General features: G+C 33.4%; 4 protein-coding genes and 1 non-coding gene across 5 annotated transcripts; all 5 read right to left on the bottom strand.

Annotated features, from left to right (window-relative positions):
* Nucleotides 1–1,486: 1,486 nt before the first annotated feature.
* LOC107899252 (40S ribosomal protein S14) lies at nt 1,487–3,213 on the bottom strand. Its single transcript, XM_016824914.2, has 6 exons — nt 3,064–3,213; nt 2,478–2,597; nt 2,353–2,398; nt 2,067–2,152; nt 1,853–1,982; nt 1,487–1,761 (listed from the first exon to the last, which is right to left on the bottom strand). Exons 1-6 carry the CDS (start codon nt 3,064–3,066, stop codon nt 1,694–1,696), a joined length of 453 nt encoding a protein of 150 aa, XP_016680403.1. The 5' UTR covers nt 3,067–3,213; the 3' UTR covers nt 1,487–1,693.
* A 29,803-nt stretch (nt 3,214–33,016) lies between these two features.
* On the bottom strand, nt 33,017–35,134 carry LOC107899254 (protein ABHD11). Its single transcript, XM_016824917.2, has 5 exons — nt 34,773–35,134; nt 34,454–34,692; nt 34,206–34,318; nt 33,615–33,755; nt 33,017–33,505 (listed from the first exon to the last, which is right to left on the bottom strand). Exons 1-5 carry the CDS (start codon nt 35,035–35,037, stop codon nt 33,250–33,252), a joined length of 1,014 nt encoding a protein of 337 aa, XP_016680406.1. The 5' UTR covers nt 35,038–35,134; the 3' UTR covers nt 33,017–33,249.
* A 919-nt stretch (nt 35,135–36,053) lies between these two features.
* On the bottom strand, nt 36,054–36,133 carry TRNAL-UAG (transfer RNA leucine (anticodon UAG)). The gene has a single exon. It is a non-coding gene; the product is annotated as a tRNA-Leu (tRNA).
* Nucleotides 36,134–36,305: 172 nt separating this feature from the next.
* LOC107899255 (protein ORANGE-LIKE, chloroplastic) lies at nt 36,306–39,052 on the bottom strand. The gene is made up of 8 exons (XM_016824918.2): nt 38,737–39,052; nt 38,313–38,430; nt 37,920–38,039; nt 37,636–37,722; nt 37,253–37,329; nt 37,002–37,129; nt 36,658–36,794; nt 36,306–36,571 (listed from the first exon to the last, which is right to left on the bottom strand). The coding sequence occupies exons 1-8, from the start codon at nt 38,922–38,924 to the stop codon at nt 36,494–36,496; spliced, it is 933 nt and encodes a 310-aa protein (XP_016680407.1). The 5' UTR covers nt 38,925–39,052; the 3' UTR covers nt 36,306–36,493.
* A 1,248-nt stretch (nt 39,053–40,300) lies between these two features.
* Nucleotides 40,301–62,879, bottom strand: LOC107898167 (uncharacterized). The gene is made up of 6 exons (XM_016823707.1): nt 62,697–62,879; nt 43,540–43,682; nt 42,639–42,775; nt 41,713–41,966; nt 41,061–41,507; nt 40,301–40,891 (listed from the first exon to the last, which is right to left on the bottom strand). The coding sequence occupies exons 1-6, from the start codon at nt 62,877–62,879 to the stop codon at nt 40,301–40,303; spliced, it is 1,755 nt and encodes a 584-aa protein (XP_016679196.1).
* Between the last annotated feature and the right edge of the window lie 9,210 nt (nt 62,880–72,089).

The following is a 72,089-nucleotide window of genomic DNA, read 5'->3' as shown; positions in this document are numbered from 1 at the left end:
CAAGGTCAAAGTGGTTTTCGGAATCCCCTGTTCTGAATTTGGAAAATCATTAAAAATTGTAAAAAAATATTTATGAGTTTTAATTTATATTTCTAGATTCCTTATTGAGTCCATTTTCTGTAGAAACAAGTGAGAACACTATATGAAGTCTGTACAATGAGATAATTGAATTTTAGTTACGAGAGGTCAGGACAGTCGATCAGTGAAACAGGGGAGACTTAAACTAATAAACTGTACTAATTTTCTGAACCAAAAATTCTGAAAAATTTATGGTAAAAATATATATGAGCCTAGTTTTAGGGAAAATTTACGGATCTAAATTTTTGAGTTTCGTAGCTCGAGTTATAATTAATTTAGTAACTGCTGCGCAGGTGGACAGACTTATTATGAACAGTGAATTAACTTTTAAAACTAAATTTTTATGCCCCGAACTTTTAAGTTAAGTCAAGTAACGCCTCATGCTCGACTCCGGAAACTGTCTTGGGTAAGGGGTGTTACAATTATTTCTTGTTTGTTGTATTTCTCCATCTAGACTATTCTTGGAGCTCAATGTATTGGTTGCATTTTGACTTTCACGCAAAATTTATAATTCAACTGACTCCCCCCCCCAAAAAAAAAAACAAATTCTGGCTGAGCCACTGTTTGTATGATTGGGTTCTCATTTTCTCAATGTTGCAATTGTTGGTTGCCTCTATCAGGTACTTTTGATAGTGTACCTAAGTGGTTGCTCTTGTTGATGTTGCTAGTAGTAATAATCTCCTTGTCCACCTAGTTAGCCATACTAGTTGGAACCAATGTGTTCTTGATATTTCTCTCCTTGCTTATAATATTGCTAATGATTTAACCGTACTACTATTGATCTCCTTGGTCATATTGATTATCTCCATATTCACACTAATTACCCTGCTCATAGCTGACCTCATTAACTTACACACTTTCGGGATATTTTGATACGGTGAAGTCGTAGTTTTTCATTTAATTTCCCATAGATGGCAGATGTTTTCACAAGGATGATGGCTCACATTGTAAATAGTGCGAACAGCAACTAAAATGGTAATGGATCACACTTTAAATGGTGCGAAAAGCTATTAAAGATGGAGGTTTATATGAGCCAGAAGTGCGTTTAAGCAAAGTGTTGGCTATGATTTCCTTGTCGTTTTTCCCTTCTAAAGTGAACGAGTACCTAGAGTGAATCTGACGTGCGACGATACTTTCTTCGTAGTGGCATAGGAAATTCATGCATAAGAGAAATAGGATGTACTCAGGCTTAGGCATAACATTTATAAATGAATACACTGATACCACATTTTTAATGAAATTATTTAAATCAAAACAATATACATTGTTTATAAATTTTTTAACCTGCTGAAGATCAGAAACTAAAAAACTAGGACAGGGGAAAGAATATTTATCTTAAAAGATTAGATTTCCTACAGGTATTCAAACCATGCAGGGAATTCATTCTTATCTGTCATAACTTCATTACTGACTCCAAAGGAAAATCAAAATCAATAAAAAGCTTAACTTCCAAGAGTTCCACATGTAAATTACGATCAAAATCCATTCTGGAACTAATGTGCAACAACATAACAGGGCAAAACAAGCTTCAATCTAAACCAAAAATTGTTTAAAAAAGAAATTCCACGCATATTGGAGGAGCAGCAACAGTGAGCAACAGATACGAAGCAAAGAATCACAGCCTTCTCCCACGTCTGCCTCCCTTTCTACGGGTACTGTCAGTGGGAATGGGAGTAACATCCTCTGAGGTGAAGAGGGAACATGTAAGCTTACAAGAGTTGAAATTATGGGACCCAATGAATTGTGGAGAAATGAAAGGGTGAAAGAATCTTACCTATGCGTCCAATTTTCATGCCTGAACGAGCAAGGGCTCTAAGTGCTGACTGTGCACCAGGACCTGGTGTCTTGGTCTTATTCCCTCCAGTAGCTCTTAGCTTTATATGAAGGGCAGTAATACCCAACTCCTGCAAGATAACAAACAGTAACTGCCATAAGTTCACCACACATAAACCAAGTATTGCAACACAAGTCAGAGAAGGATATAAGACCTTGCAGCGTTGAGAAACATCTTGGGCTGCAAGCATGGCTGCATAAGGGGAAGACTCATCCCTATCAGCTTTCACCTTCATGCCACCTACATTTGAAAAATGAAAGGAACAAGTTAGTGAAATATTGCTCAGAAAAATAACCTGACTGTCAGACATGAATATCATCAAAACATGTAACATTGACACCAAAAACCCAAGAGAGTAAAAGCACAGAGATGGTAATAATAAAATCAAAAGCCAAGATAGCAAAAGAAACCAATTTTCTAAAGAAAATCATAAACCATACCAGTAATGCGAACCATTGTTTCCCTTCCAGACAAATCAGTCACATGCTGGAAATTCAAAATAGCATGTTTAAAAGGAATGAACTCCCAGGCAAAATCAATGTAAACGGAGTATGTTATTGCTTACAATGAATGTGTCATTAAATGAAGCAAAGATGTGAGCCACCCCAAAAACATGCTCGCCCTCTCGAACAGCAGGTCCTAGGTTAGTATTCTCCTCCTTGGGCTCTCTAACCTTTCTCCTCGACTACAAAGCACCACAAATCAATGAATAAATCAGTTCATCTTATTTGCACGCTGTAAATCTATGAATCTGCTATAGCAACAATGCCTAAAAGGGAAGCACCAATGCTCCATTTGAATCCCAAAAACACCGTCGAAAGAGAATGCAAGGTTAAATGTTATCTAATTAGCAAATGGTTCCGAATTGAACTTTTCCATTTCAAGACTAAGACAAAGATTTGCACATTTATATTCATATTTTGATTCAGTTTTTCAAGCAATGAAACATAACAAAAGCTAGTGTACAATTAAAAAATGCCAATCTAAAATATAAACCCCATAACCTCAAGAAAGTTTATTATTAAATTGAATTTAGTCTGTAAAACTCACTCTTTTCTACAGTCAAATCGCAAACTGTTCTTTTTCTCTCAGAAGCCAAACAAGATTTAGCTTATCAACGAGAATATAGATAAATGAAAAGAGATACTCACCATGGCTTAGGCAAAACAAAGAAGTAGTTAGAGACTAGGGTTTTGTGAAAGCTTTCGTTGATGCTTTGGCCTCCGACGACTCTAGCCTTCGAGGAGAGGCTATTAAATCAGCTGCTACCATTTTATAGCTAGGTTTTCGACCCCTGGCCTAAATGACGAAAAGGTCCTTGTCTTTATTTAATATTTGCAAATGGGTTAATGCCTCCTTTTTTATTTTTGGGTAAACTACCTAGTTGTTTACCCAACTTTAGGGCACTTTCATTTTGGTCATCCAAAATGAAATCTTTGTAATTTCATCACTCAACTTTTAGGGTACTTCCATTTTAGTCACTTAACCGTTAAATCTCTAACCAGTGGCGAATCTGGGGGAAGTTGGCATTAGCCCCAGCCCCGCCTAAAATTATAAAAATAAATATTTATTATTTAGCCCCTTAATATTTGAAAACTTTGGCCCCCCTTTAAATTGTTGTTTGGCCTCTCTTTCCAACTTTGAACATTAAAAAAAACTTTCTTTTTTTATTTTTTCCATATAATATATTTTAACTTTTTAACTTTAAATATTTATATAATATATTACAACTTTCTTTTTTTAGATGATAGTTGTTCACTTTTTAATATAACATTAAATGTGAATTCAGGTTAAAATTCAATTTGTTAACTAGTGAAAAATAAATCTCTTTTCCTATTGCTATTAACAACTATTGTCATCAACGTTTGTCCTTCAAACGTAGCATCGAGTTCATCTTCTAAGGTTTTTTTCATCTTTTTACAATTTTTACTATTATTTTTATTATGTTTTAATGTTTATAGTTTAATTTTATTTTATAGTTATTAATTTTTTTATCTTTTAAGATATTGTAGTTATGAAGTCGAAAATAATTGATTCATTTTTTAAAAAGAAAAGTACAGAGACAACACAATCACCTTCAGAAGCGTCACAAATTGAGGTACCATCTTCATCGTTTGCTCCTTGAAACTCTGATGCTCGTCCTTCTAAAATTCCTAGAGTTGAAGATGAAGCACTTGATTTGTCTAACTTAGAACGTGAACCTGGGTTATGTAAGCAAATATATAAGTATCCGGTTAATATGCGTGCAAAGAGCTTATATTAAGGTTGGACCATATAAACCTATTTTTTCAGAATATCCTGCCTCCAATTCAAAAAAAGCATCCTCGTTATTTTCAACCATCATGGTTTAAACAATTTTCCTAGTTAGAATATGCACCTTCTAAAGATGCAGTCTTTTGTTTGCCTTGTTTTCTTTTTAATAGCAATCCAAGTAGTCTTTTTAGATCAACTACATTTACTCATAGTGGCTTTAGTAATTGGAAAAAGGTACACGATGGATGCAATTGTGCTTTTTTGACACATATGGGTAAAGATCTAAATTCACATCATAATAATGCACAACGAGCTTATGTAGATTTAATGAATAAAGCTCAACATATTGAAGTATCACTTGATAGACAAACAACACAGCAAATTGCAGCTAATCGTCTACGTCTAAAAACTAGTATAGATGTTGTTCGATGGTTGTCATTTCAAGGGTGTGCTTTTAGAGGTCATGATGAAAGCTCGGGATCAAAAAATCGTGAGACCTTTCTTGAATTGTTATCACTGTTAGCATCGTATAATGAGAAAGTTGAAGATATTTTGGAAAGTGCTCTACAAAATGCTAGTTAAACTTCTTCAACAATACAAAAAGAGATGTTGCAAATTTATGCTAGTAGAGTTCGTAATGTGATTAGTGAAGAAATTAGTGACAGAAAGTTCAGAATTATTATGGATGAAGCGAGAGACGAGTTAAAAAAATAGCAAATGGCAATTATTTTTAGATTTGTTTATAAACAAGGACAGGTAAAAGAACAGTTTTTTTGATATAGTCCATGTTAAAGATACTGCATCATTGACTTTAAAGAATGTGATTTTTAATGTTCTCTTGCAACATAGTTTTGACATACAAAATATTCGAGGTCAAGGCTATGATGGAGCAAGCAATATGTGTGGGGATTTTAACAGCTTGCAAGCTTTGATTTTGAATGATTATCGATATGCTTATTATGTTCACTGTTTTGCTCATCGTCTTCGGTTAGCATTAGTTGCAGCAGTTAGAGAAGTGGTTGAAGTAAATCAATTCTTTAAAGACTTGCCTGATATTGTTAATATTGCTTCGGCTTCTTCCAAATGACATGATCAATTACAAAAAAGCCCAAGTAGCTGAAATAAATCGTCTAGCTTCCATCAATGAGTTAGCAACTGGAACAAGAATGAATCAGATTGGCACTCTACAACCTCCTGGTGAGACTCGAAGGAGTTCCCATTTAAATTCAATTACTAGTTTACTAAAGATGTGAAGATGTACAATGCTACTAGCACGGTTCTTGAAAATCTAAAAAATATTGCTTCTAACTATTCTCAGCAAGGAGATGCTCATCACGCATATAATAGATTGAGATATTTTAAGTTTATTTTTATTTTGCATATGATGAAGGAAGTTTTAGGGATTACTGATAACCTTTGTCAAGCTTTGCAATGTCATTCTCAAGATATATTAAATGCCATGAGTTTAGTTTTGACAACGAAATATTTAATTCAAAAGTTGAGAGATGATGGATGGAATAAATTGTTGAAAAATGTGATATCTTTTTGTGAAACTTGGGAGTTGAATTTTCCATATATGAATGCTCAATACATTGTGGGTCATAGTCGCAACAAGAAGGAAGATGTTACAGTGGAGCATCATTATCAAGTGGATATATTTTTTGCTACAATAGATACTCAGTTGCAAGAATTGAAGAGCAGGTTTAACGAACATGTTGTTGAACTTCTCACTCTTACTACAACTTTATATCTCAAGGAGTTTTTCAAGTTATTTGATATTGATAAAATTTGCATTCTTCTAAACAAGTTATATCCAGGAGATTCTTCTCAACAAGAGAAAGAACGTCTCTCATATGAGTTGAAGCATTATGAACTTGATGTATGTAAGCATCCTGATTTGAGAAAAATATCAACACTTTCTGAACTTTGTAGAAGCTTAGTTGAGAGTGGAAAGTCAATCATGTACCCACTCGTTGACAGATTCGTTGACAGATTGATTCGTCTTATATTGACTCTTCTAGTTTCAACAGCATCCTCAGAACGTGCTTTTTCTGCTATGAAGATTGTGAAGAGTCGACTTTGTAACAAGATGAAAGATGAATTTTTAAGAAGTTCTTTGGTTGTGTACATTGAAAAAGTAATAGCAGAAAAATTTGATATAAACGAAATAATTGATGATTTTAGTGAGGTCAAGGATCGAAGAGTGCAATTCAAATAATTTTTAAGATTTCTTTCTCGTTTATTTTTATTTATGAAATTATTTTTATTTTTAAATTTATTGTTTTTTATTATCTCGGCCTCCTTCTTGAAATTTCCTGGCTTCACCCTTGTCTCTAATAGTGGTTAACTGTATATGAGACATCATGTTTACACTTTCATTTTAGTCACCCAACTTATAGGTGGCTTTCATTTTGGTCACCCAAAAAATATCCCTTTTTGAAATATTGATTGGAGTAAAAAAAAGTAAGGATTAAAGTGAAAAGACAATAGAAATAAAAATAATCATTAAAAATTTTCAAATTTGTGATAAAATAAATAGACAGAAAGAACAAAGAACATGGGAGAGCAAAGAGAGAGGGTGTATTTTATTGATCAATCAAAATATTTACAAAGTTTCTCCAAAATCTCTATTTATAGGCATAAGAAGTATAAATGAAGTAGAGATATACTTCTAATGACTATTAGAATTTAAAGTACATCAAAACTTATCTTGATCTTGATAGACATCCACTTAATAAGATATTCATAACACTCCCCCTTAGATGTCCGTTGGTAGATAATGTGCCTTGTTAAAACCTTTACTAAGATAAAAACTCTGTGGAAAAAAATCCTAGTGAAGAAAAAATAGTACACATATCTATAATAGGCATAACATGTTGCCTCATTAAAAAGCTTACCAAGAAAGCCCAATGAGACAAAACCTCGGTTAAGGGAAAAAGAGTGGAACGCGTATTTACTCCTCATGAAAACATCACATATTTTCTCATATTCTACGTATTCAATTTTTAATACTAGTTTTTCAAATGACTATTTGAATATATTTGTTAAGTATTTATATTACCATTCTTTAAAAGTCATGAGTGAGGAAAATTTTGGGAGAAATATATTTTGATCTCTTCAGGAGATTCAATAATAATCATAACAAACTTTAATCATGATTCTTTTATAAAAACACAAATAGGTATTTTGGATCATTTTATAATTCTCCTTCAACTACTATTCACTAAGTCAATTTTACCACATATGTTTCAATTCATATAAATGAACAATTTCTTGAGAATTTCAATATGCTTAAAGCACCCTAAATCCTTCAAGGATTTTAATATAAACTTTACTATATAGTCGTTCATAAAAGGTTGTAACAACAACCATTAGACACAAGTTAAATCTTTTATGAATTGTCAAAATAATATATCTAAAGGTTATTGCATCCACCACAAAAAACTATCATATCTTTTCATAATCAATGCCAGGACTTAGCGAAAAACTTTATATTTTTATTCTACATTTACAAAACTACATCATTTGCACCCTCACTAGCTTTATAGTTTTAGATATTTGGACTACTGGTGCAAAAACTCCACGAATTTGAGTTACGTCTTTCTATTTTGACCAATCTATTCCATATCTATATTTCTCAATAGATTTATTCAAGATCCTCCTTTTATTTCATTATTTCAATAATAATACTACATGCAAAATCATAATCGACCACTTTTATTATTCAGTTCCACATTTTCTCGAATTGACATAACTTATCGAAATATATTATTTTCACTATTTTAATTTTCAGTTTCAGGTACCTGAATCTCTTCTGAAGTTTTACTTATTAGTTATGTCTTAGGTTTCTTCTAAAGCACCCGCCTTCACCATATGACCATCTAAATTTATTATTTTCTTTTATGAGAATTTTGATATTTGAAACTTGTAATGAGTTATCCTTGTTGAACTTCTGGTTCAAATTACTCTCCCCCTAACTCATTACAAGTTATTATTTCTCTCCCCCTAATGTCGGGAAAATTATTGAATCAAAATAGTAATCACAAATCATGTCATAATTTGAATCTCCAATACATTCAAAACATCTAATAATACAAGGATACTTGTAATTAATATATATTCTCAACTTTCTTTGAAGATTCACTCATCTTTGTGCGTTGTGGTGAAGAAATTGGAATATATACGTACATACAAAAATTCAAAGATGAGAAATATTTAACTCTTGATCAAAAACCGGTTGTGATGAGGAGTATTTATAACTTATTGACTTGATGCGTACAACACGTAAATCAGCATAATTTCATAAGTAATGGTTTTGACATTAATCAGAGGCGTTCAATCAATAATTTCTCTAAACCATTTTATGCATAAATAACAAACTTTTACGAAATTTTTTCAAACTCAATCAATAAAAGACTAAGATATAAACTCATCAGCTTTAGCAAGATGAATTGTCTTAATTGCATAATCTGAAATTAATTATTTAAACAAGCAATCTTGCAAACGATAGGTTGCAAATTGATAACACATATGTGATTATTTTGTAGATGCATTTACCAAAATTATATAATGTCAAAACCATCCACATGGGGATGAATGAGTCCATATTCATTTCAGAAATGCAAGACATTAAATCTTAACTTTAGCTAGTGAGTTTCTACTAATCAATTTTCATTAAGAACAAACAGCACATGAGAATTTTTTAAAATTAAAGAATCTTTTGGTTATTTAATGAAAATCCATATGAATTCTCGATTATTTTTTGCATCATATATGATCCGGGATGACAAAAAATGTCATGCCAAATAATAAAGGTATGTGGTTCTACAAACTTCTAGTTTGTAGTAACATGTGCTTCAATTTCACTAATATATAGATATTCAATATTTTTCATTTGTAGTCTCAATATGATATCCATTACAGCGAATATCATAGTAAAAGTTTTCATCTTTTGTCGAAAAATTATCCTCCGCAAGTTAGCCAAAGTAATTGTTTCCCTTCTTTTTTTAATGGATACTTTGATAAAGTTTTACTAGATGCTTAAACATACGACATATACATGACCAATGCATTTTCATACCACATCAATACCATAAATTGTCAATAACCTTCAAATATTTTGACCATAATTTTCTTGTTTTTCATTATTATTCTTTTTCTAGTGGTTAGAAGTACCACTATTATAACCACATTGATAACAACTATTAGTATGTCTCCAACCACATCCTTAATTACAACAACAACCATGATCTCTATATTTTCATTTTACATAATTGTTATATATTGCTACATTCACTTTAAGGAATGAAGCAAAACTAGTGGGAAAAATTTCATAGTTATTCATTAGTAACTAATTATTTTACTTAGCCACTAGAAGATATGAGATCGTTGGAAAATACTTTTAAAATCATTTTCACAATATTGCTACTGCAGGAGCACATTAGATATTTCAATCATATAATGTAATGTATTCCTTCGGGGAATATATATAATACAAATACATGAGTATCTCATGTTATTTCTATATATGTTTTTAATGTAAGACACACGAAGGTTTTATTCAACATATATCTTCTTGATCAGAAAAATAATATTATATTTTATAAAATTTTGCATCACAAGGAGGTAAAATATTAGCTCTTAAAGAGCTTTTTACAGTTTAATGCAATATTAGCTTTTCAGGAGTATATAATCATTTTATTATATAACCTTATTGAATGCTTAATTTATTTTAAATAATAAACAGTTTTGCAATTCTTTTTAACATGAATGATAAATAATTTCTGATCTTCTAAAATTTTATTTATTCATATAAAAATAAAACATATATTAAACATAAAAAATAATAAATTTGATATGAACTTGTATTCGTTGTCAAATTTGAGTCGTTTGTTGCCCAATCATAAAATTAAGTAACTAGTTTTGCTTAACAAAATGGACGTTTTAAGGGTTGATAGTTTTAAAACAAAGAAAATGGTTTAAAGATAAGTTGATGGATGATGGAATGTGAACTTAACAGTGGAAGAAAGAACCTCTATTAAACCTCTATTAAAGAATAGAAACCTGAATCTTATAAGGCTATCAAGGTGATAGATGGATAGATGGTAAAGGACCGTGACCCACTATCTAGGAAGATAGGAACCAATCTGTATCAATGGGGTTGAACGTCACACTCAAAGAGTGATAAGTTCAGAAAGGAAACAGATTGAAGCCACTAGCAAGCTAAATAAGTCAATTTGAATTACCAAGAACAACTAGAGTTGAACAACTCACAAATAAGCTAAAATTCATTCAAGGTTCAAAAGTTCTTAAAACAAGTTACAAGCAAGCTATTTATAGGCTGCTAGGTTCCAAACGAATGGACACTAAATAATTACAATTAAAGAAAGCTGGAATTCAATTTAATTCAGCTGAATGAGTCTTGAAGAAACTTAATTAATCATCTTGACAATTGAAGTCCCCAAACAGTCATTGGAGCTTGTCACTTGGAGTTCCCGAACAGCCATGGAGGTGGACTTAATAGTTGAGCTGAAAGAAACATTAATTTGGTCAGTCAATGTTGTTTATAAGCTAGAGTTAATGCTGCATGGTTCACCGAATGGATGATCAGCTGATGAATGTATCTTATGGCAACCGAATGGCCTTTGGTGTGAACACTAATTACCGAACAGTCCATTGATATGAACAAAGATGGCCGGCTGATCAGCTCACGGAAAGATCAATGATTGTCTCATCGTTTCACGAATGGACACTTGAATGAATGCACCAAGCAGCTCCAAGGTTCATGAATCTGTCGGGTGCATGTTCCTCCTTAATTAAGCTTCAACGAATCTAGATAATGCATGAATGTCCAGCTGACTATTTAAATAACCTGCAAGACAAATTAAACTCGATTAAGACAAACTAAAACACCAATTTAATGTGTAATAAGCTAAGACACAATTAAGATGTCTGATTAAAACATGCATTGATGTTGTCTTAATTGGAGCATAGTTAATAGACACAAATTAAATTAAAATACTAAGACAAATATTAATGCAGTATGAACTTAGGACACAATTAATAGATTTAAACAATCAAAAATAATCAGACATGTAATAATGCTGTAGGGAATTAAAACACAATTAATATGATTGAAATGACTAAGAATGTTTAAGTCTTATTCAGTAGCTAAATTAGCTAGCTAAATTGGAAACCGGTTTCAAGTAGATTGCATGGGGCATTTGATGAGCACTCCCAAACTCAATCAATGAGTCCAGCTGAAGTTTCCTCCCAAACTCGTTCAACTAAAGCCGAAATTGCTTCTTTGAATTGCTTGGATCGAGCTCAAGTAATAGGACAAGTTGGTAGCTCGATTGGATCACGAACGGATTCGGTTGAGCCCTTGGACGAGTTCATATAAAAATTCATGTTACTAATAAATCATTGTGGTTAGATAATTTTTTTATATATATCATAACACAACAAAATACAAAATATTATAATGTCAAATTAAAATAACTTTATAGCTATTAAGGTTTAAACATAAACATTTTCTAACCTCCACCTCTTATGACATGATTTCATTTCAAATTTTATAATGATATGAAATTATCACAAACAATGTGAATATCCCAAAGTTCATGACAAGTTAGTGTTTTTACTCACATTCCGCAATAATCATATATCTAAATCAAAATCAATATTAAACCAATCAATTCTATTAAAAATAAAAAAAAATATTTATCTCCACATAAAAATTCCAATAACTAAATGTGTGAAGGGTTTTATAAATCCATAGATATACGAATAGTAAATTATATAAATTGAACTTTTTAATATAAATCAAATTAAATTTCAAAAGAAGTTGATTAGATTGACTTACATGGATGAGAAGTAGTGATTATAAACATCCTTTGTAATGAAGAGAAAGAGATCATCCCCAAGCAAATATCAAAAAGCAAACTTTAAGAGTAGATCTTATTTCTCGATTTCATATAGATAACGGTATCAAATCTTTCACCATCCTTAATAACAAAAAGTAAAATAAGTTAATCAAAACAATGATAACATATAATGAAAGAAGAATGAAAAATAATAATCAGATATAAAACATAAAATAATAATCAGATAGAAAACATTAAATAAAAGAAACTTCTTGTAAATAATTTGCATCTTGCTGTCAAAGTTATTGGAAATCATGGATGATAAATTTGATCGTCGATAAAAGGAACTATCACTTTGAGCAAGATTGCGCTGATAACGTGTTATAAAATAAATAGACAGAGAGAATAAAGAGCAAAGAATATGGGAGAGCAAAGAGAGAGCGTATTTTATTCATCAATCAAAATATTTACAAAGCTTCTCCAAAATCTCTATTTATAAGCATAATAAGTATAAATAAAATAGAGATGTACTTCTAATGACTATTAGAATTTAAAGTACATCAAAATTTATCTTAATCTTAATGGACATCCACTTAATAAGATATTCATAACAAAATTATATTTGTTTATCATATTTTTGAAATTTTTAAATTTTTTTCAATATTGAAATTTTAAATTTCAAAACATAAAAATAAGTTAAATAAATTGTTGAAAATTTTTTATCCCTCGATAATGTTAATCAATTTGTTACTAGAACATTGAATTTAATTAAATTAATATTTTTCTAAATTTTAAAATTTTATTTTATGTTTCCATATTAATCTTGATGAAATCAACTCTAGAACTCATACTTAATAATTGTATGCGGAACTTAAATTTCATTTTATTATATAATCTCGAGTCTTCAATACTAAGCTAAAAACAAAGAAAAATAATTACAATTAATTAAATTAATTGATTGTTCTTCGTTTGGATAAGGAAGTGATGAAAAAATTGTGGGTTTTGTTTGGCATGGAAGATAAAATTAATCAATTATAAGGATTTTCCTTTGCTTTTAGCTTAGTATGAAAGACTCGAGATCATGTAATAAAAATAAATTTGGGTTTCATGTACAATTATTAAAGAAGATTTTATTTGAGTTTATTTTAATTTGAAAACATAAAATAAAAATTTAAAATTTACAAGGAGACTAAATTAATTAATTTTAATATTATAATAACAAATCGGTTGAAACCATTAAGGAATTAAAAAATCTCAATAACTTATTTAATTTATTTTTATGTTTTGAAATTTAAAATTTTAATATTAAAAAAATTAGAACTTTTAGTAAAGGGGTAAGAAAATACAATTTGACAATTTGACAATTTGACAATTTTTAAAGCATTATTTTAGTTTCTGCTTCTTTTTTCACTTTAATACTTAAATTTTTTACTCCAATCAATACTTAAAAAAAATGATATTTTTGGGTGACCAAAATGAAAGTTTGAACATGATGTGGCATGTACAGTTAGTTAACTGCCGTTAGAAATTTAATGGTTGAGTGATTAAAATAAAAGCGCGTTAAAAGTTAAGTGAAGAAATTGTAAAGATTTTATTTTGGGTGACCAAAATGAAAGTGCCCTAAAATTTAGGTGACCAACTAGGTAGTCTATCTTATATTTTTTTTGTTTATATGTTTCCATAAATTGAAGAAAAGAGAAATGTAGAGTTTGGTATAAACAAAGAAATTTTTTTAAATGGTATTTTAGACGAGTTAAATACAAGTATAAATAAAAAAAATTCAAATCCCTTAAATGTTACCTTTTGTAGAGGATTAAAAAAATCATAGAAAAGAAAAAGGGTAAATTCACAATTGGTCATCCAACTTTCATAAGTTTTAATTTTTGGTATCAAAAAAAAATTTGCGAAAAGGACACTGACATTACAAAGTTTGTTCCTTTTGGTCATTCTCAGTTATAAGGGCCAATAGAAATCCCACCTTGCGTGCCAACCTATTTTTTTATTTTCCACATGTATTTTCACCTTTTTTGTTTAAACCCAAAAAAAACTATCATCCCTTTCTCTTTGTTATTACTCTCTTTTTTTTGAAACCCTAGAGAATTATGTTATCGTTGTCACTTCATCTTCGACAATGTAACACCCCATACCTGACCCGATCATTGGGCCTGACCTACTGGATGTCACGTTCGTTGTCGAAGCAACTGCGATATTAATTTCATTCAATTTCAACAGCTTATACATGTTATTATGTTCAATAGGGAATCACAACAAGATATATAATCAAATTCGAGGCTTAAATAAGCTTATGAAAGCTCTTTCGATAACTCGAGGTCGATTGAGGACTAAAATGTAAAATATCAAAACTGTCAAGTTGACATCGTGACAGGCAACCTTCTCCAATGGTCAACACAACCAAAATGCCTCTCTCATCCTCCATTTTTAGTTTTTTAGAGCAAATATCCCTAAAATAGCTAAGATCTACTCCTTTTATCCTTTTTTTTTGTTTTTGCACCACCATGAGAATCACCTTTCTATCATAGCCTAAGTAAAATATATAGATTTTTTAAAGATTATGCCTTGTCTTTTAAAGATATTAATTCAAAATTAGTGAATTGAGAAAATCCTTGGCAAGTGGGACTAAGGTAATGGAGGTAGGCAGTTGAGGCCAAACCTTTATAATTGCTTGTGTTAATCTTTTTCATTCTTTTCACCCTTTAACAATGTCTTTTATTACCAATTTTGCCCTTTTTTGATAAAATTCAATCCATTGAGGCTTTTCAATTGGTATCAAAGCTAGATCTCCATCAAAGGTTTAACTATTGTGAGAAAATATCTTCAAGCTCAAGGTGTTCAGATTGTTGAAGAATTGTATATGACTTTGGATCAACTAATTTGGGTGAAAAGCAATCAATTGCGAGACCTTCATTCTTCAATGGTGAAGATACTCTTATTGTAAGATAGTGATAAATCTATTTATTTAGTCTAATGATTATTTCATTTGAAAAATAATCATAAATGATTATTTGAAAGTGGCCAAAGATACAGATGATTGAGATGAAAATGACAAGAAGGCTCAACACAATGCAAAGGCCATGTACGGTCTCTTTTATGCATTAGGTCCAAATGAGTACAATCGAGTATCCTAATGTCAAAGTGCCAAGGAAGTTTGGGATTAGTTGGCTACCACCCATGAAGAAGCTAGCTAAGTAAAGGAATAAAAAATTGATTTATTTACTATTGCTATGAGCTATTCAAGATAAAGTTAGATGAGAGCATCAAAGAAATGTACAATGGATTCTCTAACATCATCAATGTACTCAAGCCTCTTAGGAAGTATTGCCTAAACAAATAAATGATACAGAAATTACTCTGTAGCCTACCAAAGTCTTAGGAGGAAAAAGTTACGGCTATTGAGGAATTCAATGATTTGGATAAACTATCCCTTGATGAGCTCGTAGGTTCTCTCTTCACTATGATATAAAGTTAGAGAATAGAAATGAAAAACTAAAAAAAGTAAGTGTTGCTCTAAAATCCTCCATCCATGAAGAAAGTAATGGCAATAATAACGAGGATGAGGATGAGGATGAAAATGATGAAGAGATGTTCATGTTTGTTAAAAAATTCAAAAAAATTCACTAAGATGAACAATGACAAAAAAAGCTTAAAAAAGGCGAATTTAACAAATTAAGTACCACATTTGCAAAAAGCTGAGTCATACCGTATATGATTATCCATTTGTGAATAATCAAAAGGCCAAAAAGAAAGCCATGGCAGCCACTTAGAGTGGGAGTGATACTTCAATGATGAAGACTAATATGATGAAAGCTTTAGCAACCTCTACTTCACAACTCTTGAAAAGCCCAAAGTATCTTCTAACTCAAGTGAAAAAAAGTCTTATTCGTTTAATGAGTTGCGAGATACATTTGATAAGTTAGTTTTGGAATTCAATACCACGAATTTTGAATACAAGAAAATGATTTCAAAATTTAAAGTTGAAAAATATTTTTATTTTGAAAACAAAGGTGGATTTTAAAAGCTAAAATGAAACTTTGAAAAAGGATTTGGAGGCTTCCAAATTGAAATGTGATTTATTTGGAAAAAAAAATCATGAGTTGAAAATGAAGCTTGAGAATTAGAAAAAGGAAAAAGAAATCATTTTTGAAAACTCATTTATTTTAAACATGGCAATGTATATACACTGTCATTATCATGGTCACATATTACATACCTACCCTATTAAGAAAAAGATCCAATATAAAATTAGACAAGTTTGGGTTCCTAAGAGAATAAGAGACTTTGTAATTAACCTTCAATGACCAAAATCAATTTAGGTAACAAAATCCAAGTGTTTATCTCTAGTAGGTGTGTTGGAGCATTAATGAGTAAAGCACATTGATTTGGATGCTTTAGACACACAAAGCAAGATGAGTAAACTATAAAGTCTATTATCTTATCAAATGTGAGTTGTTGGTTGCCCAATAGGGTTTCTTTTTTATTTTTATCTTTAACTATTTATATTTATGTTTTGAAATGTTTTTCTTGGTGCATGAGGGATGGGCCTAATTGAATATGTGTTGTGTTTGATATGAAAATTTATGGTTGAGTTATTAGTGTTTAATGATAACATATTTGGATGTTATGTGGGATTAATGATTTTGTAGCATGAGCTCAAGCTCGATTTGTGGTTTAAATTATTGATTTTGAAAGAACCATGATTAAAATTTTATTTTTTAAAGAAATTTTTGTAATATTTGTTCTTATCATTTATTTCTGAATCTACTTCTGTATAAAAAGAAATTTGTTTGAAAATGGGGTAGACTTGTATTCACCTTTACTCAGCAATAAAAACTGCATACATGTTCGTATTTCTTTATCAATTAATATTTGAAATAAGAAAATATCGTGAAAGTTTTTGTAACAATAAAGAATCATTTGAAATAAGGAATCATGATAACACCCCTTACTAAGTGTAATGATCGACGCAGATAAGTGATGTCACTCGACACATTCTTTGAAATAACAAATTTTTTAACAAAGTCATCATTTATTCAACTTAACACAAGTTAGTAAAACATTTCACATCATTTTGAAATCTTCAAATACATTCTAAAATAATTTTAAATCACTTTCTAGATGTTTAGATATAGTAATACATAAAACGAGCTTTCGATTGCTAAAAAAGCTTAAAGCATAAAACTTTTGTAAATAGAAGAACAAAGATCTTACTTAAAATCCATGTCACCTAACACAATTAATACTTGTATAATCATTTTAGAGGTCTTAGAAATCTTTTAGACCATTCTCGAAGTCCCATTAGAAAATGAGAACATTCGAACATCATTTGAAGTTAATACAAAGCATGAAAACCCAAATTTGTTTGGTGCAAAGCAGCATGTACCTTGCTCTGAGACTACATCAATTTAGCTACTGGCTTACAAGTATTGGTACCAAGTAGGCATATATCAATACTTTGATGCATGGAACTTAAAATTGGCTCAACACACTCCAAATCAACTCCAAACATCATCATATCAAACCGAGGACTTCACAAACCATTTAATTCATTAATAAAACTCATTTAAACTTAATTACATCTCATAAACATGTTTAAATCAATTTTAAAACCAAAGTTTGACTTGAAAACACCAAAGGTATCGTAAGCATCATTGAAAACACCATTAAGCTATAAGGATATCATTGAACAAATCTTAACATCTATACATGCCATATCAAGCTACTCTAATACAAGACAAATGAAAATACACTCAATACACCCTTAAGATGTGATGTGATCGCGAACGTAGCAAAAGTGAGCATTTCTTATTGAAACTCAGCCTACATGTTTAAATCAACAAATGCGTTAAGCAATAGAAATTGCTTAATAAGTACACAAGGATTTTCTACTTTACCTTTTTTAGTCCATAAGCCTTTTATGACTATTAAAATGTAATTTCAAGTTATGGCACTTACTTTAAGTATAAGGATTTAACTTCATTTATTTAATAGAAGCTTTGATAAGGTCAAGGCATTTGATCATAGTTCACTTCAATTAATCACTTTGCACTTCAAAGTCACTATAACCCATTAGCCATTGCTCATTTAAGTAGCATCCACTTAGGTCATTCCATTTTCAATCATATTATCTAAGTTATAGGTATATTCAATTAGTTAGCTTCATAGTTTTTCTTTTTACACTGTTCTTGCAATATCATTACGTTAATCACCTTTTCCTCATTTTACATATGGTAGTTTAATGTCACATTCTAAATTCACTTTCACGACACTAGATTAATCAATCTTTTAAAGTCCAACTTATAATTAATTGCTCATTCGCCTTCGATTTAAACAAATCACTTTATAATTTAATCATTTTTATAGAATAAGGCACACATGTTAATTCATCTTATTATCATAATTTAAGCACATATCCCTAAGTAAACCTCATTAAAATAAGACTCAATCACTCGAGATTCTCCCCCAAACACAACCATATGTAAGGGTAAGCAAAACTTGATTCGGCTTGAAAAAATTTCAAATTTCAAATTAATTTAATCGAGTTATTTAGGTTTTTCAAGTCAACTCAAATAAGTAATTCAGTTTTTCGAGTCTGAGTCAAGTTGAATTTTACAATTAGAATAACTAGAATAACTCAAATAACAAAATTGGTCTAAATGCCCTTTTAGTCCCTGTAAATTTCAAAAACAAGCAAATTGGTCTCTTTCAACAAAAAAATTCAAAATAAATTTAAAAAATTCAAAATAATTTTAAAAAATTCAAAATATTTATAAAAAAATTATAAAATTTCATTTTTTTAAAAAATCAAATATTATAAAAAATAAAAATTGCAAAAATAAAAAATATATAATTTTTTTAAAAAAAATTGTAAAAATTTTCCAAAATAATAATTTTAATGACCTAAAGAAGTAAATTGCACATTAAAGTTTATAATACTAAAGTATTTTTTTCTCTTATTTTACTTTGAAAGTGTTTTCAAATATATATAGTTTTAAATTTATGCCCTCTAACATAGAATTATTTATATTGTAACAATATTTTATTTTTAAATTTTTAGTTTTTTTTCATTTAATTCAAAAATTTCACTCGATTCAATTCGACTCTGACTCAAATTTCATTTCACTTGACTCAATTCAAAAAAAAATTCAAATTGAGATAGGATGATAAAATAGGACTAGTCAATTTGACTAGCTCAAAATTTTTTCATTCAATCTAACCATATGTATATTGCACTGATAGTACATCCAACCAAAAATCACATGTAAGTAGGGCACTAAAGATAGCACATAGGTGCTATGTTATAAGGCATTCTATCATATGTTCGTTTTGTATCTCTGATCATAAGTGCATGCACTAATTCCTATCGGATGTCAATTGTATATTAACTATTCTACTAAACTTACTAGCACAATTTACTTTATTAAACATTCAAAATTTCATATTATTCTACATAATGCATAATCACACTACACCAAAACAGGCTTTTAGCGGTACTTTTAGTAGCGTTTGGACAACAGACGCCAGTAAAAATCGAGCATTAGCGGCGCTTAAGAGAAAACGCCGCTAAAAATTGAGCATTAGCGGCAATTCTGTAGAAACGCAGCAAACAAATAATCCAAACGCATCGTTTTGATTTGAAATGTAGTGGCATTAGCGGTGATTCCGTAAAAATGCTGCAAAAAAATAACCCAAACGCTTCGTTTTGATTTGAGATGTTGTGGCACTAGCGGCGCTTCCATAAAAGCGCAGCAAAAAATAATCAAAACACATCGTTTTGATTTGAGATGCAGTGGCATTGCCGCAAAAAAAATCAAAAAACATCGTTTTGATTTGAGATGTAGTGGCATTAGCGGCGCTTCTATAAAAGCGCCACAAAAAAAACCAAAACGCATCATTTTGATTTGAGATGTAGTGGCGTTAGCGGCGCTTCTGTAAAAGCGCCACAAAAAAAACCAAAACACATCGTTTTGATTTGAGATGTAGTGGCATTAGCGGCGCTTCTGTAAAAGCGCCACAAAAAAAAAACCAAAACGCATCCTTTTGATTTGAGATGTAGTGGCATTAGCGCCGTAGTGGCATTAGCGGCGCTTCTGTAAAAGCGCCACAAGAAAAAAACCAAAACGCATCATTTTGATTTGAGATGTAGTGGCATTAGCGGCGCTTCTGTGAAAACGCCACAAAAATAATCAAAATGCATCGTTTTGATTTGAGATGCAGTGGTATTAGCGGCGCTTTTCCGAAAAATGCCGCAATAAGTTGATCATTTTGCGGCGCGTTTCTTAAAACGCCATAAAATTTTAGCCAGAACGACGTCGTGTATCGAAATTTAGTGGCGTTTTTTTAAAAAAATGCCGTAAAATGTATTTTATTTTAGGGTTTAGGATTTTGAATTTAAGATTTAATGTCTATTGTTTAGAGTTTTAGGGTTTATGGTATTGTATAATTTTTTTATTTTGGATTAAGGGGTAATGTGTTAGAGTTTGGGTTTGGGGTTTAATTAGGGTTTAAGGATACTATTTTAAAGTTGAAAAACATTTGGATTTTAGTGGGACATGCCATTTTGTACTACACCCATATTATTTAATATAAGAATATAAAATATATGTTTTGTACTACATACTAACATTAGCAACACGAATTCCTGAAAATATGGTTTAGGATTAATTATGGTTAATTTAGGGTTACGGTTTAAAGTTTAGGGTTTGGGATGTAGGGTTTAAGGTTTATGGTATATTGGGGGTTAGATTTTGAGGTTTATGTTTATTATTTTGGGTTAATAGCTTATGCGTTAGAGTTTGGGTTTAGGGTTTAAGGATATTGTTTAAAAATTGAAGAACATTTAGATTTTACTAAAGATTCATGCAATTTAATATATGAATATAAAATATATGTTTTGTACTACAGTAACATTGGCCACACAATTTCCCAAAAATATGGTTTAGGAATATTACGGTTTGGGATTTTTGGTTTTGACTTTTAGGGTTTGGGATTCAGGGTTTGATGGTTTGGGGTTTGGTTTTTGGGGTTTAAGGTTTAGAATTTATGATTTAAGCAGGTTTATGGTATAGTGGGGGTTGGATTTTGGGGTTTGGTAGCGTAGATATAATTTAAAATAAATTATAATTATTTTTAAATTTTGTTGAAATTTTAAATATTTTTTGTTATGAAAGGCTTTAGCGGCGTTTATTTAAAAACGCCGGAAAAGTATTTTAACGTTAAGTAAAACGGCGTCGTTTCCTGTGGGACTTGCAGCAGCATTAGCGGCGCTTAAACATAAACGCCGCAAAATCCTGTAACTGGGAAGGGGAACGGCGCCGTTTTGTTCTTCTCTATTAGTGGCGCTTTAAAAAAACGCCGTAAAGTTGTATTACGAGTTAATGAAACTGCGCCGGTTTACATTGCTATTAGTGGCGCTTTCCATGAAACGCCGCAAAATTGTAATTATGTTTATTGATATGTTGTCGTTTTGTCTATGGTATTAGTGGCGTTTTTCTGGAATCGCCACAAGCTTGAGTTAACTGTTGGGGAAACGACCTCGTTTGAACTTATAGTTAGTGGCGCTTTACTTAAAACGCTGCAAAATTGTTCTAACATTTATAGAAACGCTGCCGTTTTTTAAATGTTATTAGTGGCGTTTTTTCGAAAACGTCACGGGTTTGAGGTAAGTGTTGATGAAGCGACTGCGTTTTGACTTATAGTTAGTGGTGCTTTGCTTAAAATGCCGCAAAAATATTTTAACATTTATTGATACGATGCTGTTTTGCTATATTATTAGTGGCATTTATTAAAAAATGCCACAGGTTTGAGCTATTTGTTGATGAAACGACTGCGTTTTGACTTATAGTTAGTGGCGCTTATATATAAACGCCGCAAATGGTTAATTTTTTAGATGGAAATGGCGTCGTTTTGTTTCCATCCTTCTGACCAAATTTTACTCCCGATTCTCTATTACTTATCCCCCAAAGACTCATTCTCCCCCAAATCCCTAAAATTTCCCCTAATCCCTAACAGCTCCCCAAACCTGACCACCTGCTACTCTGCTGTCACCTGTGCTGCATCACATTCTCCGTCCGTCTCCAGTGCCGCAACCATCGGTAAGTTCGAGTACTTCGTTCTTTTTATTCATGCGTTAATGTATCTCTGTTGCTTCTCCATTACTGTTGTTTTGACTCCTTATTTTTCTTAAAGTATCTTGTTCAACGCGTATCCGGACATGGGTATTGACTCTAGGACCTTCCAAATATGTAGAAGAATTTTTAAAACAATTTAATATACCCGTCTCTAAAACATTTGAATAAATTAACCTTTTAAGCAACTTTCCCAGAAGCTCCAAGGCTAAAACCGAGGAGAAGACGCTACAATTACTAATTGGGGATTCCATCTTCAGTTCTGGCCAATACCCTTTCCAAGGTATAAAGCTCTCGGTATTAATTTCATCATTTTATTTCAAGCTTTGTGTCCTTAGTTCTGATATGGGTTACTTTTATTCGACTCATTCATGCTCAAAATTTGGTCCTTTTTGAGTAAATTAGTCGATGCTTTTGATTAGTTTGATAGTGGGTACCATACCATGTGTTTCTTTTATGTGAAACACTGCTTTGCTCCTTTGGATTTGGAACTGGTAGACTGTTGTTTGCCTTTAGTCTGCTATATATATATGGCGTGGAAAAGTTATTGGCATTTGTTATATCTAATTTAATATATCACCCCATATATGGTATGGATATATAACCTACCTTTCAATTTTATTAGTAATAAATTTTATAATTTTAAAAATAATTATAAATAATATACATAAAAGTGATATACTTACATAACTTATATTTAAACTTATATAAACTTGCATAACTTACATAATAACATAATAACTTATATAATACACAAACTTACATAACTTAAATAACTAATTACATAGTACATAACTTTGATAACTAACATTATACACAACTTACATAATACATTTCTTACATAACTTACATAATACACAACTTAAATACATAATACACAACTTAATTAATATTATACATAACGTACATAATACATAATACACAACTTAATTAATATTATACATAACGTACATAATACATAATACACAACTTAATTAATATTATACATAACGTACATAAAACATATTACACAACCTAATTAATATTATACATAACATACATAATACATAATACACAACTTAATTAATATTAAATAACGTACATAATACATAATACAAAACTTAATTAATATTATACATAACGTACATAATGCATAATACACAACTTAATTAATATTATACATAACATACATAATACATAATACACAACTTAATTAATATTATACATAACGTACATAATACATAATACACAACTTAATTAATATTAAATAACGTACATAATACATAATACACAACTTAATTAATATTATACATAACGTACATAATGCATAATACACAACTTAATTAATATTATACATAACATACATAATACATATTACACAACTTAATTAATATTATACATAACGTACATAATACATATTACACAACTTAATTAATATTATACATAACATACATAATACATAATACACAACTTAATTAATATTAAATAACGTACATAATACATAATACACAACTTAATTAATATTATACATAACGTACATAATGCATAATACACAACTTAATTAATATTATACATAACGTACATAATACACATTACACAACTTAATTAATATTATACATAACATACATAATACATAATACACAACTTAATTAATATTATATATAATGTACATAATACATAATACACAACTTAATTAATATTATATGTGCTGTTTTATTTCAACTACTTTATATGTGCTGTTATTGTTGTAATTAGTTACTAACTTTTCAACTATTTTATGTGTATTACAGATAAAATGCCTAGAAGAAAAATGCGAGATGTAAGCATTGTTCAAAATGTTCCAAACTCGGCAGAAACAAATAGTGAACAACAGACAGCTATTGGATCTTCGAATGTTCCGAATACACTTGAGGATCCTACAGAAGTTCAAAGTAATTTTACATTTAATTTACATGCGTGTTGACTTATAATTGATTTATTTTTTAAATTCTTATATTATAATATACCATTTTTATCTGAAAATGGTGGGACGCGCAGAGGTCGAGGACGTACGCTACTTAGAGAGTTATACGAGTTAGATCCAGTCGAGCGTGTTAAAGTTGGACGAAACAGTTTTGGTCAGCCTGTTAGATCAGAAGCTCGACTTTTAGCAGGATACTTTGGCATTTTAGCACGAAATGCGAATATGTTGCCTGTCAACTACGAGTCATGGCATAAAATGCCTGATAGTAACAAAAACCAATCCCTCAATAATATTAAGGTAATAAAACATTAATGTCATCTGTAATACTTAAGTTTAAGTTTCATTTATATTTACTTTCTTAACTTGTGTTTTTTGTAGGCGAGGTTTGCTTTAGAGGTCTTGGATACTTATGTAAAGAAGGCATTGGGAAAAAGATGGAGAGACCATAAAAGTACTTTAAAGAAAGATTATTATAAGACAAAAACAACCGTCGAAGAGAAATTGCAAAATGTCCAACCGGGTATGCTGAGGTACCAATGGGAAGAAGTGGTTAGATTTTGGCAACCGAAGAAAGGCGAGGTATGACGTACTTCCAAACTCTTGTAATTATTTTGGTTTATAGTATTTACTATTTACGTACTAAAAATTTCATAACGTAGGATCGTGAACGAGTTGGAAAAAGCAACAGGCAGAAACAGAAATTCACTCACACAGCTGGGTCGAAAAGTTTTGCATGTGTTGCTGAGGCGGAGGTATTTTTAATTTTTTAATACTATCAAATATGTATAACTTTCCATTAAATAATATTTTTACTACTATATTGTAGGAACTATCGTCCGGTCAAAAAGTTGGACGCCTTCAACTTTTTGAAATTACACATAGGAAGAAAGATGGATCTCCTATGACTCCTGAAGCTGCAGAAATTATGGTACGTTTACTTAATATGATTTGAATTGTTTTAGTTATTTATAGTATTTATTTTCTAATGGTTTAATTCATTGCTTGTAATGCGACTATTGTTAAGTTATGTTGCATTTGTTTTTTTAATATATATTGCATTCCTAACTATGTGATTTATTTATTAGGAAAACTAAAGAATAAAAAGGCGGAGTACGAAGCGATTGCTTCCAGTGAGAGTTCTGTTCATCTTGAAGATATTGATAACCAGATTATTGCTGAAGTTTTGGGTCCTGAAAGGTATGGTTGGGTTAGATTTCAAGGATCTTTTATTAACCCAACCCAATATTTTGGATCCAGCTCGCGGCAATACATGCCTTCGGCGAGTCAGTCTCAAGCTGAAGTTCAGAGGTTAAAAGACCAGATGACTCAGATGCAAGCGACCACAATTAAGGTTCAAAAGAAATATGAAGAACTCCAGCTACAACTTAAAGCAGAGGCGGCAGCGAGGGAAGCAGAGGCGGTAGTGAGGGAAGCAGAGGCGGCAGTAAGGGAAGCAGAGCAGAGCAGAAAGTACGACGAACTCCAACAGCATCTTTAGAATTTGATGAAATGTTTCAGCAATCATAACATCCGCTGTCATAGTGTATTGTATAAATATTTTTATCATTTTAACTTTTAACATTTTTGTAAAAATAATATGAATTATATTTTATTTATTGATATTAATATTATTTTGTTTGTTTAATTTTAAAATATTATATAAATTTATTGCTTTTGGCTAGTTTAGATTGGGTTGCTTTTGATTTGTTGCTGCAGGATGGCTGAAAATATGAAAAATTTAATTCTGCAAAAATCCCAAAATTAGTGGCGTTTTTAGGAAAAGCGCCGCTAAAGGTCATCAAACAAGAGCGGCGTTTCTTAGGGAAGCGCCGCTAAAGAACATGACCTTTAGCGGTGTTTTTGAGAAAGGCGTCGCTAAAGAACAAGGGTTTTAGCGGCGTTTTTGAGAAAAAACCGCCGCTAAAGAACATGACGTTTAGTGGCGTTTTTGAGAAAAGCGCCGCTAAAGAACAAGGGCTTTAGCGGCATTTGTGAGAGAAGTGCCGCTAAAGAACATGTTCTTTAGCGACGTTTATATTAATAAACGCCGTAAACATTAGTGGCATTGACAATAGCGGCATTTTTTGCGGCGTTTAGTTCTAAAAAAACACCGCTAAGAACCTGTTTTTGTGTAGTGTCACATTCTAAGTCTTACATTTTATTTGTTTTAGTTCATCTCACAACAAACCTTTTAAAACAATTCAATATACCACATTACATATAAAATCAAAGTCCCTCTCACATTTTTTTTTTGGATCGAAGAAAAGAGAAAAAAATGGCAAGGAAGAGAATTTTCTCTTCCCCTTTCTATGGTAGCTAAAAAGTTTTGGGGTGAGGATAAGTTATCTTTTATTCTTGTATTACAACTTGAAAACAATGGCCAAAGTGGGTTTTTTACTGGAATATATTATAAAAATTAAATACCGAAATAGGTTGTCAGATAGATTAATTACTGAAATGGTATTTTTTTAATGGCGCTTATCTAACAGGCGCCAATAAATTTTTTATATTAATTTTTTTGTTTAAATAAAATATTATTTTTTATTCAAAATATTTAAATATAAAATAGGTAAAAATACGGTCAACGTGTCAAAATACGGGTAAAAAACGGGTCAACGGGTTGCGCCTATCAGATAGGCGCCACTAATTGCGCTTGACAGGTAGGCGCCAATGCCCATGCTGTTGCCTCTGTCCCTTCCACCATGGTGTTGTCCCTTCCACCAGGCTATTGTCCCTTCAATGGGAAAAAATTACAAATGGGGGACCTTATAAGTATGGTCCCCCAAACCCCATGTATCAATTGGAAAAGAGAAAGAAAATAGAGAAAAGAGAAGAAGAGAAGAAGAAGAAGGAAGAAAGAAAGAAGGTAATGTATTATTTTAGTAAATAATTTTGTTTATAATTTAAAGAGTTTAATTAAGATATTGTGATTTTTTTGTTATTAATTATTAATTATAAATTATTTATGTTTAGTGTTTATAGTTTTGGATTAGTATTTTGTATGAATGTAATTTTTTTTTTACTTTTTATAATTATTTTAAAATTTATTTGTTAGTAATTTAGGATTATGTTATAATTTTTTGTGTTTTTAATTATTTTAAAATTAATTTATTAGTAATTTAAATTTGTAAGACTTCAATATTATATTTGAAATTTAAATTTGTTTAATCTTTTATCTTTTTATTATGAAATTATAAATTCCGCTAAGGGATTAATAACATTTGATCTATTTAAGAACATAAAAATAAAGATGGATGGGTATAAAAACTAGTTTTATCTATGCTAAAGATAAGTCATTGTTTAAAGTACTAAAGTGGGATTTACCTTGGAATTTTTGTTATAAATGAATTTTTTTTTGTTAAAAAAGAACACAAAGAAATTTATCAGTTGACACCTTCACAATCTCTTAATTATGAATTTCATCTCTTACTTTACAAAATTAATTTATTAGTAATTTAGGATTAAATTATAAATTGTTGTGTTTAGTTTAGTATTTGGTGAATTTAACATATAAGTTTATAAAAAAATTAAAAATCATTTCATTAAAAGTTTAATTATAACTGACTCTTTTAATCATATAGTTGCTGTTAGCTCATTTAATTTTTTTATATCAACTTGGAGGTTTTTCACCCAATATATTAAAAAAATTAAATACCGAAATTGGTTGTCAGATAGATTAATTACCGAAATGGTATGTTTTTTGTAATCGTGCCTATCTGGCAGGCACCAATCAATTTTTTATATTAAAAAAACTTTAATCGCGCCTATATGACAAACGCGAATCAATTTTTTATATTAAAAAATATTTTTTAATCGCGCCTATTTGACAGGCGCGAATCAATTTTTATATTAAAAAATATTTTTTGTTTAAATAAAATATTAATTTTTTATTTTTATTAAAAATATTTAAATATATATACAGGTAAAAATACGGTCAACGGGTCAAAATACAGATACAAAAGGGTCGCGCCTGTCAGATAGGATTAAGTTATAAATTGTGTGTTTAGTTTAGTATTTGGTGAGTTTAACATATAAGTTTATAAAAAAAATTAAAAATTATTTTATTAAAATTTTAATCATAACTGACTCTTTTAATCATATAGTTGTTGTTAACTCATTTAATTTTTATATAATGTAATTTTTATATAATATAATTTTATTTATTTATTTATTTATTTAACAGTTTTTATTGATTTATTAAAATATTGATTAAATTTGTTGTTATATAATTTTATAGGTTGTTTGAACATAAACTACTTGAGTATGTATCTATTTCTATTTTTATTTTTTTAATTCGTATGTTTTTAAGATAGTTTATATTAATTTTAATTATATTATTATTGTAATCTGACATAATTTTTTTTATTGTAGGTAAATTATGAGAAATTATTAGATATTTATTTACCGTGTTTTGTTTTTGAAATTTGAAATAATTTATTCTATTTTTTGAAACAAATTAAATGTCATTTTTTTAATTTCAGATTTGTAGTAAATGGATTCTTTAATTAATAATAATCACATATCAAGTACTATTAATGAGATGGTAATAAAATTTTTATTTGATACTCATGTTATTTGTTGAATTAAATTATATTGTATTAACTATTTTGCTAATTTAATAATGTCAGGGTCCGTACCGCGTATTGAGGGGTCGTGTTAATAGTGTAGGGTTTCTGCCAGATGAACGCCTAATACCGCGTATTGAGGGGCACGTGTTCCCTCATAGCGACTATCCATCCCTGTAACTCATTGTACAATGCATCGAAATCTCCGAACAATTGCTCCATTGCCATCTGTTTAGCTATTCATGCCTTCCGGTATGATACTCGATACTGGAATCGTGCTTGTATTTCGGCAATCAGTACCGAAATTTTAATGGTCGGCATGTCTTTCACCATTGGCATAATGCACGTACAGGTTGTTTTGGAGTCTAAGTTTTCGATGATCTTTTGTCATACGTGTTGAAGTGCATGTGTGAGGCCCAACAAATTTTCGTATCTCCCACATCTGCGACTTCTGGATAAATGCAACTCGTATCCGCCAATTGCAGCCTTCTGCCGACCTCCAACTCTCTCCAATATATAATGTTGGTTTAGAAACGACGACTTTGTAGTCTACTGATATATTCATGCTATACTGCTTAATGGTAAATATGCATTCCTCCTTACTTTTGAATCTCTGGCCCACGAACAACTCTTCTGGATCAGAATATACGGCCATCTGGTGAGTAGGTAGTATTTCAGGGTACTCTCAAAACTCAGCTACCCGCGTCGCATCGGGGTCTATCCGAGACATGTGTACCCCAGGATTATTGTGTATCACAATACCACAAATCTGGTTTCCGACTAAAGACGCGTTAACGTTTCCATCCTCATTCACGCCTTCGTCGTCAATATCATCCGGGACCTTGTCCACGTCGGGATCACTCCCACTATCAACTTCATGATCAACAGGATCACTACTATAGTATACATCATCACCAACCACATCAGTCTCGGGTGCAGCATTAAGATAAATATCGATCCCGTGTATAGTTGATTGACTATCAACATATGATACTAGAACCACCATACATGACTCTTGAACTCCATCTTCTTCACCTAATGGAGTGGGATCTTCAGTTGCCTCCACACTAGCTAACTCAGCAAATAACTGAATCGGTGCATTTTGGTTGCGCCGAGTCCCACAATAAAGAGTGACCATTATCTCCACATTTTCATCGTCTACAAGTTCCATTTTGGTAAATTTTATTGGATCCGTCGAAACTGGAAACTTGTAGAAAAGTTTTGATATCCTTTTCCCACAACGTCTATAAATTTTCACTAATTTTTTCCTTCATATCATCAAACGAGATATTTCTATTAAATCTCATTGCTACTTGTTTGCGACATTCAAATATACATCCCAAGGTTATTGTCAAAATTTCTCCATCGAAATAAACGCATACAAATATCTGATTCTCCATCTTCAATACTAATTCTGTTAAAAAAATTTCAAAATTCTTAAAACAGTTTCGAAATGTAAAAAAATTACATAAAATTTTTAATGCAAAATTTTTCATTCAGAAGCTAACAAAATTAATCACTTAACAAAATAACTTTCAAATAATAAAATTACTAACAAACTCTACATTCTTTTTAAAAAGAAATAAACCAAAATACATTATCATTCTTCTTGTTTTCCTTTCTTTTTTTCTTCTCCCTATCTTCTTATTTCCATTCTGCTAAATTTTGTGTATGTTCCTCTACTAAAATTTATGTCTGTGCTCATTTGATTTTCGGGGGTATATATAGGGAAAAAAATAAGCAGCAGCTAGTCGCGCTTGTCAGATAGGCTCCACCATTGGCGCCTCCGAGATAGGCGCAACTAGTCGCTCCTCGTATCTATACTCGGGTCATATACTGATCCGGGAAAAAATATTTTATTAAAAAATTAATATAAAAAATTCATTGGTGCCTGTCAGATAGGTGCCATTTAAAAAAACATACCATTTCAATAATTAATCTATCTGACAGCTTATTTCGGTATTAATTTTTTTAATTTATTTCGGTAAAAAACCCGGCCAAAGTCAACATAAATTATGTGATACACAATTATCCTATGTTTTTAAATTCTCAAATCAATGGCTATATTCTCATGTTTTTACATGTTGATAAATTCCCAATTCCAAATATTAAAAGTCCAAAATATTCTTTTATGGAAATTTACACTTGTAGTCTCTTCTCTCTTATTACCATTCTTTTTAACCGTTCAGGACAATTAGCCCATTTAGGCTTCACAAAACATAACTAGAGTCCATGAAATTATCTATTCAAGGGAATTTGCATTAATGTCCTTACTTGACAAAATAGAAAAATTACAATTTAATCCCTATATTTCTCACCCTTATTCAATTTAGTCCAAACGTGACTTTCTTCATACTCACTCATGCTCCATGTCATTTTCATACCAAAGAATCATTATTAATCTGCCTTTTCTCTGTTTGATCAAATTTCATACTTTTCAAAATTTTAATTTAGTCCTTTTCTATAATTTCACATTCACATTCACCCTCACTAATTCCCCTTTTCAATATCGAATTAGCTCCATAAATTAGTTCATTTAATAACTCGTTTTTCAAAGCTTCTCATAATGCCACTACATACGTTCTTGAAATAGTGTCATATACTGTATTGAAAATTTGAGGGATTACAATATCAATCACATGATTTGAACAGTGGCAGCAACACGATCTCACGATTGTTATTTTGCAATTTTGATTCTCTTCGTGAGTGACGGTCACCGTATTCGGAAGATAAAAATGCCCTCTGGATCACAATTCAAACCCCTGCCTTACTCTAGAAGCAGCTGTTTCATCCTATATATGATCTCAAAAATGGGTCGTCAACAACTTGGTCAGATCCAGTGTGCTTTTGGAGAAAATTTTCTAAAGGCTTCATACTAGCAGGATTCCCTTCTCTCCTACCTTAGAAAGGGATCGTTCCTGGCATCTTCCAGTTTCCCTTTATCATACACATGTACCATCTTAAAATGGTGCATGAATCTTTGAAAACGGAAATGACTTTGACTGTGGCTCTCGATTTCACTCGCCAAAAGCAGCTTCTCTTTTTACACTAAATTGTGCCGAAATCAATCTTTATATATATATATATTACCAAGGCTTTTTCCTTGTAATTGCCAATAATTCAAATATACACATATTCTAAACGCTTTGCAACAGATGAAACTCCATGCAGCCTCCCCCCCTTGTTTTCATCTATCGGATCTCTCTCTTCTTCAAGTATAAGAAGCATTTCTATCATTTAAATTCAGGTACCCAATCTGATGCGACAACGCTCATTGTCAATAGACATTGAACCCTTCTGTTTTTATTCGGCTGATTTTTTCAAAACAATCAGTGTCGAAGCTTGGAACCAATTACGACTACCATTGATGAAGAAGATATCCCTGAAGCTAAAGTACCACAACAATTCATCTATGGCGATAACAGCAGGATTCTATGCCATTGCTTTGTTTCTTAATCAAGTTGGGTTAGTGCCCAGATATGGTTCAACCCCAGAGGGTAAGCTAAACCCTAAAACCAAAATAGTATTATGAGGCTAAAATTTTACCACTTCTTGGAACATTTGCCTCTAGTTTACTGACTATAAATTTATTTATTTATTTATTTGGGGGGGGGGTGTTATTTGATAGGTCAGCACCCCAGAATGCATCTTTCTCACAATCAATGTTCTTAGTGAGCTTCTATCAGCAACTTTTGACCAGCTTTCCTCAGTGAATACGCCTCACTATGCTTTAATTGCCATGGTAATGCCATTTTTTGCTGCCATTACATGCATCATTAAGCTTTGCTTACAAGGCTGGAAAGGAAGGAGTTGTCTGGAGGTGGGAAGGCAAGTTACCCTGGTTTTATCATTCATCTCCGAGTCACAGGCGTTTCGGAACTTTCCCTGAAATGATCGGATTAGTTTGTGCCTTGTTGCAGTCCATTTTATCAGCAGTTGCTTTCACTTTTTACGATCAACATGTTGATTATCCCCTTAAAGTATCTTTTTGGCCAGTAGTCTTTGCTTTGGGACTATTTTGCTCTAAATTTATGTAAAAATCAGAATGCTTTTCAAAGAGATTAGATCCTAAGTCATGAATGTTTGATTCATTTCCCTTCCTTTTGACTAACACAATTCTAGACCTGCTCATATAACTTATAAAATGCAGATAAACCGTCAAACAGATATTCCAAAGGATCAACAACTGCCTCAAAAAAAGATATTTTAAGAATTGGAAAAGAAACAAGATTTGAACTGTTTGATATCCAGGCTGATAAATTGGTGGATAAAAACTGTTTTCAAATCTCCCTGACCTACAATAGTCGACAACTTCAAAACAAGAAAGAAGGGAAACATAAGCAAAATGATATTAACCAATCAATCACATCGCCTTCAAGAATGCCAAATGAAACAACAATAATAGGTCTCATTTCCCAACAAGATTATTGCAATCCTAAGAAAATTCATAGGTAAACCATTTTGCTCCGCAATAAACCAGCTCAGCAGCCTAATGACTAAAATGTAAAGCAATTTATGAATCCCAAAGCAGAATAGGTTCAAACCTGTATCAGAGCCTCTTAAAATTACATTAAGGCATTAGAGACTTCAGCTTGGGTGCCATAATCTCAAGAAGGCCCTTGGGATTGTCCACATGGACCCAATGGCCAGAACTGGGAAGAACATGAACTGAAATCTTCCCTGCAGATCCATCTCCTTCTGGACTAGCAAGGCTTTCAAGCCGAGTAATAACATCAGCATCCCACCGATCACTTTTCTCTGCACGTACAATTGATATCTCCAGCCCTTTCGGAGGGTGCTCCAACAAAGACCAATATGACAGCTCCCTAGAGAATTTTACATTGATAATTCACTAATAAGTTAACAAAGAAGAAGACATAGGCCAAGTAATAGTGGATTAAGTAATATCAACGTAGAATCATTGATTATTACTACCTGTAGGAATGAAACATCTGGACAGCACCTTCAAGATTAAAGGCCCATGTCTCTTCTCCCCCAGCTTTCTTGAGGTTGGTGCCTATCCACTCCGACAAAGACTTAGAGAAGCCCAGATCAAGCATATGATTAACAAGCCACCTGAGAGCAGATATCATGAGTACACAACAGGCAAAAATGTTTGATCCAAATCACCCAAAAAAACAACATAAATAACAGTCAAATGAGCATTAGTAACTAAGTTGTCATATCTAACAGAAGAATGAATTTTGAGCAATCAGCATACAGTTGACAAATGCACTACACCCAAGCAACTCAGACTGAATGGCCAACATGCCATCGGAGCGTAAGCATCCCCTCAACTAAAACGTGCAAATTATTGTTTACAACAAATTGGCTTATAATGCAGAACAAGAATCTTCATTTTGAACGCAAACCATCAGTAGAAAAGATTCTAGTGATTTCAATTCAAAGCTTGATGATGGGTAGACGTAGGCAAATTAATGAATGAAACGATCCAATTGACACTAGAAAACAAGAGCAACAGTGCCTAGAATTAGAAACAAGTTAGAGGAGGAACAGAAGTTTTACGTCCGTGATGGAACTGTTGAAGGTAAACTTTGCAATGTCTGCAAAACCTTTTCTACTTCACCATCACTGTTGTCAGATGTTACTTCTCCTGGGACAGAATCGAGTACCCAAAGCTGTTCTGCACCAGTAAATAAACTAAAATTAAAAAAGAAAACAAATCACAAATTTTAATTCTCAAATACATACAATTAGCAACAGCAGCAAAGAAAAGGAATGTATGGGGGTTTAGGCAATGGAGAAGTATATACCTGTTTGGGAAGTTTGACATTTTCACCATAATCTCTGTTTCCACAACTCTTGGCAAATTGCAAAGCAACTTTGCCACCCATGGAGTGGCCAATGACAACATCAGGCGACTCCCAGCCTTTGGAATTGATCAAATTACCCAAATCTTTAGCTGCATTTACCAAATCATGGGGCGGATCCAACCCTTCCATCTCTGCTGAGTTCCCATGATTCCTTAAATCCACCAGCACCATCCTCCACTCTACAAAATAAACAAATAAATTAGAGGCTTGTCCTTTCTTTCGAATTTTCTAGGGAAACAAACGGCTCGGGATCAAATACCGGAAGGGGAGTCGGATAGAGAGGAAACGAGGGTGCGAGAAAACGAACGCCAGTTGCGGGCGGAGCCTAAGAGGCCATGGAGGATGAAAGCCGTGTGAGTATAGGGTTTGTTTGGATTGGCTTGGATTTCTTCATAAGCTAGGGTTCGAAGAGATCTCTTTGAGGTAGAGTAGTAGGGAAGAGTCAGGAGAGAACTCGGTGAGTTAAGAAAGCGAGTCAGGAGAGTGGAGGGTATTCCTTGTTTGTTCCTAATGAGTCGAGCCATTTGGAACACTCTGGCTTCTACCAAACCCTGTAACGGCTGCCGGGCAGAACAGCTAAAATAAAAGAGTAGACGGAAAGAGAAAAATACATAAATTAGAATCTCGGATTAATTTTCCCTTTAGTGCCTCTACTCTTTCAAGTTGTGAAATTTAGTTTTCTTTTTACAATTTTTGTATTTATATGATTTAAAAATTAGATTAAACTTGCCATCAACTCAGTAAGAGGAGGTCCAACTAGTGATGTAAAAAACAAAAAATCAAAAATCAAAAGGCTTATGAAAGACCAGAAAAATAGGATTTTTGTTACACAAATTTTGGATTTTTTAATGTGTTTTTTTATAAAAATTTTAAAAATATATTTTTTTAAAATTTGCTAATTTTCTAAAAGTTATTAAACCATGCGGTACTGAGAACGGAAGGGTACAACTTCCAATTTGATATTACCATTAATTTATTTTTCTTAAAAGTTAAATTTGTGAAAAAAATATTTTGTTTAATATAATTCATCCTTATGTTAAATTTGAACACGTGTTATCAATTGATTTATTATCACTTTGGACTTAAAATTTTAAATCAAACAAATAGCTTTAGTTTAAACAAGTAAAAGGCTATTAATGGTATTTTCAATTGGATTTTAAATCTTAAATCTAGGAGAGGAACTTAATTTAAAAACAGAGGGGCAAATTACAAGCGAAAAGATTAAATTTTTAAAATTCAAAAAGAAAAAAGAGACTAGGAAAGAGATTTAACCAAGTACTGAGAGCTGTGGATCTAGATCTAGAGGGATAAAATTCTTGAAATTAAAAGTAAAAGGACCAAATTTCAGAAATCCCAAAAAGCCAGGGACTATTTTCTAAAATTCAAAAAATAAAGAGACTAGAAAAGAAATCTAACCTAATTATAACTGAGAGCTGTGGGATGTAGAGAGATGAAATTCTTGAAATTAAAAATAAAAGGACTAAATTTCAGAAATCCCAAAAATACAGGGACAAAGGAGAATATTAACAAAAAATTTAAATGACAGCTGTGGGATTTGAACCCACGCCCTTTCGGACCAGAGCCTAAATCTGGCGCCTTAGACCACTCGGCCAAACTGTCTTATTGCTTACGAGGGGCATAAAAATCTATATAACGATTAATCCTCTAATGCAATCCTTGATACCGTACTTACTTGAGTCGAACGGTTGTGTGAGGTTGATTATGGGTAGCCAAGTTGAAGATTAAAAATTTGATTCCATTCTAAATTGATTTCATCATAGCTTATTCAAACTTCTCACAATAACAAGGGAACATATTATTACTTGTATCTTTCGGAATAGGAGTAAGGAGGAGAATCCATAAATCATTACTAGTTATGACATTTGCAATCATATAAGAACATTCCTCCCACATTTCCCTACTCTCTATCTTTCATTTTCTTCTTATGAGTGGAGAGCAGTCCTTGAGGAACCGATCTTCTTAGTCAAATGGATCAATTCGTGGGTCATGCTCGCTAGCCATCAGCATCCCGGTGCACAGACAAGTTGGGCACATCACCTAAAGTAGAAGAAATCAGCCACTGGATTCTGAAAACTCAGAGACGGATATAGTCAATCTTAGACTTGTGCAATTATTCAGTTTACCTTTCCTGAACCAGAGCAGTTTGGACACCTTTCAGTAGTGGGCACTTTCAAAGTATGACCAGAAGCACTGGATACAGATATAGGATCAATGCTCAAGCATACACCACTTGCAGAACATCTTGCACAGGCCAAATATCCTGCTCGTCGAACCATCACCCAAAAACAAAAGGTGAAAATTAATATAACTTCATCTTATTTCTCTCTGTTGTTGTTGCCAGGTGAAGAGTGCATTAAGGCATTAGGCTAAAAAATACCACTTCAAATAGTCCGAAGGAATAAGAGAGTTAAAAACCCACAAGTAAATCAAGGAAAAGTGCATGGCCACAGAACAAACTAACGCATACCATTTCCGTGGCAATATTTACACCTTTTCTTCTCTTGTTGTTCAACATTGTTGGCTTCAATTAGCATCAAGGCTGAAATAACACCCACTGCACCCCCTGAAAAGGATGCCACGATAGGATCGACCTGACTGAACCAAGAAACCGGTAAATTGTTACCCTAACTTTAAGTGTCTAATTATAGTCATTTTGCATCCGAGCGCTAGTTACTCCAGGTTTTAAATTTTGCAACTGAAGGTAAGCTCATCAAATACCTTAACTGCAATGGTAGATGCATGTTGCATATGAAATCTTCATATGAGGTGCCTCCTAGACCTAATTTCAGCTCCAGCTGCCATGAAATGTAGATTATATAGTTATATCATCAACTGGGATACAAGAAAACATGTATTTGGCATTTGGCTCAAGTCAGAGAGTGGTTGGTTGGGGTTAGACAAGGAGCTAAATGAGAATAAACATGACTTCAGTCCAGTCTAGGTAACCTTTCATCTGGTCCATATACCTTTCTGTATTTTTTTCACATACAAGCAAATTCTCATAGTTTGATCATAAATACTAGAAATGAGTCCATAAATACTATACATGGTAGCCAAAGGAATGGAAAACTAAAATAAAAATAGAAGTTCTTAGTACGTACTGTTGGTGCAATAAGGCCTCCGAATACAATTATTCCAGATATAAATGCCAGGCTTGTGAAGTAGAGCTGCTTCATTGTCTTTGGTGTCTGCTTCAACGCAAAGGTTAACAAGGAGACTAAACAATGAAAAAGTCGAAATAGATCAATAACCAAATATCTCAAAACGGCGTTTTCATGCATTTTCCAACATAGACAGCATTTGCTTGTTCAACCGTCTCTTGTTTGCTTCAACTAATTAAGCATGAAATGCTAAATATACAAAACATATGAATCTTAAAACTCACCACATGAGAGAGAAAAGGAATTGAAGATGGAATGTCAGGCATCTCATCTGTTTCTTCTTCGCCATTCTCATTGATAACTTTCACATTCTTTATCCGCTGTTGTATCCGTAATCTCCTTACCTATATACAAAATGACATTAATCCAATCCGCAAACGCATAATCTACTCCTTTTCCATTTCAACTTGTATTTCATAGATTCAAGATAAAATTCCTTAACAGCTTGCACGTGTATAGTATATATTTATCTTCTGTAGCAAATATATATATGTATGTATATTACGTAGTTGCTGTTGATTGAGAATTCGGAACGTCAAATGGTTTTTGCATATAATTTGATATTTGGAGTTTCAGATTCCTAGGAAAAATCTGTGTATTTATGAAACTTTAATTACCTCTTCCATGAGGAGAAAGATCTTATTGCGCCTGCTCTTTATATTATCTTCAATTTCCTGAAGCTGCATCTTCACAAAATCTTGAACAGTCTCCGGTCCCTCAATGATGCAAAAGTTACTGAAAACCGAAAAGAAAATACAAATTTCCTCTTAAAATTTTACAATGAACGCAGCTCATAGTAAAAACCCAAAAGATAAATCCCTTATATGATGATAAGCCAGAAACCCAATTTCAAAATCAAGCAACATAACGGAGATATTAAGAAAACCGATAATTCTAACAACTTTTAATGCATACAATTTCAAGCTATATATATATTTGTGTGAATAGGTATGTGATACTGATATCTGGATTCTATACCAGAAACTTGACGAAATAAACCGAAAGAAAAAAAGAGAGAAGAAAATCAGAGAAAGAATGAACCTGGGAACACTATCGCCGGAAGGGGAAGGATTGTTTTTAGAGGAGAAACAGAGGAACGGAGAAGGAGAAGAGTGTTTTGGGGAAGAGAGAAATTTGCGTTTTCCGTTTAAGGGAATTAGGGTTGTCAAATTTGGAGAAGTCGTAGGATGAAGAAGATGATGATGAGAGTAGAGATAGAAAGTGCCCATTTCTCTCTTTTTTTTTAATCAATTTCTCATTGAATTAATTCTTGTGACGACAGATCGTGTTTAAGCTGGTTACTCTTTTTTTCTTCTTTCTTTTTGGTGAAATGAAATATTGAATTACATCAACTACATAAAACAACCATTAACTTTATCAACTTGAAATAAGTCTAAAATTTCCTTAGAGGCTCATCAATTACTTGTAAGCTTGATTTCCAACTTAAATTCAGTTGACGATTTGCTGCCAAATTTTGATTTCTTGGAATATGCTTAATCTTCCACTCTTTTTCCGACTGCATGATGCGTTGAGTTCTTCGAACCACAGTAATCCTTGAGTCTTCCAAATTCACATCAGTCAAATTCTGGGCAACTTCAAGGTTATCAGTCATGATGATAATCCGACTATAGCCCTTATTTAGCAAAATAAGGATCTCATCCAGAATGCCCCAAACTTCAGCCTCAAACGGAGAGCATACACCTAAAAATCGAGTGAATCCCACTATCCAATTTCTATCATGATCACGAGCCACACTTCCTGTTGCAGCTTATCCAGAATCTCTGACCACAGTTCCATCAATGGATAAATACACCTAAGTGTCATCTAAATTATTCGTGGAATTTGAACTTTGATTATTATTTTTGTGACCACCAAAATGTGATTTGTATTGGCGAGCCCAACAATTAGAGACTTTCACCACTTCAGTTGCTGCCCATGAAATATGCTGGAAGATGAATAAATTTTTATTCTTCCATATACGCCAAGCGATTAATCCAAACATACATGACCAAGTGAGACCACTACCCTGCAATCTTTCATGAAAACAAAGGTTAAGAATAAGCCAATCCTGAAAAGAGACAGAGAAAAACATTTGTTTTAGCTTATCTGGAACCACAAGCATCCACACATCTTTCGCAGAAGGATAATCTCGATGAACATGCGCCAAATCCTCAAAGTCATGTCCACGTAAGGTACAAGAGTTGCTGTGACTAATTTCCCATCTAGCACGTTTCAAATTAGTATGAAGTCTTTGCTTAAAAGCTAACCAAAGAAAGACTCTTACTCTTTAAGGACCCGGATATTTCCAGGTAATCTTCCAATGCTTCTCTTGAGAATTCCAAGTATCCTCTTTCAAAGACCAATAAACACTGCAAACTGAGAAGACTCCTAACGCTGAATGGGCCCATATCACTCTATCCGAACCGAAATCTGAGTGTGGAGGGGGAATATTAGTAATCCTACTAATCACATCTTCAGATACCCAGACACGAAACAACTCAAAGTTCCAACTTCCATCTAAATTGACCATTTCTCTAACACAACAATCCAAATCAAGGTTAGCAGAAGATGGAATTTTTGAGATTAAAAGGCCTATACTTGGAATCTAAGGGTCTTTCCAACAGCAAGCAGTAGCACCATCTCCAATAGACCAAACTAAGTTCTCACGAAGAAGCGGCCATATCTTAGAAAGTGCCTTCCATAAATGAGAGCACTGATTCCTACTAATAGAATCAGGAAACTGTTCTTTCCAGCCATATTTGGCACAGAGAACGCGAACCCAAAGTGCATTGCTTTTAGAAACAAGGCTAAAACCAATCTTCATAAGGAAGGACAAATTTTGGTCATTCAAATGTCTGAAACCAAGACCACCCCGAGCCCGTGGTTGACATATAGAATACCATCCCACTAAAGACATTTTAAGATGACCATCTGTACAACCCCAAATAAATTGTCTAACCAATCTTTCAATATCAGCACAAACACCTTTCGGAATCATCAAAGGCTGCATGAAATAATTAGGGATGGAAAGAAGTACTGATTGAGCCAAGGTAATCCTTCCTGCTATAGATAACTTCCTGGCATCCCAGCTCTGCAATTTCTTTCTTATCTTATCAACAAAAAAACTCATAGTATTCTTGGTAACCCTATCATGCAGAAGAGGAACACCTAAATAAGTGCCAATATTCTGAACTTCCTAGAATCCAAATAGCTGACTAATTTGATTACGGACATCAACTCCAGTATTCTTGGAAAAAACTATTACTTTTTCTAACATGGATTCTATGACCCGAAATCTCACAAAACTGAGTAAGAATGCTATCCAATAATCGTACTTGGTCAAGCTAAGCTTTGCAAAAGATCACCAAGTCATCAACAAAAAACAAATGAGAAACTGCAGGTCCTGTGCGTGAAAGACGAATTGGAACCCAATTATCGATTTCTATTTCAGCCCGAATAAAATGACCTAACCATTCCATGTAGAGCACAAAGAGATAGGGTGAAAGAGGACACCTCTGATGGATTCCTCTAATCAGTTTGAACTTTTGAGTAAGCATGCCATTCCAAAGAATTTGCATAGAAGAGGAAGAAATAGCTGACATAATCATATTTCGTAAGAAGACAGGGATCCCAGCCGTAATCAAGGAAGCACTTATAAATTCCCAACTAACTCTGTCATAATCTTTCTTCAAATCCAGCTTAATAGTCATCCACTTCCTCCCTTTCTGATTGCACCGCATAGAATGGATGACTTCTTGTGTTAAAATAATGTTGTCTGAAATGTTTCGTTCAACTATGAAACTAGCTTGTTCCTGAGAGATCAATTTAGGAAAAATCACCTTAAACCGGTTTGCAATCATTTTCATCACCAACTTATAAAGAACAGAACACAAACTTATGGACTGAAAATGACTGAAATCCTCAAGACTCTTTTTTAGGTATAAGAACAATCAACGTATTATTCAAATCTGGCTCAATTGGCCTACCAGCAAAGACAACTTTAACCCACTAACACACATCATTCCCAAGGATATCCCACTGACTTTGGAAAAAATGAGCATAGAAGCTATCACTTCCAAGAGCTTTCAAAGGAGCCATGTCGAACAACGCCCTTTTAATATCCTCATTAGTGATAGCAACCTTCGAAAAAGTAATCTCTGAAGAATTAAGACATGGGAAGCCAACAATAGGAATATCCCTCAAGATAGGGGGAGCCTCACCATAGAGTCTTTCAAAGAATTCCACTGTCTTAGATTGCAGGATGTCATGATCTGAACACCAATCCCTATTGTCAATACGTAAGGTTGTGATTCGATTGAATTTTCTTCTCCTGATCGTACGAATGTGAAAAAATTTTGTATTTCGATCCTCCAATTGAAGCCAATCACATCGAGCCTTTTGTCTCTAAAGTAAGTCTTCATGATTGAGAACATTTTCCAACTCATCCTGAATTTTCAACTCTTTTTTAGCTAAATTAATAGAGGTAGAGTGATCTAAGGCATTTTGAATATTTTTGAGTGATCTCATGAGATTCCTCTTACGAGTACCCAAAAAGCCATACATATTCCTGTTCCAATCTTTAGCAAAAAAAGTAAAATTATTTAAGGATTCAACCATATTACCTACAAAGTTCCACTTTTCTCTGACAAAGTTAGGGAAATCATTGTGCTTCGTCCATCCTACTAAAAATCTAAAAGGTTTGCCTTTAGGTATACTAAGATTCGGTTTAGTAGATAGTAAGAGAGGCCGATGATCGGACTTAATACGAGTGAGGTGATGAACTAAACACTGCAGAAAAGCAGTCATCCAAGCGTCATTTGCTAAAGCCCGATCTAGTCTGACAAAAGTACCACCTCGTTGCCAAGTGAAAGAAGGTCCACTATACCCCAAATCCTGTAGCTTACAAGAATAAATAAAATTACCAAATAAATCACAACGCTTACCTACAGTAAATGGGCTCTTTTTATCTGCAAGAGATAAAATGGCATTAAAATCCCCCATAATTAACCAAAGAATAGATTGATTAGGGATTACAGATTTTAACCCCTCCCAAAGAAGCTTTCGTTTAGACCTATCTGGACTGCCATACACAAAAGAAATAAAAAAAGAATTATTGGGAGTAAGATTATTAACACGTAAATAAATAAATTGTGGATGGTTTCGAATAATTTGAATTTGAATAAAATCCTTCCACCCCACCTAGATACCACCTGAAAAATCAATGGCTTCAACCCGATGTGAGCAATTAAATCCTAATTTCTCAATAATAAAATTAGACTTTTTACCACTCACTCTCGGTTCAACCAAGGAAACAATATTGGGCCTGTGCTCTAGAACTTCCATTTATTTGCTGAATAGACAGATCGAGCGAAAAAATCATAACTATACTTAACAATAAAATAGTGGGAAAAGCCCACATACGACGAAGATTTTTTGTTGCCGTCGGAAAAAGTAGGAGTCCCATTCCTAATTTAATAGGAATTAGGATTGAATCGATTCATTAAAAAGAATCGATCCGATCGTAACTTCGAATATGGAATTCAAAGGGATCAAATAGGAAATGATACTCTGAATCATAGAACTATAATGAACTATACGATCAACCAACATTTATCGAATTTGAAAAAGAGTCAGAAGAAATGGTTCAGTCCTCTTATTTTGATTTCTCGGACCGAGAGATTCATGAAAGACCACTGCCGAATGCTTGGCAAAATCAAGACTTCTAACTTCCACTACCACTTCATTTCTGTCACGCCCATCACTTTTCAAATCTGCCCAAAAAGTTGAAGCCTCGCCTTCGAGATGGAGATCTATCTCGGTGTTAGTGTCACTTTGCAATCCTGCCACGGCAAGGGATCAATTGCAACTACAGCAGCAACAGAGTTATGCTGGGCCACTGAATCTGGAACAAGTTGATCCAGAAGATCCCGGGCTTGAACATCTAGACTATCCCCAAGGCCCAAGCAATTGATCGACTCCTTAGTAACCTGTAAGTTTTCATTAATGCTGTTGAGATTCGATCTGGGCTCCAAATTTGGCCCAACATTCTCTTTAATAATCGGGCTAAGACCAACAATAGAAACTACCTCCTTTAACTTACCTTTATTATTATTTCTTTTACTTAATTCTATTCGACCGTTATAATGGGAAGCTGAATCTTTCCCAAGAAAATTTCCATTCATAATTTCTTTCCATTTAGAACGCCGAGAATTAGAAAAATCCCCCTCATAAACATCTTTGTACAAATCCCTATTATTAATGACCCTAAAACAAGATCCTTCCTTTTCACTCTCTTGATTACTTAAGGAATTTTGCACATTCTCTCTAAATTTCTGCCTTAATTTCCTTTCTACGATCATCCATGGCCCTTAAATTCCGTCCTTCTTCTCTGAATCATCCACGGCCGTGTTTCGATTCTCTGTTGTCATTCCAGGCAGGGCATTTTTCTTTTCACCAGTGGGACCAGAATTTCTAAAGGAACAAAAGTTTTCCACATGACCATACCTCCCACAATGAAAGTAAATTGTAGATAAAGATTCATATTCCGCATTCTGTTTTCGATCATTGATCAAAATTTAGGAAACAAAAGGCTTTTCCAAGTCAACGTAAACTGCCATTCTAGCAAAGCGCCCCCTAGCCCTGTTATCCATGTTCATGTGTAATTTAACCACTTTTCCAACCATTTCCCCTATCTCAGTAATAATTTTGTGAGTATACAAGTAACCAGGTAGGCCAAGAAATCTAATCCATGCCATCACAACACTTAGGTAAGCCTATGTGGGGTCAAAAGCTAACGTCCAAGGTTGAACAGTCAAATATTGACCAAAAATGATCCAAGGACCTTCAGAAAAAGCCTTTTCACAATCCAACTTATTTTGAAATTTGACCAGAAAATATCCATTTTCAATATCCATCATGTGTAAAGGCACTGAGTGTCTCCACAGGTTATATATTTTATTATGTAAAATCGAAAATCCAATGTTACGACCACGAAGTTTTAAAATCACGATGTTCTCCATACTTTAAATGAGGATTTGATGAATCCTCTCTGAGAAAGTAATAGAAGACATGCCATTCATAATTGATTTTTGAATGTCCCCATCCCATATATTAAGATCTTCTGTTCCTTCCGATCCATTAAAGACATCCTTTGATGATTGGTTGACGAGCTTATCTCTCTACGAGGTAGGCTGTTCCGAAGACAGATCAATCATCATGTCATTACTCGTATCATCATCTTTCCCTCTGAATCGAAACTTTTTAAATGGAAAAGAACATAAATAAAATACTTAATGCTTAATTTGCCCCCTGGTTATCGTTTCCACTATTCGGCTTAATTAGAATGTGCTAGTGGCACATCTGTTCGACCTATCACAATGTATTATGTAACAATTATATTTCACTTTGATTTACTATTAATCGAGCGTTTGATTGGTTGTTGACTAATGTTGATTGGAGTTTACCATTCATGTGTTGTTATTAGAACATGTCAACTATTATTATTTTTTAATATACATCCCCTACATCATCGAACAATTTTAGTTTCTCTAATATAATTTTTATTGTTGATATAAAAATTATTGTAATAATTAATTATTTAAAATTTTCTTTTGAAATTGTAGTAATGTTAATATATTATGTATTAATTATAAAAATTAAATTTATGATAACTATTCAGGATCATATACATATAATAATTCAACACATGTTATCATGAAATCAATCATGTTAGTTTTGATTTTCAATTATTTTAATATAACAAACTTTAATTTAAAATCCCTTAATCAAATTTGCATAAATTTTTTCAATCTTATTCAAATATATTTCAAGTGTTACAAACTCAAAAACACAGTTTCTAAATAACTTAAACTTTTTGTAAAAGTTCTTGAGAACTATCAAGTCCTTTAAAATGTTTCTAAGCCACATTTTTTAAAGTTCTCAATCTTGTCTCGAGATAGACCAACATCGAAGTTGAAATTGCTTCAAAAGAATCTTGTCTCGAGACAAAAGGTCTTTTGTCTTAAGACCAACCAACATCGAAGCAAAGGTAAGCTTCAACGGAGCATTGTTTCGAGACATATGATAGATTGCCTTAAGACTTCTAGCTCCAACAGTCATATTTAGTTCTTCTTGTCTCAAGACAAGGGGTTTGTGTCTTGAGACACACTGCTACAGTACATAGAAATATTTATGACTTTTTGTTTGTGTTTTCATTATTTTGATGTTATTTTTGTTTAAGTTTGAGTCCAAATTTTTTATTTTTATACGAGGTGCTTGAGCTTGCAGTGATGCAAGTGATTGGTTAGAAGCATGATGGGATTTGTTTGCTTGATACATGTAAATTTGGCATGATAGTGAATTTACTCTAGGTTCTTAGGGTCAGACTAGTTAGATCACTCTATTACAACAAATAATAGGTCAAAAGTGGTTAAGTATACCATATGATAAATTGCTACATAGGGAGGCATATATGTTTGTTTTGAATTGTAAGTAGCTATATGTATCAGGATTATATGCAAGTGTACATTGTCGTTACAAGTAATAAATAATAAGTAAAGAGTTATCGTCTCCACAGGGACTGATGTGTAAGTTATTTGCAAAGCCAATTATAAACAATTTAGAAGAAAACAAGTAAAAGAATAATGTTGTTGAGAGACAAAAATTATGATATGAATGTAATCAGATTTCAAATACCCACAAAATAAAACAACACATAATGCAAAAGAAAAATAGCAACAAAAAGATTAAACACAAGATTTAATAAACATAAAATGGATATACTAGAATAAGTATTTCACTTAACAAGAGTTTATTGGAAATTATAATAAGAATATCACGAAAGATCGTGACAATATGAAGATTCATTAAACCCAATCTTGTATTAAGTATAGGCTTCTCTCGAAGTCCTATTATGTCCCTAAGTTACCTCGCATATGTTTATGCCAAACTAACTTAGAGATCACCCATTCGGGCTTTTCATATAGTTTATGCATACAAAAATCATCTTTCGATATCAACATACTATGCATAATTTTTATTACCTCTTCTTAGATTAAATAGCTAATTACCTAAAAATGTTGGCCTTACACTTATAACTATTAACATTAATTAAAACCTAATTGAATGAAGCAATCATTTGCACAAAACATTCCTAATATAAAAACCAATCAACTCAAATCATGATGCACACTCATTCTGAATAAACAAAATTAAGTCACGCTTTATTAAATTGAAAACATAAATATGAGATGTAAACATTTTTTCAACACAGAAAGAAACAATTAACAATAAAGCGAAAAGAAAGAAGGATAGTCGAGGGGGTTATCTACGACCATTGCACAATAAGAAAAGAAAACAGTTGGACTGTAGGGGGTTATCTGCGATTGCTCCTTGTGGCTTCTCATGGTGGCTTTCCTCCTCTTCTTCATGTCAAATCACCTAAATGCTCTCAAGTCATACTTTCTAGCTGCTCTCACTCTCGGTAAGAGTTTTGGCTTATTTTGTGGCATGCAAATGCTTAGCAAGCTATAAGGAAAACAAATGACTCTCTAAGCTTTTTTCTCTGAAAACTAATGTTGTCGATTCATTATGCTTGATGCCTTATTTATACTTGAAGGTCCTTAGCTTCCCAAGCTAAAAATAGCATATGAATCCCTCTATAATCTTTATGAGTGTGTCATCCTTTAATTGGTGGAGAGTGGGTGAGTGGTTGCTTGCTTTAAGGAGTGGCATGCTTGATTTCCTCCTTTGTGTGGCCGACCCTTACTAAGTGGAAAGTGGGTGGCCATTGGTTGTGGCTTAAATCAAGGGAAGGAGTTGCCGTCCTTGACTAAGGGAGAATGGAGGTTGAATTTTTTTGTATTTTTGGGAGTGGAATGGCTGACCGTTGAATGTTAATAGGGAAGTGGATAGGTGATGGCTATTTTTGGAGAGATAGTTACTTGAAACAATGTTAGAAAATCTTCCTTGATTCTCTCTTGGTTATGTCGTCCCTAATTTATGGAAGGTGGGCAAATTTATGCTTGAATTAGGGATGATTTTAGCTATAATCAAGGGAGGTTGATGGACAGGTTCTTATGGATGGTAGGTGGACGGTTCTGGGCCTCTATGTGGTTGGGTCTAGATTGAGGTTACTTTGAAGCCTAATGTGATTGAATATGGTTCCTTCAAGCTGTAGTTGTTTGAGCCCTAAAACAATCAAAATTCTGTTATATTTTCCCTTAGCCCAATTATTCCCAAAAAATAATAAAAAACCATGCATTTAGCATAAAATTAACTAGATTAACACATTTCCATAAAAATTACAAAATATCACAAAATTAAGAATAAAACTATAGAAAGTGTTATTTATTTACTTGGAATTTGCATAAATTATACATTAAATAGTGCTAAAAATATCTATATATTTTAGAGTCTACACTTTTACACTATAAATTCATAATTAGCATGATTGGATCTATGAATTTTGAGATACTTAGGGATGACCTAAGGCATTGTTTGGTTAAATTAGAGCCTAAAAAGCTAACCCTACATTTGTATAGCCTTAGTACCTATATTTGGGTCTTGAATCAACTTTCTTGATGAACCTTAATTGTGAAATCGTGAATTAAATTTGAATATATACTTATCCTTTCTTGGTCTTATCTTTATTGGATGCACAAAATTAGACGCTGGACCATAGATGTTGAGGGTTAGGTAGAGACATTAAGGAGGTTTCAAAAGCAATAGAGTGGAAAAAATAAGAAACGCTACAATATAGTGAGTATTGGAATCTTGCGAAGTATGCTCAAATGGAAAAAAAATAGTGTGTGAATAAAAGCATTGTGAGGGTTAAAAGCAGAGCTAGAAATAAAAGAATAAAACAGGTTAAAAACAATATGAGTGAAAAAGAGTGAAATAATGAGAATGTGATCAAAGAAAAATCACATATATGCTCAGGGTATTTTGTATTCATATTGCACTAAAACTTGCTAAGCTTACTGTACTCATAAATCTTGTGTTATGTCTTCATATGTTAAGAGAGAAAAGGAAGGTGAGAGAAGGAGATATAAGGCGGTGAGCTAAAAAATACACTAGGAGGTGAGTAGGGAATAACATCATGTGCCAAACTAGCTTTCGTGCTTGAGCCATTTTGATGCTTCCATTCCTTGAAATCCAAACCAAGCTTAAGCCTCAAAATGTTACAAGCTGAAAAGTCTTATGTGACCTAGGTAATTCGGTTTATGGATGAAAGTCATGATAAGTTGTACGAAATATGGTTGCTTGCATTCTTCTAACATAAATGTTTTAACTCTGTAATACATTTTGATGGAGTCATATACATAATCACATTTTTACTTGTGTTTTAAATTAGTAAAATCTCATGTTTAACTTTAAAAGTTATTAGTGGTTTGTGTAACATGTTGAAATTACATGCTATAGGAAGCATTCTTAGCTTCTATATTTCAAGCTAATTACCTGTCATCAACCATGCTCAAGGGATGTCTTTATTGCATGTTAGGTGTTTTGTTTGTTTGAGAATAAGCAAAGACTTAAGTGTGGTAGAATTTGATCTGCCATAATTTATTATGACAAATTAAGCTCCTTTCACTATTTAAGGATCTTGTATTCAAGTCATTTTATGTATTTTATGGTTATTTATAAAATTATTTAGGTTTTGAGTTTAGATTAAATAAATTGAGCTTTTGTTTTGTTTTATGACCTTTTAGGTTGATTTGGGCCTAAGGAAGAACTAACGAGTTAATTGACTATGTAGGACAACAATCTAAGCCGAGGAGTCAGTGGACTACCATGGATGTCACAACATTCAAGGACAAAGCTGTGACATTGAAGCAAGCCTCAACACTTAGTCAATTTTCCAACCTAAATCCACGAGGCAAGCTACTGGAGACAAGTCGTAACATCAAAGAGGCAAAGTCACGAATATTCACCTTGAGTTCCAAAGGTTAAGCAGACTGTCAACAAAGTCGCAACATTAGCTATAGGGTTTTGCGACATTGACTTGACGAGCCCAATAATTCTGCAAGGGTGTTTTCGTCCGCACTACCTCATTTAACCTGTTAACCAGTTTGTAATTGACCTAATTAGGCCATAATATATTAAAACTATATATATTAACTTAAGAGAAGAAATTAAGGAGGTTGCTTTTATTTCATTCTTAATTTTTTACAATATTGTTTAGGGTTTTAGGTGCAGATTTCTAGATTTCTTTCATTATTTTTCAAACACTTTGTTATTTTCAATTCAATTTTGTTTTCAATTTTTATTCGTTTACTTATTTTCTATTACACTTTCAACCAAATCAACAATCAACCATCGTTCGTGGGTTCGAGCAATTGTTCATTCAATCACAACTTTTAGATTTTTGAATTCTTGAGCAACTCTTATCCTTCTATTTTATTTTGCATTTATTTGAATGTGTTATAATTGGGTAAGAATGTTTGCATCTAGAATGACCGGTAGCTAAAACTTTAGGAAGCTTGATTGACCAAAGTGGGAGTGGTTAGCTTGGATTTACGGGGTCATAAACTGGTTAGTTGGATTAGGTTGAATGTGATCAAACCCTTGAATTAATGACTCTAGGAAGTAATTTAGGTAGATGAGACCGAAAGGCTATTCTACTTAGCACTAGCTCAACTTATCCCGATTTATTTCATCGGGTCGATAGATAAAGTGAATTAAGTTGGTTAATTAATTTAGTTATAAGCTGAAAGATATTAAGTAGGTTAGTTTTTAACTAATTAGTAAAAATCCCAGAATCTAAGTTAATCATAACTATGGAAGTTGACCACACTTTAGTTTGCTTAATTTGATTATTAATTTGATATTTTGTATTTTATGCAATTTAGTCCTTTTATGCAAAATCTTAATTTTAGTGTTTTTCATAATATGATTAGTAAATCAATAGCTATTTAGACCTAGGTTATGTGTTCAGATTTACTATTAATTTATTTTAAACAAACCTCCGTTGGGTACGATCCTTAGATTCGTTGTAAAATAATATTAAAGTTAGCTTGTTGGCTTGCAGATACTGCACTTTAATCCAAATTCAATTGCATATTTCTAATCCCCGGTGCACGCAGGCTGGGGTGCGGTCAGTTTTCTATGTACCAAATTAAAAAAAAAAACTTAATTTTTATTGCATGTTTATTTAGAGGAGGCTTGACAATGGCTTTTAATAATAGTGTTGCAATATTTAGAAATCGTAATCTTATCTGTACTAGATGAATGCCTAATAGTCTCTATTTTATCAAATCAAAGATGTTCACACTTCTTGAAAATGGAATTTCGAATAAAAGACTTAAATCTTCTCACTTTAATGAGTTGTATCTTTGGCATTTGAGACTTGGCCATATTAACCAAGAAAGAATCACTAGACTTGTGAAAGATGACACTTTAAGTTCTCTTAAAGAAGTTGATCTTCTTCAATGTGAATCTTGCTTGGAAGGTAAGATGACTAAGCGATCTTTTAATGCAAAAGGAACAAGGGCCGTGAAACCCTTAGAACTTGTGCACACTAACATATGCAACCCCATGAACGTCAGTGCAAGAGGTGGTTATGAGTATTACGTAACTTTTATTGATTATTATTCTAGATATTTGTATGTGCACCCAATGCACCACAAAAGTGAAACCTTTGAAAAATTCCAAGAGTTTTGCACGAAAGTGGTGAAACAACTAGGTTTACCCATAAAGACACTTCAGCCTAATCGAGGTGGAGAATATTTATTGGATGAGTTTTTAGGGTATCTCATAGAGAATGAGATATTATCCCAATTAACCTGCCCAGGAACTCCACAACAGATTGGCATGACAGAGAGATGAAATTGGACTTTGTTAGACATGGTTTATTTGATGTTAAGTTATTCGAAGCTGCCAATCTATTTTTGAGGATATGCACTCTAAATGACTTGCTATATTCTAAATGATGTACCAACTAATGTCGCATCCAAAACTCAATACAAATTGTGGCACGGAAGGAAGCCAAATCTAAATCATTTAAGGATTTAGGGATGCCCAGCCCACGTATTGGATAAAGATGCAAGGAAGTTGGATTTACAGACATAATTGTGCATGCTTGTGGGATATCCTAAGGGAAAAAGGGTGGTTTGTTTTATAACCTGAAAGAGCAAACAATGGTAGTGGCAACTCATGCTACTTTCCTTGAGCAAAGTTACATGAATGACTTTAAGCCTTGAAGTAAAGAAGTACTCGAGGAAATTTTGAGAAATACACAAAGCCCTACAATAACGATTCCAGAACCAATTCCTAATAGTAGACCTAGAAACGATCAGTAGCATAGGGAGCTTTGTCACAATGGGAAAGTCTTTTACAGGCTTGAGTTCTTTCAATCTAGCAGAAGTGTTCTAAACAATGAGTCTGCTGAATAGGAAGATGATGATCCACTCACATTTGATAAAGTGATGAAGAGTGTTGATTCCAAGCTTTGGGAAATAGCTATGAAAGCTGAAATAGATTCTATGCAATGTAACTCAGTGTGGGAACTTGTAGACTTACCGGAAAGGATAAAACCCATAGGGTGTAAATAGATCTGCAAGAAGAAAAAAAATGTGGAAGAAAAAGTGGAAACTTACAAGGCCAGACTTGTAGCAAAAGGTTATACTTAAAAAGAAGGAATCGATAGTTGCCATGTTCAAGCCAGTCCACATATTGTTATCTATTGTGGTGGCTCTCAATTACAAGATCTGACAAATGGATGTCAAGACAACATTCTTAAATGACTATCTTCAAGAGAGCATCTATATGATGCAATCCACTAGATATATAGTGTAAAATCCCTTGCTCGGTCCGATTTCCAGACCTGAGCTACAGGATGTTACCACGTGAGATTTGCATAACATACACATACATACAACATACATGGCGGACTATGTTGTTAACTAATATGTGTGGTAGACCGATCCTGTGAGTTACCTAATTGAAGTATTTCTTGGAGACACAAAAATTACAGAAAGTAAGGCGAACACCTCATTTTGTAATTTCCTGTGGATATCTAAATGGTAGATTGTTTCGTAGATGTCCCACACTACGATAGGTTCTGCAAGACTTAAAAAGTGGAAGATAATAAAACCTAAATTCATTTTATTAACATACATCAAGAGAGATCAAAATAAACATCTTCAAAATGTAATATATTTGATTACAAAATAACCATTTATTTGAATACATGCCACTTAGACAAACTAAAGTAAAACAAATGTCTACAGCAAATCTTGGTGGATAGTATGAACTTCTTGCTAATCCGATCAACACGCTCTAAACTTTCAAAACCTACAAGATAAAAGTAACTTAGGCATAAGTATTAAGAATACTTAGTAAGTTCATACAAATTTAATAATTAACTTACCGCACATAATAATTATGTGATAATATAATACACAAACATAGTTTACTTATCAACCAACACAATTTTTCAATAAGGTAAATGCGTATAATGCTTCACATACCACATATCTAGTACGCAACATGGTGTTTTAACACTCTTCATATCTTATTCATTCCCATACTTTTCATCATTAAACCCATTTACAGATAGATTGCTAACATTTCAATTACAGAAAATCCCTATGCAGGTATTCTCATTCGTAACTTACTACCCATATACTTCATAACATCCTTATTCTTAACATGCAAAATTATCAGACTTACCAGGAGATAGAACACTTTGATTTTATCTAAGGATCCTTAGCTTTTAGATCACATAAGAAGAGCAACCAACAATAACATTTAATACAGAAGAAATTAGAGAAATAAAGAATTACTCTAAAGGAAGAGGAAACCTTCTCACGAACCTTTCTCACATATATATAATCTACTTCCATTTAGTGGAACTTGACAAGTGTCCTGAAATTTCAGAATATGCCTTTCATTTTGGCCTGCAAAATCTGAAGAAAACATAAATGAAAGTCTTTTCCAAATGCAATATTTCCAATCAGTTTAGTTGGTTTATAACCAGATCTAGTTATTGAGACTTGCCCTTCACAATATTAAAACAAACTAGGCATAATATACCTTTGGCGGTTACCTATAGAAAACTTACTATTTCCTTTTTATTGAACTCTCTCTTTTACTGAATAACACATTGAAGACTAAATCCTGATATACTTCCTAGGCGGATACTCAATTTGCCCAAAATATTAATTCACCAGAAGCTATAATTTGGTGAACTAACTTTCGAAGTGCGCCAGAACAAACATCTTTTCGTCTACGCGCCTAAAATTTGAGTTATACAAATTTGAGGTGTGACAACAATTTCTAGATCTTGAAATTACTAGGAAATAACATGTAACCATGTGTAAGAGTCTTTTACTAGGTTCATCAGGACATTTTCATTTTAAATCTCATTCTCATTCCTTTGAATCATAATTCAATATATTTTCTCTAAACTCTTAACAAACCAAATCTAACTTACCAAATTTTCAATTATACAATTAAAGAACAAAAGAAAAGAAATCTAAACAATGTTTATATTGCATGTACTTACCTGAGGGATTGATAACTCGCTATAATAGAGTCTACTCAAGAACTTTTCATTTCATGCAATCTTCTCTTGGCGGATTCAAATCTTGATCTATAACATAATTTAATTCAATGCTTATCAACCAATATTTGTCATTATTTTATAAAGCATATAAGTCAGTTCAGTACTATCACTCAAAATTCCCTTAAGCCTAACACGTTATATAGTTGAGCCCTTTTATAACAAATTTTATAGAAATCTTAAACTGGTTTCAAAATGTCAATACTTTAGTCTTATTATTCAAAACAACAAGCTCGATTTAGCTTACCATGCAAGAGCAAAAAGCTTGACCGACTTTCCTAGCTCAACCAAGAAGAAAAATGGCGATGGAGAGGATGAAGGAAAGAAAATGAGTTGCGTCTTTCCATCCACAATGATTCGGTATATATATGTCTAATCTAATTATTAATTAAGATTAAAATCATTATTAGTAATGCCAATACCTATCCGTCCACTTTATATAAAGAAGGCTAAATTATCATTTTAGTCCCTAATCGATCAACTCATTATCATTAGTAAAAGAAATCTATAATGGTCAGTTTTACCACCTTTACGGTTCAAACACTATGCTATAATCAATTTTATAATCAATCAAATTACCAATTAGATTTTCATATAAGAATATAATAGACTAATAATTATTAAATATTAAAACTTATGGACTCAATCATCAGTAAATGGGGTTCCCAAACCACCATTTATGGCGTCACTAAAAACGACCTATTACAACTCTCCCCTCTAAGAAAATTTTGTCCTCAAAATTTCTTCCCAAAAAATAGGTTCGGGTATTGAGATTTTGTTGAATCTTTTGTATCCCACGTAGCTTTCTCAACACTATGTATGTGCCATAGAAGTTTCACTAACGGTTCTCTTTTGTTACCAAGTTCTTTTACCTCTCGTGCTAATATCTTTATCGGCTTTTCTTAATATGATAAATCAAGTTGCAATTCAATCTCATTGGGAGCAATTACATGAGAAGGATCTGACCTTTACCGTCGTAGCATTGAAACATGGAACAAATTATGAATCTTGTCAAGATCTGAAGGTAAAGATAATCTGTACGCTAGTGGACTAATTCGCTCAAGAACCTCACACAGTCCTATAAATCATGGACTAAGCTTTCCTTTGCTACCAAACCACAAAACTTTCTTTCAATGTGAGACCTTCAAAAATACCTTGTCACTAATCTAAAACTCAATGTCTTTCCTTTTCGAATCCGCATATAACTTTTTTCGATCGGAATCAGCTTTCAAATAGTCCCTGATAACTCTAACTTTTTCTTTTGTTCCACAAACTAAATCAGTTCCTGCCAACTTCTTCTCTGTAACAACCCGGTTTTGACTCTAATCGGACATAGTGGTTTCGGGACCACAAGTCCGAGTCAAAAAATATTTTAATATTATTTTGTGTGTTTATTATGTGTGAATTTAATTGTGTGAAATTTTCGTGTTTTAATTTGTCATTTGAGTGTCCGATTAAATAAAAGGATTAAATCGCTTAAAATAAAAATTTAGGGGTTAAATCTAAAAGTACCTAATTGTTGTTGTCTTTTTAAAACGGGGGATTAATGATGCAATTAGACTAAAACATAGATAGTGGGTGGCAAAGGACTAATATGACCTTATTATATATGTTTTGTTTATTAATTATTAAAGGTTAAATAAGTAAATTAATAAATAATGTATAGTATAATAAAACAAAACATAAAACAAGCCATTATCATCTCTTTTGTTGGCCGAATGTTGCAAAGAAAGAAAACATCCATGGCATTTAGGGTTTCGGCACTTTACTAGCTTGATTAAGGTATGAAATTGTTTCGGTTTTTGATGATTTTTACGTTTTTGAGATCGTTGCTTTGAATACTTCAAAACCCATGTCTTAATTTTGTGAATTGATGAATATTTTGAATTATGCCATTGATGAATATTTGTGTTTTGGGATGTTTGATGATGAATAATGGAAGATATGTCTTAGATTAACATGTTTTGTCTTGGGATTTTTGATGAATTTGAGTATTTAGGGCTAGATTGTGAAAATAAATTTTTGAGGGACTAAAATGTGAAATAAATGAAATGTATGGACTTGTATGAATACAAGGAAGATTCGGCCTAACTATAGTGTTGTGAGATTTTGTGTATTTTGTGTTTTATGCAATAGGGACTAAATTGCAAAAAGTGTAAAATGTCTGGGGCAAAATGGTAATTTGCCCATTTAAGTGTTTTTGGATAAAATTGAATGATTTGATGAATAAAAGGGTTAAATTTGACTATGTTTAGATCAAGGAACGAAGAAAACGAATTTGGATCGGGGGAAATCGAAGGTAATCGAATAGTCGATCGTGTTTGCTGATATCCGAGGTAAGTCTATTAGCAACTAAAAGTTATTAAGTTAATATTTATACATGCATACTAATTTTATCTTATGATTGAGCTATAATTTAAAGTATAATAGTTGAATAAACTTTGGACTATAGATATTGTATATAACATGTTCGAATATACAAGTATGATCTTGTATAAATTATTGGATTAATCAAAGGTATGTATAAGATATAGGTATATATATATATATATATGGTTTGAATGATTATATAAGTATGTATATATATATATAAAGTCGAATAAGCATGCAAATATACATGTATGCGTTGTGTATTGAATTTAGTTATGTCATTATATAAGTATGCGAGGATTGATTGTGCATTTATATATGTACAAGTTTTTGTTTTGAAATTGAGTATGAAATTATACATTCATATAGTAGATTCGAATATGTATAAATGCACATGTATAAATTCTTGAATCGAAATTTGGTATGGAATTATATATGTATGTGAAAGTTTCGATTTTGTATGTATATTCACGTAAAAGTTTTTGAATGGTAGTGAAGATATGAAATTGTTAGTTTGAATTATTATAAAGTGATTGAATATAATACAGACGTTACGTCTAGCAGGCTTAATGCCGGTGAAGTAATTCAGACTTTAAGTCTAGCAGGCTAAATGCCGGTGATACATTTCAGACTTTAAGTCTAGCAGGCTTAATGCCGGTGATACATTTCAGACTATATGTCTAGCAGGCTTAATGCCGGTGATACATTTCAGACTATATGTCTAGCAGGCTAAGTGCCGGTGTACTGAATCATGCTTTAAGCCTATCAGGCAAAATGCCGGTGAATCTGTTTAAATTGTGTTAGAATATGCAATGGATATATCTATGATTTGTGATTATATGAAATCGATGAATACATATGTACATTAGATATATGTGATTGCTGAATTTATAAATGCATATGGTGATATGTGGTAGTTAAACATATATATGTTGAGCGTATGTGTTTGATAATTAATCATGTATGCATTTGAGATATATATATATATGTGTGTATTTCGAATGTATGTGTTACCTAGGTATTCAGGTATAAATTCATAATGAGTATATTTATATACAAACAAATATAAGATGTGATTGATGTATATATATTTGTGTTAGATTTGAATTGATTTAGAACATACCATGAGTGTACATATACAATCGGTTTGATATGTATATAATATGTATATATATGCTCGGTGGTATACATTCAATTGTAATGTTGTTTTGTATAATATATATATTAAACTGAATTCATCCGACAGGTATACATATCTGACTATAAATGAAATGGTCTGAGTAGAATAATGTATGAATGTTAGTTGGTTGTGTTAGTTGAAATTTCAGTAGAATAGATTAAAAAGGTTATAATAATTATGTGTTTATAATTATACATTTAGTTATGCTGGAGACTTACTAAGCTATAAAAGCTTACTTCGTTTGCTTTCGTTCATTCGTTTTTATAGATTTGGAGACGCGTTACGAGCTCGGGGATCATCAGCACAGTCCATCACACTATCGACTTCTTTTGGTATTTTGTTAAATATTTGAACTCGATCTTATGGCATGTATAGGCTTGATAATGTTTTGGTTAGTTTTGAATCCTATTGTGTAAATAGCAATGGGAAAAAAGTTTAGTTTCCATGCTTGAATTTGATTATATATGTTCATGAATTGGACTTGCATTTGGAATTAGATATTAAAGTTATGTTTATGTGAGCTTGGTTTCGTAATGCCTAGTAACCCTGATTCGGCGACGGAGACGGGTTAGGGGTGTTACATTTTATTGGTATCAGAGCTACGGTTTAGTCGATTCTCGGAACTAGCGTAGCGTGTATGAGTCTAGCTATACATGCCATATTTTTATATCGAGATAGTGTGATGACTGCTGACGTCTAAAAATGTGTTTTCGTATAGTAATGGATCCCGAACGAGCCGTAGCTGATGATGTTGAGAGTATAGCGCCTGCTCCCGCGCAAGGGACAGAGCCAGTAGATTCTCGACCAATCTCGAGTAACCAGGAGGGAGAGGCTAAACAAGCCTTCTACCAAATGATGAATGACTGTTTTACTCATTATGTCCGAACTAATCCGGTTACACAACAACCTCCACCCCCGACTAATCCATCTTCGATTCCTGTTATACCCCAAGTAAGTGATCCGATGAGATTACTTAAGCCTCCGGTTGACAAAATTCGAAAACACGGGGCCGAAGAGTTCAGAGCTACTGATGATGATGATGCTGAGCGAGCTGAATTCTGGCTTGATAATACTATTCGAGTGTTTGATGAGTTGTCTTGCACCCCTGATGAGTGCTTGAAATGTGCCATATCCTTGCTACGGGACACTGCATATCACTGGTGGAATACACTAGTATCGGTGGTTCCGAAAGAGCGAGTGACCTGGGAATTCTTTCAGACTGAGTTTCGTAAGAAATACATCAGCCAGAGATTTATTGATCAGAAACGTAAGGAATTTCTTGAACTGAAACAGGGTCGTATGACAGTGACAGAATATGAACGGAAATTTGTGAGACTTAGTAGATATGCTCGAGAGTGTGTTTCAACTGAAGCTATTATGTGTAGAAGATTTGAAGATGGGCTGAATGAAGATATTAAACTGTTAGTTGGTATACTTGAGATAAAAGAGTTCGTAGTACTTGTTGAACGAGCTTGTAAAGCTGAGGACCTCGGGAAAGAGAAGAGGAAAGCTGACTATGAAGCTCGAGATTCTCGTAAAAGATCATTCAGTAAATCATTTCAGTCGACCTCAAGGAAATTCAGAGCGGATCATAGCCAATCTAAAGCTACTGCAGGGTTTCCTAAGTATGATCGAGATCGACCCCCTGTGAGTTCACGAGCTACTTCAGTTGCTAGCGTTGGTAGTGTTCGACAAAATAGATCAGAGTGCAAGCATTGTGGGAAATGGCATCTTGGGGATTGCAGATTCCATGATCGGTCTTGCTTCAAGTGTGGTTCAAAAGATCATTTCATTCGAGAGTGTCCGATGGTAGCTGAGCAAAACACTGTGCAGGATACCAGACCGAGTAATGTGCCAGTCCGAGGTAGACCGCCGAGACAATTGAGTAATGTAAGTGGTAGTCAGAGAGGAACCAGGGACACAACAATTCGATCTGAGGCCCGTGCACCTGCCAGAGCTTATGCCATCCGTGCTCGAGAGGAGGCTTCTTCTCCAGATGTTATTACTGGTACTTTCACTCTTTATGATACTAATGTTATTGCATTGATTGATCCTGGTTCGACTCATTCTTATGTGTGTGAGACTTTAGTATTCAGTAAGACTTTGCCTGTTGAGTCTACTGAGTTTGTAATTAAAGTATCGAACCCCCTGGGCCGGTGTGTTTTGGTTGACAAAGTGTGCAAGAATTGTCCGTTGATGATTCGAGATTTATGTTTTCCAGCTGATTTGATGTTGTTACCATTCGACGAGTTCGATATAATTCTGGGTATGGATTGGTTAACTCTGCATGATGCTATTGTAAACTGCAAACGGAAAACTATTGATCTACGGTGTCAGAATGATGAGATTATTCGGATCGAATCTAATGATCTGAATGGTTTATCAGCAATAATATCCTCGATGTCGGCTCAGAAGTATGTGAGAAGGGGTTGTGAAGCTTACCTTGCATTTGTTCTTGATAGTAAAGTGACCGAAAAGAAGATTGAATCTGTACCAGTAGTGTGTGAGTATTCAGACGTGTTTCCCGAAGAATTACCGGGTTTGCCACCTATTCGAGAGGTAGAGTTTGGTATTGAGTTAGTACCAGGGACGACTCCCATATCGATAGCTCCGTACCGTATGGCACCGACCGAATTAAAAGAATTGAAAGTACAGTTGCAAGAGCTGACTGATAAAGGTTTTGCACGACCGAGTTTCTCTCCTTGGGGTGCACCAGTTCTATTTGTGAGAAAGAAAGACGGAACGATGAGAATGTGCATTGATTACCGGCAACTCAATAAAGTGACTATAAAGAATAAGTATCCGTTACCACGGATTGATGATTTGTTCGATCAGTTGAAAGGGGCTACTGTGTTTTCAAAGATAGATCTGAGATCAGGCTACTATCAGTTGCGAGTTAAAGACTCTGATGTGCCAAAGACTGCTTTCCGAACGAGGTACGGACATTATGAGTTTCTTGTTATGCCTTTCGGACTTACTAATGCACCTGCTATTTTCATGGATTTGATGAATCGGATCTTTAGGAAGTATCTGGATCGGTTTGTGGTAGTATTTATTGATGACATTTTGATCTACTCTCGAGACGAAAATGAGCATGCTGAACATCTGAGACTTGTGTTACAAACTTTGCGAGATAAGCAGTTGTATGCAAAGTTTAGTAAATGTGAGTTCTGGTTACGTGAAGTCAGTTTTCTGGGCCATGTTGTATCAGCATCGGGTATTTGGGTTGATCCGAGTAAAATTTCAGCTATACTTGATTGGAAACCTCCGAGGAATGTTTCGGAAGTTCGAAGCTTTCTGGGGCTCGCTGGCTATTATAGACGTTTTGTGAAAGGGTTCTCTATGATTGCGACCCCGATGACAAGGCTACTACAAAAAGACGTTAAGTTTGAGTGGTCAGAAAAGTGCCAGAAAAGTTTCGATCAGTTGAAAGCTCTTTTAACCAAAGCTCCAGTCCTAGGACATGTTAAAGACTTATATGAAGACCTAGGACATGTTAAAGACTTAACTTGGGATGCTAACACTTCTATAAATAAAACCTTAGGGGTTTGATGTCATTAAGTCGTGTTAGACACATCCAAAAACCCTCGTAGTTTAGGAGTAGAATTTAAGTTTAGTTTTCTCTTATTTTTTAAAACGTGTTGCTATTTTCTCTTGGAATTGATCTTGATCCAAGATTGCTTTTATAATATCAAATTTATTCAATTTAATTTCATTTGTAAACGACGATTCTTGTTATCCTAGTTGAGAGATTTCCTACTCCACGCTTTAATCAACATCCACAAGCTTATTTCTTTATCTCTTTTCTCTTTAGATTTAATCGTGTTTATTTACATGTTTATTTCAATTGAGATTGAGGTTATGAATACCATAGTTAGCTAATTCTCTTAAGGGATATTAATGAGTGGATGGAGAAGTGATTAATGGAGGATTAAGGGTTTTTCAATCGGACTAGTTGGTATAAATTACGCATTCTTAAACCCTAGACTTGACAACTGTAAGAAATAATTAAAGTTTAAACGAGGTCTAAAGATAAGTTTGCCGAGTAAATCATAATTTATCCTGGTTGAGAAAGTGAGGTCAGAAGATAAGCGAGTATCAACTAATTGATTAATCAGTTAGAGGCCATGAGGTAATAATTGGTTAGTTAATAGCTAATCCACCCTAAAACTCGAATCTAAAGTTAATTACAACACCTAAAACGAATTAATCTTTCTGATTGGTTTAATTCGTTTAGTCGTTTGTCGATTTTATCATTTATTTATTTTAGTTATTTAATTTCCACAATTCAGCTCTTTTATGGTTTACCGTAATTTAGAATTTAACAATTACTATTTAGAGTTATTATTGTAAAGATGTTTTCAATAGATTTAATTCATCCTCCCTTGGATACGATCCTCAGAACACTTTCGTATGTTCCATTGTAACACATTACTATATTAAAAGTTGACCCGTATACTTGTAGACACCGTCGCTTCAATTTCTTATATATTTGGTGTAGTATTCTCTAGTCAAATGCTCGCACGTTTAGTGATGATAATTCAACTATCCAATTTGGATGATCTTTTTGTAACTCCCGAAGCCTCTGAAGAAATTATGGTTTAACCTTTAGTTCGACGATAATGGAACCATCCCATTTCAAATTCAACTGAGCATTCATAGCCCTTAATGCAAATAAAGATTTCCTCATCAAGGTATCAACTACAACATTTTTTTCTCGGGTGGTAATCAATCACCAAATCATAATCTTTTAGTAGTTTAAGCCATTTCGTTGCCACAATTTTAACTCTTTTTGAATCATCAAATACTTCAAATTTTTGTGATCAATGAAAATGTGACATTTCTCATTGTATAGATAATGCCGCCAAGTCTTTAGAGCAAAAACAATACCTTCCAACTCAAGATCATGCGTTGGGAGTTTCTCTTGTGCGGCTTCAATTGTCTAGAAGCATAAGCAATCTCTTTGCCTTCTTGTATCAGAAGACATCCTAAACCATTGAGTGAGGCATCATTGTAGACAGTGAATTCCTTGTTAGATTCTCGCTGCGTCAACATGGGAGCTTCTGTTAGCATTTGCTTTTAGTTGATCAAAACTGTGCTGACATTCTTTAGACCAAATAAATTTAAACTCTTTCTATAATAGCTTAGTCAATGGTAACGCAATCATTGAAAATCCCTTGACAAATTGTCTGTAATATCTAGCTAAATTCAAAAAGCTTCTCATTTTACTAATATTCCTTGGAGGTTTCTAATTCAAAACTGTAGAAATTTTGTTTGGATCAACGTGTATACCATCCGCAGAGATCACATAGCCAAGATATCCTATTTCGCGGAGCCAAAATTCACATTTGCTGACCTTGGCATGTAACTCCCCTTACCTGAGATCGTTGCCAGAGTTGAGCATGGGGCGTTACTAGACTTAACTTATTAAATTTGCTTTTAAAATTTATTTCACTGTTCACCATAATGCTGTGCACCTGCACAGTAGTCACTAATTTAACTATAACTAAAGTTAAGAAACTCAAAATTTAGATCCGTAAATTTTCCCTGAAACTAGACTCATATATTATCTTACTATAAAATTTTTAGAATTTTTGGTTTAGCCAATTAGTACAGTTTATTCATTAAAGTCTCCCCTGTTTCATTTCTTGACGGTTCTAACCTTTATTCACTAAAAATCAATTTTCTCATCGTATGATTTTCATATGGTATTCTAACTTGTCTCTACAGAAAATAGACTCACTAAGGAATCTATACATATAAATTATAACTCATAATTATTTTTGTACAATTTTTAATGATTTTCTAAACTCTAAATAGGGGACTCATAAAACCGTTCTGACCCTGTCTAACAAAATTCAAATATCTCAGAATATAAAATTCCTTTACCCACACCGTTATTTTTATATAAAAATAGACTCGATAAGATTTAATTATGTATATCATTCACTCTCTAATTCATTTTATACTATCCTTGGTGATTTTTCAAAGTCATGGGACTGCTGCTGTCCCAGAACTGTTTCATTGCAAATTTTTACTCTTTCATAATTTCTAGGTATAAACTATCACCTAGGCATTCATACTACCAAACATATTCTAATTTAGCCATTTTAATAGTTAAACATTATCACATATTTACACATCATACTTTAGCAATATCATAAGAACATACATTCAAAATGACTAAGTCCCTATACATGCCGTAGCTCAAACATTGATCATCATAAAATACCGAGTTGTTGTTGTTGATAATGTGAGCGCTCTCCGACATCTTTAAGATCCCCGAATTATCTTTGCAATACTATAAAAAAAGAAAATAAAAGAAGTAAGCATAAAGCTTAGTAAGTTTACAAGCAAATAAATAACAACATTTAACACAACTAATTATACTCAAATGTCATGATCTTTAATTTCCTCTTTACTTACTTTCTTACTCGTTCACTTACTTGTTTACTTAGATAACTCATGATTATAACTTACTCTTCTCTTGCTGAAATGTTGGTTCTCAATTGATAACATATGTTCTTAACTCTTATAGCTCACCTGAATTTGCTATTTGTGCTTTTACCTGAACTTTCATGGAACATAATTTGTTTACTAGCCCGTTGAGCCGCATTGGAATAATAAGGATACTTGGGTCTCTTTTCTGATAATAACATACCAAAGCCATGTCCCAGACATGGTCTTACATGGGATGTTTCTTATACTGCCAATGCCATATCCCAGATATGGTCTTACATGGGAGTTCTCATATCGGTGCCCATGCCATGTCTCAGACATGGTCTTACGGGGGACCTCTCATCTTGGTGCCAACGCCATGTCCCAAACATGGTCTTACATGGGAACTCATTCCCTTAATGTCATGACATTTGTATCTGATACATTCCTAATGTTTCAACAGGACTTTTTAACACTGATTATCTGTCATCTAATACTTGAGTCAACATTAAATAATTTCATGAAATAAATACATAACTGTTGGAAAATAAAAAAAATTAATAAAAATTATTAAAATATTGCATTTCTTTACCGTAAACTTACCTCAGTACAAAATATGACCAAATCTATCAGCTTAGCCTTCAACCTTTTTCTTTCCTCGGTCTAACCCCGGATTTCGTTATTCTTGATCTATAATAGCAAATTTAGTTTATTTAATACTCACATTTATTAAAACAGCCCTTGAGTCTAACTTTAGAAAAATTACGATTTTACCCCTAAACTTTTACATATTTACACTTTTTCCCCAAAGCTTGGAAATTAAACTTAATCCCATATTCTTATGTTTTATAACATGCTGAACAATTTTCCCTTCTATGGTAACATCAAATTCCCATTCTAACACTTACTTATGAACATTAGGTATTTTTATCGATTATATCGTTTTACTCGCTTTCACTTAAAATCGCTAAGCACAAATCATTTAACATAATTTAAGACTTCATATTCTACCATAAAACATCAAAATAAAAACATTTCACCTATGGGTATTTTTCCAAATATGAACCCTAGGTTAAATTATTGCTAAAATAAGCTAAATCAAGTTACTAGGGCTTAAAAAACGTAAAAAACATTAAAAATGGGGCTTGGGATCACTTACTATGGAGCTTGGAAGCTTGAAAACCCTAACTATGGCTTCCCCCTTGCTAATTTTGTCCAAATGATGAGCACAATTTGCCATATTTTTCCCTTTTAATTCATTTTAATTACCAAATTACCAAAATGCCCCTAAGTTAAAAATTTCCTATTTCACTTATCTCATGTCCATTTTTGTCCATAACTTAACCAATGGTCTAATTACCATATAAAGACCTTCAATTTAAAATTTCATAACAATTGGACACCTCTAACATGCAGAACTCAACTCTTGCACTTTTTACAACTCAGTCCTTTTGACTAAATTGAGTGCCCAAACGTCGAAATTTTTGAACAAAATTTTCACGAAATCATTTTGTGAAATTTTAGGCCATAAAAATATAGTAAAAATAAATTTTTCCTCATTGGATTTGTGATCCCGAAACCACTGTTCCGACTAGGCCCAAAATCGGTATGTTACATTTCTCCCCCTTTAGGATTTTCGTCCCTAAAAATATTGTTAAGATTTCGTGAAAATTGTAGGCCATAAAAATATAGTAAAAATAAAATTTTCCTCATCGGATTTGTGGTCCCGAAACCACTGTTTCGACTAGGCCCAAAATCGGTATGTTACATGGCATACAATCGTTTTGCTCGTAATATTTGCAATAAACTTCATAAGTGCTGGGTGTACTTATCTTCATTATTCGATTAAATAAAAATATCATCAATGAAGAGGACTAAAAATAAATCTAAGAATGGTTGAAATACCCTATTCATTATATCCATAAACATAGAAGGGACGTTGGTTAAACCGACTGACAATAATAATAACTAATAATGTCCATAATGGGTTCGAAAAGCAATTTTTGATATATCAGAATCCTTGACTCGCAACTGGTAATATCCTGATCGAAGATCAATTTTCAAGAATATAGTGGCTCATTTCTACTAATCAAATGGGTCATCAATGTGCAGCAATAGGTATTTGTTCTTTATGGTGACCTTGTTCAATTGGCGATAATTAATGCACAATCTTATTGTTCCATCTTTCTTTTTAACAAACAAAATTGGTGCACCCCAAGGTGATACGCTCGGTCTAGCAAATCTGGATCCCTGTTTTCTGCCTCTCTACAGGGTGGTTGATGATTTAGTGATCTACTCAGAGCTAGTTTTGATTTTTTGCGAACAATTTTTCAGGAAATGCTTCACTGATCCACAAAAAAAACATAATCCACTCTTCAATCAACATTCACGAAAATGATTTTTACAATAATTCTCACATATCTATTTATTCGAATTGTGGACACTACCCGCATTGGAAACTGATGTGGCCTAGGGTCTCGAACTTTCATGTCGTGATCGATCTCTCCTTGAATAACTAGAAAGAGGCATGAACTTATTTGAAACATCTCTTAACCTTTTTGAAACATCTCCCTAACAAGGTGTCTAAAATTATCATGTAACATCCAACTGGGAAGACAACAAAATGACCTATAACCTCTATTGAATGACGATCGTAGCGATACTAGAATTAGTCGGTGATTAGATTTTAGTCTATTTAGATTCTAAATTGAACAGTCAGGTGCAAAAGAACCTCAATATTCATTGCAAATAGCTCTATACAACCTCTAAGACAAGTTCCCTCTACACCAAGTAAATTGAGCTCCCCTGGCACCTAAACTTGCAAACCATTATTAAACAAGAATTTGTGAAACTGTCTACATCCAACCTTTAACATAGCAAAAGCACCTGCCTTTTCAAAAGTATTGATGATCAAATTAGAATCCCTAGCTAAAACCCAAGGCCCAACCAATGACATTTCTAGAGAATCGAAAAACTACTGAATTTAGTCAATAGGACTTATGTGAGAAAATTCTAAAATGTGATAGGTCAATGTGTGAGGACCTATTAGTGCATGTGGACAAAGGGGGGACTTGCATGTCAAATTCCCCCTACTAGTAGTGGCCGGCCATGACAAGCATGGTAGACCAAGTTTGATGGCCAAGACATGTCATAGACATGTTTTGTTGGTGCATCATGGGTGGAAAAAAATAAAATAATAGGCATGGAAATTAAATAATGAAAAGGAGTATGATGAATACACAAAAAAAAGTGTGTAGTTGATTATTTCCCCCCCATTGCCGTGAGCTAAAGAAAAGAGAGGAGAAGATCTTTGTTCATCCTTTTCTCACCTTCATTTAGCCTAAATTAGAAAGAAAAACAAAGAAAAAATTTTCTCATCCTTTGGTTCATCCTTGGCCAAAAATTTTAAGGAGGAAAGAAGAAGAAAGGTGAAGAGATTCGGCCATGCATGTAGCTAGGCTAAGGTATGTTTGATGATGTTCCATGAGATGCATGCATGTTTTAGTTGTTAGCTTGAGTTCTACCTAGCCCATGGTCTAAATCTTGCTATGTGATGGAATTGGCACTTGACCATGGATGCATCATTCTTGGTTGGTGTTTGATGTTGTGGTGATGAGGCATGAGGATGAGTTAAGATTCGGCCTAGGTGGAGGTTGTGTTAATGCCATTGCATGCAAAATATGAAGCTTGTTAATGATGCATGTGATGATGGCTTGATGATTCTTGAACCTCCTTTTTAGCATTTTTGTGTGAGCACATATGTGCATTGGTTGCTAAATGGAGAAGAATCGGCTAGCAAGATGTGTGCTAAGGCCGAATGTAACTTTGCATGTTAATGAGCAATGCATGTGTTAAATTGATGAAAAGGGGGAGGATGCTTTACTAGTGTGTATATGTGTGTATTAAGTGTTGAAATCGACCCCAAAAATAGACATGCATATTCGGCCAAGGGGAAAGAAATTAGCTAATATGTTGTGTTGATGCATGATTTTTGCATGTATGAGACTTTAATGTCTAATGTATAAATATGGGCTAAGTGCCTTGTGTTCATCTTTTTGATGCCTAAATGATGAAATCAATTTATTTGTTTAATTAAGCTCAAGAGCAAAGGGGAAATAAATCCGATAAAGGGAAGGAAAAAGTGGTTGAATAGCTAGCGGAATCGTTCGACAACACCCGAGGTAAGTTCTTGAGTAAGAGAGCTTAAATTACGATGTGATTAAATCATGCTCTATGTGTGGCTATTGAGCCGAATGTGCAAGGACGATATGTGCCTTGTGTTTGAGTTTCGCAAATGAAAATGAAATATGAATGTGCCATGAATTATTGTTAGATGTGCATGATTAATTGAATGCTGTCCGGGCTAAGTCCCGAAGGCTTTGTGCTAAGTGAATATATCCGGACTAAGATCCGAAGGCATTTGTGCGAGATACAAATTCCGGGTTAAGCCCCGAAGGCCTTTGTGCGAGATACTAAATCCGGGTTAAGTCCCGAAGGCATTCGTGCGAGTTATTAAATCCAGGTTATGTCCCGAAGGCATTGTGTGAGTTACTAAAACCGGGCTATGTCCCGAAGGCATTTGAACGAGGAGCTATATCCGGTTAAATCCCGAAGGTACGTGATTTGGTAATGAATGAGCTTGCTGTAAAATTCCAGCGAATACTCGAAAAACATCCCAATATGGGGATATGTTACGTATGTGTTGAATTTAATCGAGCCCTTACAAATAAATGTTCGCTCAGTTGATAAACGAGCTACCGGCCTTCGGCTAAGTTAGTCTATTGTGTATGTACATAAGGGTTGTTAATGTTGTGAAGCAAGTTTGGTATCAGTAAATTGCGTATTATGAAATATTCCGTTTAGCTAAATGTGTGTTATTCTTTGTTTATGCTGGAATTCCTTGCTCAAAACTTACTAAGCATAAATTGCTTACTCGTTACACTGCTCCTCTGTTTTATAGATTTTTGGTTCTCCAGCTATCGGACTCGGGATCTTGAAGTCGAAGTCGCCCACACTATCAAAGGCTCTTTTGGGTACTATTTTGGTTGAATTTTGATATGGCATGTATAGGACTACCCATTGTTGTTTTTCGAGTACTTTATGAAATGTATAAGTGTACAGCCATGCGAAAATGGCTTGTAGAAGTGGAGTATGGCATTAGACCATTCGTGTTTATGAATGTATAGATGGTTTCATGATGTAACTATAGTTGGAATGGAAGTGTTGAGCAAATGATCAGCCATTGGAATGGCTAAGTATGATCATATGTGGGCATATGTATGACAAGGCCCTAGTTGGTCCATGAAACCCCGAAAATAGGTAAGGTTTACTTTGAAAACAGAGGCTGACAGCAGCAGTGGTGTGGATTGGAAAAATCACAAGAATTCGTAGGAGTGGAATTAAATAGTGAATAAATTATGTAATCGAACCTTGATGAATCTACTTTCATATGAAAGTAACGAAACAATCATATGAACAGTACAGTAAGAGATATTTGGGTTCTTGTGGAACAGGGCCAGAACAGTTTCTGGATTCCCTGTTCCGACTTTGGAAATTCATTATAAATTGACCAGAGATAATTAGGGGTCATACCATATATGTATGGATTCCTCTCTGAGTCTAGTTTCCATAGAAACAAACGGCATCAGTATTGAAGCTTTGTGCAGAGAGATATCCAAGTCGTAATGGGAAAATGTCAGTGTAGTCGACCCCTGTAACATGGGAGACTTTGACTAATAAACTGTACTAATTGGCCCGACCAAAAATTCTAGAAAAAAGTACATAGGTGGGGACATGAGTCTAGTTTCAGGGAAAAATCACAAAACTGATTTTCGAGTTCTGAAACTCAAGATATGATTTTTGAAGCGACTAGTACTCAGACTGGGCAGTGTCTGGAAAAATTTTTCAAAGTTTGTTAACATCTCGTGTCCGACTCCGGTGTCGGTCTCGGGTTCGGGGTGTTACATTAAATTGGTATCAGAGCTACTTTAGTCGATTCTAGGACTACCGTAATGTGTTGGGTCTAGCTATACATGCCATTTTATGTGATTACTTGATAGTGTGGTGATTTCTGACAATTGTAAATGTGTTTATAGTAATGGATCCCGATCGTGACCGAGAGGTAGCTGATGATCTTGAGAGTGTAGCGCCTGCTCCCGCACAAGGGACAGTGCCGACAGACTCTCAACCTAATGCTAGTAATCCGAATGATGAAGCTAGACAAGCATTCTATAGCGTGATGAATGATTGGTTCAACCAATACATTCGAACTAATATGGCTGTTCCACAACCTCCATTCCCGACAAATACTACCCCCGCACCTACAATACCACCGGTAACGGACCAAATGAGGTCAAATAAGCCCCCAGTTTACAGAATCCGAAAACATGGGGCTACTGAATTTAAGGCTATGGATAGCGATGATGCCGAGCAAGCTGAATTTTGGCTGGACAACACTATCCGGGTACTCGATGAGCTATCTTGTACACCCGATGAATGCCTAAAGTGTGCTATCTCCTTGCTACGTGATTCTGCCTACTATTGGTGGAGTACTCTGACTTCTGTTGTGCCCCGAGAGCAAGTAACTTGGGAGTTTTTCCAAACTGAGTTTCGGAAAAAGTATATCAGTCAGAGATTTGTTGATCAAAAACGGAAGGAATTTCTTGAGCTTAAGCAAGGCTCCATGTCGGTTACTGATTACGAGCGAAAATTTGTTAGACTTAGCAAATACGCTCGGGAATGTGTTTCGTCCGAAGCTATTATGTGTAAACGCTTCGAGGATGGGCTGAATGAAGATATAAAAATGTTCGTTGGCATTCTTGAAATACGAGAGTTCGTGGTACTTGTTGAACGAGCTTGTAAAGCCGAAGAGCTTAGAAAAGAAAAGCAAAGAGTTGATGAGGGAACTGGAGAGTTTCGTAAAAGATCCTCGGGAAGGTCTCTTCAACAGACATCGAAGAGATTTCGAGATGATGCGGGCCAGTTTAGAGGCACTTCGGGCCTTTTTAGACGAGATCGTGATCGACCCCCTGTGGGTACACGAGGCACTTCGGTCGCCAGTGTTGGGAATGAACGTCGAGATAGAACGAAGTGTCGATATTGCGGTAAATGGCATTCGGGGAGTTGTAGATTCCCTGACCGCTCCTGTTACAAGTGCGGATCAGTTGACCACTTCATTAAAGATTGCCCGAGGTTGTTTGAACAGAATGAAAATCAGAGTGGGAAACCGGGTGCTACCACTGCTCGAGGTAGACCATCTGGAAATACGGGCAATGCTAGTGGTGGTCAGAGAAGATCTAGAGATGATATAACCAGATCCGAAGCTCGTGCGCCTGCTAGAGCTTATGCTATACGTGCCCGCGAGGATGCTTCTTCGCCTGATGTTATTACCGGTACATTCACTCTCTTTGATACTAATGTAATTGCTTTGATTGACCCCGGTTCTACTCATTCTTACATATGTGAAACCTTAGCATCCAGTAAGACTTTACCTATTGAGTCTACTGAGTTTGTAATTCGGGTGTCAAATCCCTTGGGTCATTACGTGCTTGTCGACAAAGTGTGTGAGAAATGTCCCCTGGAAATTCGAGGTTCCTGTTTTCCGGCGGACTTGATGCTTTTGCCGTTTGATGAATTTGATGTTATCCTTGGTTTGGATTGGTTGACCGCGCATGATGCGATTGTGAATTGCAAGAGCAAGACTATTGATTTGAGGTGCGCAAATAACGAAGTAGTCCGAATTGAGTCTGCGGACTTGGAGGGGATGCCAGCTGTAATATCAGCAATGTTGGCACAGAAATATGTAAGAAAAGGGTGCGAAGCATACCTTGCGTATGTACTTGATGG

Source organism: Gossypium hirsutum, chromosome D04 (genome assembly GCF_007990345.1).
Source record: "Gossypium hirsutum isolate 1008001.06 chromosome D04, Gossypium_hirsutum_v2.1, whole genome shotgun sequence".
Lineage (NCBI taxonomy): Eukaryota > Viridiplantae > Streptophyta > Magnoliopsida > Malvales > Malvaceae > Gossypium > Gossypium hirsutum.
Note: the sequence above shows the minus strand (reverse complement) of the source record. Positions and strands in the feature narration are given on the sequence as shown.

Excerpts from the sequence above, each read along its gene's own strand:
- LOC107899252 (XM_016824914.2), bottom strand. Across the intron at positions 2,399-2,477 it reads CATTTAATGACACATTCATT|CATGTGACTGATTTGTCTGG; the intron begins GTAAGCAATAAC and ends TTGAATTTCCAG. Across the intron at positions 1,762-1,852 it reads CATGAAAATTGGACGCATAG|AGGATGTTACTCCCATTCCC; the intron begins GTAAGATTCTTT and ends TCTTCACCTCAG.
- LOC107899254 (XM_016824917.2), bottom strand. The coding sequence starts at position 35,037 with ATGGCTCGACTCATTAGGAACAAACAAGGAATACCCTCCACTCTCCTG. Across the intron at positions 34,693-34,772 it reads TCTATCCGACTCCCCTTCCG|AGTGGAGGATGGTGCTGGTG; the intron begins GTATTTGATCCC and ends TTTATTTTGTAG. Across the intron at positions 34,319-34,453 it reads ATGTCAAACTTCCCAAACAG|CTTTGGGTACTCGATTCTGT; the intron begins GTATATACTTCT and ends GGTGCAGAACAG.
- LOC107899255 (XM_016824918.2), bottom strand. The coding sequence starts at position 38,924 with ATGGGCACTTTCTATCTCTACTCTCATCATCATCTTCTTCATCCTACG. Across the intron at positions 38,040-38,312 it reads TCTTTCTCCTCATGGAAGAG|GTAAGGAGATTACGGATACA; the intron begins GTAATTAAAGTT and ends TTTTGTATATAG. Across the intron at positions 37,130-37,252 it reads CATCTACCATTGCAGTTAAG|TCAGGTCGATCCTATCGTGG; the intron begins GTATTTGATGAG and ends TTCTTGGTTCAG.
- LOC107898167 (XM_016823707.1), bottom strand. The coding sequence starts at position 62,879 with ATGCTAACAGAAGCTCCCATGTTGACGCAGCGAGAATCTAACAAGGAA. Across the intron at positions 43,683-62,696 it reads GCATGATCTTGAGTTGGAAG|GTTACTAAGGAGTCGATCAA; the intron begins GTATTGTTTTTG and ends GAAAACTTACAG. Across the intron at positions 41,508-41,712 it reads GGGATATCCTTGGGAATGAT|GAACAAGCTAGTTTCATAGT; the intron begins GTGTGTTAGTGG and ends TTGATCTCTCAG.